Source organism: Coffea arabica, chromosome 2c, assembly GCF_036785885.1.
Source record: "Coffea arabica cultivar ET-39 chromosome 2c, Coffea Arabica ET-39 HiFi, whole genome shotgun sequence".
Classification (NCBI taxonomy): Eukaryota; Viridiplantae; Streptophyta; class Magnoliopsida; order Gentianales; family Rubiaceae; genus Coffea; species Coffea arabica.
The window spans coordinates 67,813,957-67,886,045 of record NC_092312.1 but is presented as its reverse complement, the minus strand read 5'-3'; the positions used below and the strand labels follow the sequence as shown (position 1 = coordinate 67,886,045).

The following is a 72,089-nucleotide window of genomic DNA, read 5'->3' as shown; positions in this document are numbered from 1 at the left end:
TTGCAATTGCCACTATTGGTGGGGTATTAGCTCTCAAAGATAAGGACAGAATAAATGATTGGGAAACGATTCTTCGTAACCTTGGTGATGAACTTGATGCTAGTGGTAAACTTGATCCAATCAAAAGGATACTCCTTCTTAGTTACAATGACTTGCCCCAGAATCTCAAAAACTGTTTCTTGTATCTAAGCATTTATCCTGAAGATGCCTTAATAGGTGTGGATGATATGCTTGACAAATGGATTACACAAGGATTTGTGGAAGAGAAAGAAGGAATGTCAACTTTTGATATCGCTAATCGGGGCTTCCATGAACTTGTCAACAGAAGCTTAGTCCAAGTGCTAACAGCAAATTGTGATGGAATAAAATGTTTTCGAGTTCATGATTTTTTGCGTGACATGATTGTTTCTAAAAGCAGGGAACAGAATTTCATAACAATAGCCGTAGGAAATTACAGCGGGCAAAGCTCTAATAAAGTTCGACGGCTAGCACTATATGATTTTGATAATCCAGAACCCCAGGAGCTGACCCACTGCTTTAAGAGTCTTCGGTCTCTGGAATTCTTAAGGTACAATGGCCGTATATCAGGACCGGTGGTATCCAAGTTTTTATGTGGTGGTTCTAAGTTGATAAAGGTGTTGGATTTGTCGGAGGCACCATTGGAAGATATCCCAAAGGAAGTTTTCAAATTATTCCTTCTTAAATGTCTCTGTCTTCGAAGAACAAAAGTTCGGATCGTCCCCAAATCTATTGGGAAGCTTCAGAATCTTGAAATTTTAGATCTATTTTACACTAATGTAACAAAGATCCCAGTGGAAATTCTGAAGCTGAGGAAACTTCATGTCCTTTATGTAGGTCGAATAGAAATATCTGCAGAATATCACGGTCTACGTGGCTTTAAATCCCCAGATAAAATTGGAAAGCTTCTTTCCCTGGAGAATTTGCAGGCTATAGAGGCAGATAATGAGAAAATTTTGAGAGAAATAGGGAAGCTAACGAAATTGAGATCGTTAAGCATTACAAAGCTAAGAAGAGAAGATGGCAAGGAGCTCCTTTGCACTCTGGAGAAGCTCACCAATCTTAAAACATTGGTTGTCCAGTCAATTGAAGATGATATGACCCTTGATCTACGGCATCCCATTTCTCCGACGCCTCGACTTCTCGAAATTCTTTCGTTGCAGGGGCACATAGGGAATATACTACAATGGGTATTATCTCTCCAAAGCTTAACCAATTTAGTTTTGGACAACAGCGGATTAAGGGAGGATGATGGAACAAAAGGGATAGGATCCCTTCAAGATTTACCCAATCTGCTAGAACTTACCCTCCAACATGCTTATGAAGGTGAGATGCTACTTTTTAGGGCAGGAGGGTTTCGAAAGCTCGAGAAATTGTCCATTACAAGTTTAGAAAGGTTGAAATGGCTGAAGGTGGAAAATGACACCCTGCCTAGTCTCCAAAGGCTAAGCATGACAGACTGTAAACTACTAGAGGAGTTGCCTTTGAGCGCTGAAAACTTGAGGAAGCTGGAATCCCTTTTTTTGGTGGATATGTCTGATGGATTGGTAGAGAAAGTGATGAATTTGGCTGAACAAAGCGAGCTGCATCAAGCTCTAAAGAACATCCCTATAGTTCGCATATCTCGCCTTAAATGTATGGAAAATAGCAGAGTGCGAACCTTTGTCCCATAGGCCATAGTTCCCTCATATTGACTGCTGCCTGATGGCTTACTCCTCGCTTCTTTGTTTAATTGTTGTAATCTTTGTGCCTTCTTATTGTTTTTTGGTGGATTCAATCAGCATGTGTCGAGGTTGAACTTGTATATTGGTTGAGACTGTTACGGTTTAATGGCAAAGGGGGCAGTTACAGTTAGTATTACATACAATTGGTGCGATTGTTGTATTTCATGATTTAGTGTAAACTCATATAACTTTTTGTTGTATGTTATGAAATACAATAAAATTATATAAATGTACACAAAATTATTAAAAAAAATAAAACTATCGTATCAACTGCACCTCTTGCTAACCGTACTCGTCCCAAACCCTGGTTTAACAAAGTAATATGACATATAGAGCAATGTCCATACAATACAAAAGCCATGGATTTTGGTACGTACCTTCATGTAGAAATATGTTGCAGTGGTTCTATTTTGGAGCTGTGCAACCTTTGTTTAATTTTTCTTTTTCAAAGAAATCTACCGTGAATTCATACCTTTTTTTGTTTTTTGCTTAATATAACATACTAAGACTTGATTGTTCTGGACTCTGCCATAATTTTCTATCCAAGCCTACAAGCTTAATTAATAATCCTAGCAAGACAGAAACCTTTTTCTTTTTCTTTTTTTTTGGCTGGATTTTTCTCCTTGAGGGCCTTCCCCATGTCTCTCACAAGTCGACTCCAGATCTATTAGGGAACGAGATTCCTATATATCGTTTTCAGGAAAGCAAATGAAAGACAAATGACTGACTAAAATTAAAACTAATAAAATGTTTTTTTTTTTTTACTTTTTTAAGTGTTTTTAAAAAAAAATAATACTACTATCCTACGTTCTTTTCTTTTAGTTTTTAAATAATAATTATTTTTATTTTGAAAATCTAAAATAATAAGTAATTAAAACTAATGTCCTTTCTTTTTAATAGTATTCTTTAATAAGATCTTATTAAAAACTCTAAGTTATATTCTTTTCATATTTATCATGATAATTCTCACATAAAATAATACTATAATTTAAAGGGCAAATTACACTTTACCCCCTGTGATTTAATATTTTTGTACATAACCCCCTATGATTTTAAAAACTATACATAATCCCCTCATAGTTTGAATTAAAGTATCAAAGTGACGGAATTTGCAATCTGTGACAGAGTCACCTAAAATATCAAAAATACCCTTATGTAAATTGAAAATTATTTATTAACCACATGGGGGGTTATGTGTATATTTTGAAAATCATAAGGGGGTTATATGGTAAAATATTAAATCATAAGGAGGTTATATGGTAAAACATAAAAATATACGGGGTTAGTATGTCAGGTATATTATGTTTATATATTTTAGTCACTTTATCCATTTTAATTTTTAAACAAGGATAATTTCGATATTTTCATAGGTTCTGTTATGAATGATCATTTCCGTTACTTTAACACTTTAATCCAAACCATAAGAAGATTATGTATAACTTTTGAAATCATAGAGGGGTTATATATACAAAAAAATACTAAACCATAGGGGGGTAAAGTGTAATTTGCCCTAATTTAAAATCCTTTTAATAAACAAAAATCAGTCCCTACATTTGCTATGTATACATTTTCAATCAAGTTATCGTGTATACATAACGCGGTTCTCCACATTCAACATTCTGTTGATTTTTCGGGTTACCTCCAACAAACTTACCAATAAAATCAGGATAACACTTTTTTTTTCGAAAACGACAACTGTTGTATAATCTAATCTATCATACACTTAAGGGAATGACAGACCTAAGGAGGCTCAAAAATAAATCCGGAGGGAACTGAACCACCACTGGATCAGACGGGTGTACTACATACCCACCTAAATTTTTTGAAAGCCAAGTCACTTTAAATGTGACATTTGGTGGGAGGCAAAATTTGAACCCTTTAAAACTGGATGGTGGCCACCAGTTAATAAAATCAGGGATAACAAGGCCATCACAAAACCTCCCGAGGGATATTTGAAGAAAGATTCTCCGTACGGTGGAAAGTTGGCCAGGAAACATGTACTTGTGTTGATGTAGTTGTTATTTCCAGGATCAATGAGTGAATCACCTAAGACGAAGAGGGCAGCAATGGTTTTTCGATGATGGTCAACATGATGGAAACAATACGATGGGATTGTTAGACCTGCAAAGGACAACTAATACTACAATTAAGCAGAGTTGGATACACGAATTAGCCAGGTTAAAGCTTAATTCTATATTCTTTCGTCATCTTTATGGTACAGTGCCTGGATTTTTTCTTTTTCTAAGTACAAGTTGGATTGAAGTTTTATGTTGGTTTTATATGAGGATTATTTTCTTCGGATAAATTACTAATAATCCCCATGTGGTTTCATCTATTACCACATAATCCCTCTTACATTTCAAAATATTCATTTCACCCCCTATGATTTAATGTAAACTAGAAATTTAACGAAAAATATTCTATGGACCGTCATTAATTGAAATACTAGTGGTGCCCTTATTTACATGGTAAATCGAGCGATGATTTATCTGCCTTATATAAAGCCATAGGGGGATTACACGGATAAATATAAAAATTACAGGTGGTAAAATGGATATTTATGTAAACCATAAAGAAGTTAAGTGAATATTATGATTTCATAATACGCACTTTTAAAGCACAGGTGGCTTAATCACCATAAATAATTATGCATTCCGTCCATTTTTCACATTATATAAAACTACAGGGGGTTGTATAGTTATTTTGAAATCTTAGGGGGTCATCTGACATTATGTAAAACTTTAGGGGGTTATATGTAATTTATTCTTTACTGATACAAAGAATAAATTTCATCGAATAAATTTACACTAATGAAAGAAAATGCATCAAATCAAATATGACACAGATACATACACATTTGAAAATCAAAAGATACACAGGCATTACAATAGTGCTAAGAAGTTTAAGCCAAGATTTTTGTAATGTGTTCCAGTTTTCTTGTTCGCTTGTTTACTAAGAAAGTATCAATTCAAGCAAAGTAGCAAATGTATCTAAATATTGAATTAGTCTGCTACTTGTAGAAGAAGATTGAGGTTCAAATCTGGCGTCAATTTTAGCGTCAATTTTCAAACTCAATGCCGGTCCCTCTACTTGAAAACAACAGTCAATAAGCTATATATTAGGTCATCTTCTCTATTTTGCCACGGAAAATGATTTCCATTGGTGTTAAAATGTCTCCTTTGAACAAAAGTGAAGCTAATGGACAATATGGAGCTACTACTATGTATGGGGAATTGGATATGGAAACAAAAATGGTTCTGGACATCGCATCAGTAGCATTTGGTTTCATCAAAGCAAATAAAGGGCTATTGCACTTTTTTGTCATGCTTGTTTTCGGATATTTGGACCATGGATCATATTAAAGATTTTTTTAGAAAAGTATGATAGTTAGCATGACCCGGAAGCGTGGTCAGCAAATCAATAGAGAGAATTGATGTTCCCTTTTTCTTTTCTATGTGGAAAAGAAGCCTAACATTAGATGTCAGTTTCATTATTCAAAGGAATAGTGTATATTTCCACAGGTAGAATTGATCGTGGACAAAGACTTGGCATGAAAAAACAAAACGGTCAATGTTGTGTGGCATTTGGCTTCCATAGGTAGCATGACCCGCCTTTCGAATTCCAGGGCTCTTGTCACTATTATTAACAGAAATTTTTTGACCGAACTGCAGAGAAATGTTAAGTTATGAAAGAAAAGAAAAGAAGAAAAAGGAATGGAAGAGAATTTGATGTTGTTTGAAAGTTTTAGAAGGAAGTACAATGATTTTGGATATATATATATATATATATATATATCAATAAAATTTTATTCAATAGTTTTGTGAGAATAAAGCGGACAAATTGGAAAAGTTTTGCAAACTTCCCTCAGTTGTCCTTTGCTTTCCGCCCGTTTTCGGTAGGAAAAATTTTACAAGGTAGCAGCACTTGGAATTCTTCAAAATCCGTTTGTTTCTTTCTTTTTCGGTTTCACTTGAGAGTCCCAAACATAAAAGAGCACAACTTTCTCTTCGTTTCTGCTGAAACCTCAACTCCCAAACGCACCATCCATATCTTGAGTAGATCAGGTTACAATGAAATCTGAAAAAGTGATTTGAGATTATGAGGCCAAGTGATATTGGAGGGTCCAGCCCACATGAGCTCCGCCAATTGCTGGTTGGCCGCTTGAGTTGGATGATTGGAGTCAAAGAAGAAATAATCTTGTGGATTGTCACATAGCTCGTATTCTTTGAATCCTCCCCTGCCTCCGCAGCTGCGATCTCCGCGAAAAGGACCACTGCCGCAGCATGCACTCTTAACTTCTTTGAAACCTTTTTATTCAATTAAAACAAAGTGCAAAAATGGAAACTCGTTATTGTTAGTTAGTCCACCATGCAATGCTGGTTTGCTAGAAAAGTTTAGCACTGCTATGGTTAGCGGATTCGAGATTTCTAGGATTGTCAATTTTAACTGCACCCTATATAGTATATGTACCAGCACAATAGATGCAGACATTATCACAATAAGTTTAAGCACTTAGACCTTATTTGATAATTCAATTCAACACTTAAATTTAATGGATTCAGATCTTAATATGTTCAGACCGTTTGATAACCAAAAATTAAACAAATGAATTAATTAAGTGGTACTGAATTTCCTAAACAAAACTTACTCCTAAAATTAAGTGATGAGCTATTCATTTATCGTTAAATGTGATATGCACTCAAATGTATTAATTTAATACTTAACAATTCAATAATTTAATGGATTCAAATTTCACTTTTCAGATTTCAGATTTTAAATTTCAGTTTTCAGATTTCAGTTTTATCAAACCCACCCTTAAACAATAACATGCAAGATATATAATTACTCGGATAATTGCAAGATTACTCAATTAGGACGTATGTAATTTTTATAGTTGGAGTACTAATACTAACAAGAAATAAAGTGGATTGCATGTACCGTATTTTGATGGATTGTCGAACATTTCAACAGCAGCGGTGAAGATGTCAAAATATGAATATCTAAACCCTTTGAGCTGCTTCTGCAGGTGCTCGAGTTTTTTGGAAAGTAAGACATTGTGTAACTTGGCCAAAGCTGTCAACTGTCCATTGCACTCTCCAGTCCCTCCGGCAGCCAAATCGGCAGCTCTAAAGAGTGGCAAACATCCTATAGGTGGCATATTTACAACTCCAAATTTTCTCCCACCTTTCTTGTATATTTCCTGTTATGCATGCTAATAATCACTTCGCCTTGCTCTACAATGGCTAACTTACTGTCGTCTAGTAGTAAAAATTAAAATTTTACCTCGAGAGCAGCTGTAATGTTGCCAACCACCGTTGCTACATAATCCTTTCGTCTGTCGCTCGAGTAATCATTAGCCCCTATGCTAAACAAGTATACAGAATTGGACACGATTCGTTCTGCTCCTCTTTTACCTAGATTCGACCTCAACTGTTTTTCAGCCTGGTTAAAATACCATAACTGCTTTTTAAGGTCGATAACCTGAGAAATGACTTCAGATCAATAACCTACATATATTGGAAAATGGCAATATTATATCATTGGTGTTAATTACTCTTAGTGACAATTCATAAATGAATTACATACCAATCCGGAAAAGGGTTCAACTAGAGCACCAGCGCCACCAGATGCAAAATTTGCGCCATAAGCCAACTGATACCGGTAACCAATTTGGAGATAAGGTGGAATGAAAGGAAGCTTTGCGTATTCAGCTGCAAATTGTCGTTACAGCAAAGTAAGCCTGTTATTCATGTATAATTAAGTGCTTATTTGTTGAATTTTAGGCTAGCTCCTATATACTTACCAATAAAATCAGGAATAACACGGCCATCGCAAAATCTCCCTGACGGATATTTGAAGAAAGATACTCCATATGGCGGAAAGTTGGCCTGGGCATCTCTACTTGTGTTGATGTAGTTGTTATTTCCAGGATCAATGAGTGAATCACCGAAGACGAAGAGGCCAGCAATGGTTTTGGGATATTGGTCATCATGTTGGAAACAATCTGATGGAATTGTTAGGCTTGCAAGGACAACTAATACTACAATTAAGCAGAGTTGGACACACGACTTAGCCAGGTTTAGCCCAATTCTATATTCCTTGGCCATCTTCATTATAGACTGCCTTTTTTTATTTTTTACTATTCTGGTTCAAGTTCGATCGAAGTTTCATAGGAGGATTGGTTTAGTAACTACACAATAGTGACAATACACATGCATTGTTACAGTGCTAAGAAGTTTCGGCCGATATTTTTAAAAAAAAAAAAAAAAAAAAAAAGGTCCATTTTTCTTGATGTTTACTAGTAAACGATCTAAATATTGAATTAGTGTGCCGGTGGAAGAGGAAATTGAGGTTCAAATTTGGCGTCAGTGTTCAAACTCTGAATATTAGGTTGTCTTGTCTTTTAGTCATCCTTGGAAAATGATACAAATTGATGTTAAAGTGTCTCCTTTGAATAAAACTGAAGCGTGCTAATGGTCAATAATTCAGGGGCAAATTATATTTTATCCTCCTATGGTTTAGTATTTTTGTACATAACATCCAATAGCTTCAAAAGCTATATATAACTCCCTTATAGTTTAGATTAAAGTGTCAAAGCGACAAAAATGATCATTCGTAACGAAACCTTTAAAAATATCAAAATTACCCTTTTTTAAAAATTAAAATGGCTAAAGTAACCAAAATATATAAACATAATATACATGATGTACTAACCCTGTATGGTTTAATGCTTTACCATATAACTCTCTTATGGTTTCAAGATATACACATAACCCCTTGTGGTTAATAAATAATTTTTAACTTTATGTAGGGGCATTTTTGACATTTTAAGTGACTCCGCTATAGATTGCAAATTCTGTTATTTTGATACTTTAATCCAAATTATGAGGAAGTTATGTACAATTTTTAAAACTATAGAGGAGTTATGTACAAATATACTAAACCATCAGGGGTAAAATGTAATTTGCCCATAATTCAACATAGAGCTACGTTTGCCTTTCTTTTATCCATATGGAAACGAAACACAATATACTATTTGGTCTTTCAAGAGAAACGAAAGAAAAAACTACCATTAGATTGTAACTTGTAAGTGATAGAATTTCAGGTGTTTCTACTTTCTATCAAATAAATGAATCCATAAGTACTCCAAGGCCAGAGTATAAGGAGAATCGACAATGTATTGGCACTTAGTTATGGAAAGGAAAATGCTTTTGGACATGGTATCAGTACCATTTGGTATCATTTATGTTTTAAGTAGGCCACAAACAGGGTGTAATCAATGAAAATCTATCAATTAATGACTCAGACAAGCAATTTTTCGTTGCATGATAGACATAATCCTCAAATTTAGAGGGAAATAACAATTTAATGATTAAAGTTGAGATTTCAAGCTTTAAAAATTATGGATTTAGATCTTCCTTTCTCCTAAATCATATCCTTCCCCTTCTAAAATTTTTTTTTTAAAAAAAAAAATTTAGAGAGAATTGACGCTCCTTTTCGTTTTCTATATAGAAAAAAAGAAGCAAACGTTAGAAGTCAGTTTCATTATTCAAAGGGGCAGAGTACATTACAGTAGGTAGAATTGATCATTGACAAAGACTTTGATTAAAAAAACAAAAAACAAAAAAACAAAGCGGTCAACATTATCAGAAAAAGAAAACAAAGCGGTCAATGCAGTGTCGCATTTGACTTCTTGCTGAGCCAAGGACAGTGAAACTTCCGCCTTTGGAATATTCCAGGGCTCTTGTCACCATAATTAACGGAAAATAAAATTTTTGACGGAGATAGCATTTACAAATGGGAAAATTACAGGTAACTCCCATGTGATTTTATATGACTACCTAAAGGTTTTAAAATGGTTATAAAACACCTTTAGTTTTATGTAAAGGGAATAATGGACGGAATATACAATTGGCAATTATATGAGGTACACTTCAAAATTGCATGTGATGAAATCATAATATCTACTTAACTTTTGGATGATTTTCATAAATATCTACTCTACTCTTATGTGATTTTTGTTTTTATCTATGTAACCTCCTTGCGATTTTATATAAGGTGATTAAGTCGTCGTTTGATTTAGTATTCAAATAAGGGCACTGTTGGTATTACAAATAACAACATTGCATAGGCTATTTTCCTTCAAATTTTCACTTTATATGAAATCATACGGGATAAAGTGGATATTTTGAAACGTTATGAGAAGTCTTTGGCAATAGATGAAACTATAGGAGTTATTTGTAATTTACCCTTTACAAATCTGGTGATGAGCTGACGACGGGCTTAAATTTGGATGGATAGCGAATCAAATTTTATCAATAGCCCAATTCCGCTTTGAAGCAAAGGTTTTTTTTTTTTTTTTTTCTAGGAATGTTTCATAAATTCCCTTCCTTTTGTATCCCTTCCAAATTTCAATAAAAAAAAGTTCAATTTAAATTTAAGTAAAAAAATCTTTTTGGCAGGTGTCGAGCCTGTGCAATAATAAATACCTACTCGAGAAAAATGAATTTTCTGTGTATAGTAGTGAGTAGGGTCGAATCCACAGGGACTGGAAAAAAATTCGATTCTTTTCAAGTTCGGGACACGGGGGATTTTTATCAGATAAAACTAAAAATAAATAATTAAATAATTTAACTAAAAATAATTAAACAATTTAACCAAAGATAAATAATTAATTAATACAATTGTAAATAGCAATTAAATAAATAATAAATTCTAGCCAAGGATACAACTACGCAGACACAGTCCATTCATCCGATCATTGATGCAAAGAAGGTTCACTTAATTTAATTAATAGGCTAGTTATAGTCGCCGATAAACTCTAACGACCAGCTTTTCCTTAATTTATTTATAACCAAGGTACGACCGTTGATTACCTCTAACTAGGAAATACTCCTAGGTACGACCGTAGGAATTAATTTCCTAATTGCATTAAAAACTAGAAAAGCCTAACCCAAATTAATAACACGCTACGAGGGTTATTTAAATCAGATTGCATGTTCTCCTAGTATGTGAAAATACTAGTTGCCACTAATATTAACCAACTAAACAATTACGGATTTAATTGATTAATTTGACAAGAGATTAAAAAGTCAAATTGCACATCGGGCCCTTGATATCCAATTAACAAAATAATCCCATGGAAATTAAAATAGAAAACATGCAAATATTAATAAATTAAGGAACACGTAAAATTAATTAGATCTCACAGATATTTGGGACTGCGTCGTCGCGTTGATCCTTGACTAGATGAGAAAATTAGCCACGCCTCATGAGAAAATCTTCGCACAATTCAATTGAATTTGAAGCCATAAATAACTCTTGCTAGTAACTGAAAATGAAAATCTGATTCTCCGTAATCTAATGCAATAAAACTAGTTTCATGGAAGAAACTAGTTGAATGAAAGAAACCGAAGAAACATAAAACAAACTTCTGGAGAAAACTTCACACCCAAAATCCAACAAACCAATCAACTACCTATTCTACCTACGGAGCTTCTTGGAGAGAAAACTAAAACTTGTCTAATGTCTTCTGCCGCCCTCTCATTCTCCTCTGCACTAGTTTTATATGAGAACTAGTTACGTAGGAAGCAAATAGAAAAGCTACTTTCATCATCAAAGTCAAAGCTCAATCATCAAAGCCAACACCTTGACTCATGAGTATATCTCCCACAATAAGAACAAACTTTCTACGTGGTCCCCGCTTTGATTTCTTATTGCTAGTGGATTTCATCATATCAATTCAATTCTTCATCAGCAGTTCCGTTGGTTTGCACAATTTGGGCTGATGGTGGAAAGCTTTTAGAAGCTTTCACGTGTGGAGAAATCTTCTCAAGAAGGTCCCCTTTTAGCACTTTTCTGCTCAACTTTCTGAAATTATATCCAAATACCAAATATAAATATATATTGACAATTAAAACAATATTTGGCAAGGATAAAGAGGAAAATTAATGATAAAATTACTAACAATTAATACCCTATCAATTCCCCCCACACTTAAATCATGCTTGTCCTCAAGTATGGGAACACTAAACTCAACAATGGCTAACTCTCATTTCATTTACTGCCAAGCTACGCTTATCCCAAAATCAAGTTTTAGTGGCTAAGTGTCAAAACATATTTCTCCCGGTTAGCTCTTGAAATCATAGACTCGTCCAATTCATGGCTAACTCGTCTAAGAAATTAAAATATTAAACTAGCAAAAGTTAGCAATTAGGTCAACTGAAAATCAAAATCTCAACATTGAAAAACAAGGATCGGCAGGCCAACATGATCATAAGCTTACACATTATTTTCTTCTCTTTTTTTTTTTTTTTTTTTTTGAATGCCCAATCCCAAGCTATTCAAGTCTTTTGACGTGAACTCTGACATTTTTAGATGAAAGAGCCCAGTTACTCAACTTTTCACAGTTTCAGGACTAACTACTCATAGATATCGCCACTTTTTGACGCGAAAGTCGACACTTGTGGTGAAGACTCCCGGTTACTAGGTGACGGCACTAGCGGAGTAGAGTCATTTATTAATCACAATTAAAGTACCAGAAAACCAAATAATTAAAGATCATGGCCCACGTCATCTCCTAATATGGAGAACTAAGATCAACAATTGCCCAATCCACACAACAATTGCTAGTAAAATATTTATATTGCCTAAACAAGTTAACCACAATTTGCACCAAGTCATTAAACTCATGATATTCACCAAGATAACATGCGTTTACTTGCCATCTAAACAAAATTCATAGGATAAATCACAACCAGCAATAAACGAATGAATTGCCATATTTATTCATCAAAACACTAGTAAGAAAGGCAGTAAATTAAAGAAACACCAATCAAAACTAAACCCAAATCCCCCCCACACTTAAATCACACATTGCCCTCAATGTGATAATGAAACAGTAAAAATAAGAAGAAGGACAACGAAACTCCCCTGAAGCTGGTGCCAGCTATTAGCACCTGTAGTTGGAGGAGGCGGAGCGGAGGTCAAAGGGTCGGTATCGTGGTTTCACCATTCTTTCCAAATTGTACTAAATAAATAAAAATCAAGCAAAGTAAAAAGAAACAAGCAAAGTAACATAGAAGTACCCAACTAAGGAGGAATAGAAATGTCAGGTAGTCCAAACACGCAAAACTTTCAGAAATGTACTGTAATAAAGATAATAAAAACATGCTGCAATAATAAAATAAGAAAATAAAAAAAAATAATAAAAAGAGATTGAGGCAGGCGCGTGCATACGAAGCCAGTGGTGCGATGAAGGTGGTGGCTGTGAGAGAGAAGAGTTTGCGGCAGCTGGATCTGGTGGTGCTCAGCGACTGCGGGTGGTGGGCGACGGGTTGGGGTAGCGCGCGCGAGGGAGCGGCGGGCTCCAGGTGGCGCGCGAGAGGGAGCGGTGGGCTCCAGGTGGCGCGCGAGGAGGGGAGGAGACCTGGGGCGGCGGCGGCTCTGGGTGAAGGAACCAGAGAAAAGGGGAAAGCAGGGAAAGAAGAAAGAAAGAAAGAAAGAAGAAAGAAAAAGAAAAGAAGAAAAAGAAGGATTTGTTTTTTTTTTTTTTATTTTTTATTTTTTATTTTTTATTATTATTATTATTTTTTATTTTTTTTTTTTTTTTTTTTTTTTTTTAGGTCGTCAAACACCGCGTGGGCATGCCAAGATTATAAAACATCCACTGACCTCAGGAGACACCAACGCCGCGTGGGCACGCCAAGATTATAAAACATCCACTGACCTCAGGAGACACCAACGCCGCGTGGGCACGCCAAGATCTCACTTCCTGATTTCAGTAAAGGAAATATGAGTACTGATACTACCCAACGAGTAAATGACCCAATGCAAAAGAACCAACTAGAAAGAACAAAACAATTAGAAATAACAAAACTAATATTTGGGTTGCCTCCCAAACTAGCGCCTTTCTTTAATGTCTTTGGCTAGACGGAGTCCAGAATTTGCTTAAACTAAGCAAATCGGGTCTTCCAGTTGCATCATCTCCACCCGTTCAATTGGAAATCCTTCATAATACGGCTTGAGACGGTGACCATTCACCACAAATTTCTTCTCCGTTTTCAAACTTTGGATCTCTACTGCACCATAATGAAAGACATTAGTTACAACAAAGGGACCAATCCAACGAGAACGTAGCTTACCTGGAAATAACTTCAATTTGGAGTGGTATAGTAAAACTTTTTGCCCGCAGACGAATGTCTTCCTAGAGATCTGTTGGTCATGAAAGATCCGATTCTTCTCTTTATAGATCACTGCATTCTCGTATGCTTCATTTCGGATTTCTTCCAACTCTTGTAATTGCAACTTCCTTTGAATTCCGCCTTCCTCGATATCCATATTGCATTGCTTGACCGCCCAAAACGCTCTATGCTCAAACTCTACCGGGAGATGACATGGTTTTCCAAATACCAATCGGTAAGGGGACATGCCAATAGGTGTCTTGTATGCCGTCCTATATGCCCATAGTGCATCCTCTAGTCTCACACTCCAATCCTTCCTATCGGGTCGGACCATCTTTTCTAGAATTGATTTGATCTCTCGGTTCGATGCTTCCGCCTGACCATTTGTCTGAGGATGGTAGGATGTAGAGACTTTGTGCAAGACACCATATCTCCTAAAAATTGCAGCGATCGTTTTGTTGCAGAAATGAGTACCCCGATCACTTACAATTGCTCGCGGCATCCCAAAGCGAACAAAAATATTAGACTTAACGAATTCTGCAACCACTTTGGAATCATTAGTGCGGGTGGCCTTTGCTTCTACCCACTTCGAAACATAATCTACAGCAAGCAATATATACAAAAAACCAAAGGACGAAGGAAAAGGACCCATAAAATCAATGCCCCAAACGTCAAAAATTTCAACAAAAATCATTGGGGTTTGAGTCATTTGATCCCTACGAGAGATATTACCCACTCTTTGACACTTATCACATGACTTACAAAATGAGTAGGCATCTTTGAATAGAGTTGGCCAATAGAATCCACTCTCTAGCACCTTACGAGCCGTTCTCTTCGGTCCAAAGTGACCTCCACATGCAAAAGAGTGACAATATGCTAGAATAGATTGAAATTCAACTTCACTTACACATCTACGGATGATTTGATCGGCACCCCGCTTCCAGAGGTAAGGATCATCCCAAATGTAGAACTTTGCATCGCTCCTCAACTTGTCTCTCTTTGCCTTAGGCCATCCTGTAGGAAATTTGTCAGTGACTAGAAAATTAACAATATCTGCATACCAAGGCAAGGATGAATTAATAGAAAATAAATGCTCCTCGGGAAATGCTTCTCTCAATGGGAGGTCCTCTTCGACGACTTGTACTCGACTCAAGTGATCTGCTACCAGGTTCTCTGCCCCTTTCTTATCTCGGATCTCCAGGTTGAACTCTTGTAACAACAATATCCACCGTATCAATCGCGGTTTTGCCTCTTTCTTGGTCAATAAATACCGTAAAGCTGCATGATCTGAAAAAATAATAACTTTAGCACCAAGTAAATAAGACCGAAATTTCTCTAAGGCAAAAACAACTGCTAAAAGCTCCTTTTCGGTGGTTGAATAGTTCAATTGAGCTCCGTTCAAGGCTCGAGATGCGTAGTAGATAGCATGAGCTGCCTTTTCTACTTTTTGACCCAACACCGCACCCACTGCATAGTCGCTGGCGTCACACATGATTTCGAATGGGAGGTTCCAGTCAGGGGGTTGGATAATAGGTGAGGTGGTCAATAACTCCTTTAACTTATTGAATGCCCCCTTACATGTTTCATCGAATTCGAAGGATACATCTTTTTGCAAAAGTTGGAACAAAGGTGCTCCAATTTTCGAGAAGTCCTTGATGAACCTTCTATAGAAACCTGCGTGACCCAAGAAGGAACGAACTTCCCGCACAGTCGCGGGGTAAGGTAAAGTAGATATAACATCTATTTTTGCCTTATCAACCTCAATACCTGTAGATGATACAACATGACCCAAAACTATCCCGTGTTCAACCATAAAATGACATTTTTCCCAATTAAGCACGAGATTAGTTTCTATACACCTTACTAAGATCAATTTCAGGTTATCTAGACAGTTTTCAAAACTTTCACCATATACACTGAAATCGTCCATGAAAACCTCAATAATCTTCTCAACATATTCTGAAAAGATACTTACCATGCATCTTTGGAAGGTAGCAGGTGCATTGCACAATCCAAATGGCATCCTTCGGTATGCAAATGTTCCAAATGGGCAGGTGAAAGTAGTCTTTTCTTGGTCCTCGGGTGCGATGGCAATTTGAAAATAACCTGAAAATCCATCCAAGAAACAATAGTAAGCTCGACATGCTAATCGCTCCACCATTTGGTCAATGAAAGGGAGAGGGAAATGGTCCTTTTTCGTGACGGCATTTAGCTTTCGGTAATCGATACACTGTCGCCATCCGGTGGGCTTTCGAATTGGTACGAGCTCACCCTCTTGGTTTGATTCCACTGTCACCCCTGCCTTCTTCGGGACCACCTGTACTGGACTTACCCACGGGCTATCTGATATTGCAAATATAATTCCAACATCCAGCAGTTTTAAAATCTCTTTCTTTACGACCTCCATCATGAGAGGATTTAATCTCCGTTGAGCTTGCCGTACGGGTTTAGCATTCTCCTCGAGTCGAATTCGGTGCATACACACCGCGGGACTAATTCCCTTGATGTCGGCGATGGTCCATCCTATCGCCTGCTTATGTTCCCTAAGAACTCGAAGTAGTTTCTCTTCTTGAACCTTTGATAAACCCGCGGAGATGATCACTGGAAGTGTCTCCCCTTCACCCAAGTATGCATATTTCAGGTGTTTCGGCAGCGGTTTCAGTTCCAAGACAGGTGCCTGCACCACAGATGGAAGTAACCTTTTGTGAGGTTCAGTTATAAAAATGGGTGCGAGGTCATACCTTGTCTTCGTGGTTGGTAACGTTTGCAACGATCCAATCACGCATTTAAGCTCTTCACTCAACTCTACTCCAGAGGTGGTTTCGGACTCGAAGTGCCTGGTCAGAACGACCTCTAGCTCATCCCTGCCTTCAATTTCAAAAACCTCCTGTATAGCAGGGTCAATAACATTTACCGAGAAAACAGAGCCAACATTTGAATCGGATGGATATTTCATGGTCTCAAAGATGTTAAAGTGGACAATCTCACCATCAAATTCCATAGACAAAGTACCCTTATTAACATCAATTTTGGTTCGGGCTGTGCTCAAAAAGGGTCTACCTAACAACAAAGGTGACAGATCACGGGAGTGTTCATCCTCCATATCGAGCACATAAAAATCAGCTGGAAAAACCAATTCATTAATTTTTACCAAAACATCTTCAATCAACCCGTCAGGGTATGCATTGGTCCTGTCAGCTAGTTGGATTATTATTCCAGTTTCTTTCAAAGGGCCTAAGTTCAAAGAAGCATAAATAGATTTCGGCATGACATTAATCGATGCTCCTAGATCTAACATGGCCTTTCCAATCAAAGTATTACCTATCCTACAAGGAATAGTAAACATACCTGGATCTCCGCATTTTGGTGGAAGTTTCCTTTGTAGAATTGCCGAAACATTCTCTCCAACTATAACTCGTTCATCCCCTTTCAACTGCTTGCGATTGGCACACAGGTCCCTCAAAAATTTTGCGTACCTGGGTACTTGTTTAATCGCATCCAGTAGGGGTATGTTGATCTCCACCTTGCGAAAGATCTCCAGGACCTCTTTTTCCTTGTCTTGCTTCTTTGGTTTCTCTAACCTGCTAGGAAAGGGAGGTGGATTAGTTTTAGTTGTAGGAATTGGGTTCGAGGGTACCTTTGCATTTTTGTTGTCTGTGCCCTCCTCTTCCAATTCTTTTTCAATCCGTTCCTCGTCCTTGTCTTTAGGAATCACCGGTTCGGGTCCTTGAACTTCCTTGCCACTCCTTAAGGTCATTGCACTTACATTCTTTGGATTTGCCTCAGGTTGAGATGGCAATTTTCCTTGAACTTGGGACTCCAAACGGTTGATTGTTATAGCCATTTGATTCATTTGATTTTGCAATGATTGCACCTGTCCCAGTTGATTTCTCATGCTTTGCAGGTCTGAATCCGTCTTTTGTTGATTGGCAAGTAATTGCTTCATCATTTCTTCCATGGACGGACTTGAGTTTGAAGGGGGTGGTGGTGGTGGTGGGCGAGGATGATACTGCTGTTGGTGTCCTTGCTGTCTATTTGGCACAAAGTTAGACTGCCTATTTCCTCCATAGCTAAGGTTGGGGTGATCCCTCCAACCAGGATTGTAGGTGTTTGAGTATGGATCATATGGCTTTCTTGGCGCGGGCGCGTGGTCAGCCATGTTCACCTGTTCTGCAGTTTCTTCTTGAACCAGTGGACACATTTCCGTAGGATGACTCACGGCAGTGCACACCCCACACACTTTGGCTTGTGAAGCATTCCCCACAGCTAATTGTCTTACAAAAGATGTTAATTCGGAGATCTGCTGTTGGATAGAGGACGTTTCCACCTCATTCACCCTGCGCGTCGGGATGTCCTCTCTTGAACCAAACTGTTGTGAGTTCTCAGCCATCCCTTCAATCAACTCCCATGCTCCTCGAGGGGTTTTGTTCACCAACGCCCCTCCACTTGCAGCATCGATTATGCTTCTGTCCCTGAAAAGTAATCCCTCGTAGAAATATTGGATGAGCAGTTGCTCACTTATCTGATGTTGAGGGCATTTGGTGCACAGTTTCTTAAACCTCTCCCAGTACTCATAGAGTGACTCGCCTGGGTGTTGTTTGATGCCACATATCTCTTTCCTTAGACTCGCAGCTCGAGACGCCGGAAAGTACTTGTCCAGAAATTTTTTCTTTAATTGATCCCACGTGGTGATACTACCAGGTGGTAGGTAGTAGAGCCAGTCTTTTGCGGAGTCCTTCAAAGAGAAGGGGAAAGGCCTCATCTTTATTTGCTCTTCTGTAATTCCCGGAGGCTTCATACTGTTGCAAACGACGTCGAACTCTTGCAAGTGCTTGTAGGGCTCCTCACCTGGTAGACCATGAAAAGATGGCAAGAGATGAATTAGACCAGATTTTAGTTCAAAGGGAGTGTCATCATTTAAATTTGGAAAAGTAATGCACAAGGGCTGCTGATTTAAATCAGGAGCAGCCAACTCCCTTAATGTTCGTGCATTTGCCATAGTGACTTCCTCTTGGTCTGAATCACTCGAATTGTCACCAGACAAATTTGTCGGCTCAACCTCTAGATCAAGTCCCTGAGGTGCAATACCGTATTGCTCTTCTCTGAGTCGCCTGGTTTCTTTCCTCGTTCTACGCGCGGTCTTCTCTACTTCAGGGTCGAAAACTAATTCGCCTGTACGAGAAGAGCGAGGCATAAACTAGAAAAAAAATACCAGAAAATTAGAACAAAAATGAACTTAAAAAGAAACAAATAATTAACGCCAGTCCCCGGCAGCGGCGCCAAAAATTGGAAGGTGTCGAGCCTGTGCAATAATAAATACCTACTCGAGAAAAATGAATTTTCTGTGTATAGTAGTGAGTAGGGTCGAATCCACAGGGATTGGAAAAAAATTCGATTCTTTTCAAGTTCGGGACACGGGGGATTTTTATCAGATAAAACTAAAAATAAATAATTAAATAATTTAACTAAAAATAATTAAACAATTTAACCAAAGATAAATAATTAATTAATACAATTGTAAATAGCAATTAAATAAATAATAAATTCTAGCCAAGGATACAACTACGCAGACACAGTCCATTCATCCGATCATTGATGCAAAGAAGGTTCACTTAATTTAATTAATAGGCTAGTTATAGTCGCCGATAAGCTCTAACGACCAGCTTTTCCTTAATTTATTTATAACCAAGGTACGACCGTTGATTACCTCTAACTAGGAAATACTCCTAGGTACGACCGTAGGAATTAATTTCCTAATTGCATTAAAAACTAGAAAAGCCTAACCCAAATTAATAACACGCTACGAGGGTTATTTAAATCAGATTGCATGTTCTCCTAGTATGTGAAAATACTAGTTGCCACTAATATTAACCAACTAAACAATTACGGATTTAATTGATTAATTTGACAAGAGATTAAAAAGTCAAATTGCACATCGGGCCCTTGATATCCAATTAACAAAATAATCCCATGGAAATTAAAATAGAAAACATGCAAATATTAATAAATTAAGGAACACGTAAAATTAATTAGATCTCACAGATATTTGGGACTGCGTCGTCGCGTTGATCCTTGACTAGATGAGAAAATTAGCCACGCCTCATGAGAAAATCTTCGCACAATTCAATTGAATTTGAAGCCATAAATAACTCTTGCTAGTAACTGAAAATGAAAATCTGATTCTCCGTAATCTAATGCAATAAAACTAGTTTCATGGAAGAAACTAGTTGAATGAAAGAAACCGAAGAAACATAAAACAAACTTCTGGAGAAAACTTCACACCCAAAATCCAACAAACCAATCAACTACCTATTCTACCTACGGAGCTTCTTGGAGAGAAAACTAAAACTTGTCTAATGTCTTCTGCCGCCCTCTCATTCTCCTCTGCACTAGTTTTATATGAGAACTAGTTACGTAGGAAGCAAATAGAAAAGCTACTTTCATTATCAAAGTCAAAGCTCAATCATCAAAGCCAACACCTTGACTCATGAGTATATCTCCCACAACAAGAACAAACTTTCTACGTGGTCCCCGCTTTGATTTCTTATTGCTAGTGGATTTCATCATATCAATTCAATTCTTCATCAGCAGTTCCGTTGGTTTGCACAATTTGGGCTGATGGTGGAAAGCTTTTAGAAGCTTTCACGTGTGGAGAAATCTTCTCAAGAAAGTCCCCTTTTAGCACTTTTCTGCTCAACTTTCTGAAATTATATCCAAATACCAAATATAAATATATATTGACAATTAAAACAATATTTGGCAAGGATAAAGAGGAAAATTAATGATAAAATTACTAACAATTAATACCCTATCACTTTTATTTATGCCTTCAACATCTTTCCTTTGTCAATTTTTTTTTCTCGTTTATTTTGTTCATTTCACATAATTAGCCTCTTTCATTCTTAAAGACATTAATTATATTGCTCCCAATCCACTATTGTAGGTTGATGTTTTATACCTCTATTACTTTGTTTTGGTCATTGTTATTTTCTCTTAACTTCTTTCTCATGATACATTGGCCCTCAATTGATCTAACTTTCAATGATTGCCCCCTCACTTTTTTGTTTGAGGGAGTGCAATATAATGTTTTTGTAGTTTGAGTTTGAGGAGTGCAAACAACAAACTCATAATTGGTTTAAAACAAGACTAAAATTATTTATGGGTACCAAAGAAGTTTTCCAAACTTTGAGGGGAAATTTGCCCACCTCATGGATACATAGCTGATAGCTTCGCCCCTGGACTCTCATAGTAGCAATTAATGGGCCGTGATAATGTATACACTATCAGTGCACGTAAGATTTACTTAATTTAAAATACATCAAAATTCATCTGTCACAGCAGTGTCCTTGCTAGTCACAAGCAAAGCCTAACTCATCATTTTTCAAGCAAAGTTTTCTGTCTGTTACCTATTTAGAGCATAAAAGGCAAAGTTGATTCCTGGATAGATGAACATATGTGATTGTAATTAGCTAAGCCCAAATCAGAGTAGTTTCAACACCAAGTGTATTGAGTTCGAAAAATGTGCCACCAGCTTGTTAACTAAAGTATCATATTGGCAAACTTAGGCATTTGAAGAATGATAACCTATTAGGACAATTGAAAAAAAAAAAAAAAAACCTGGACTGTTGTTTTACTTTCTATCTTTTTAAACAGCAGACATTGAAAAAAAAAGCAAAAAAAAAAAAAAAATCACTTTACATGACCTTTGTCAAGGACATGACACCCCTTTTATGAGAAAACATAACATCACTGTCCATCATACTAAAACCTTTCATAACTAAGATGATTGCTATCCGATGGATAACCGTCTGGGCCAATAGGGATACAAAACATGAGCTAGCACAATCTGGAACTTCTCAGCTTCGGATAAAATCTCTTCACCTGCAGCGAGGCACTTTAACGATTACGATGGCAAAGATCAAAACTGGCTGAGAAATGCCCAGTAGGTAATCCAACCTGCAGCCTACTTGATCCAAAGAACAGATATCAGCCATTAGTCTGGATCACTTGTTATATCTTAAAGCAAAATGCTCCAATTCATGTGAACAAAACAAACAGCTATATTTCACGCAGAAATTTCAAGAGCTTTAAAAGGCGGGAAATGTTGAAAGCTTTACAAGGAAATAAAGGACAGGTCAACTTAACAGCAATAAAGGATTGGTTTTAAATGCATGCCATACGACAGAAGCTCTGAGTTCTGCTAAAAGATTAAGCGGAAAGCATTAATTAGCCAAGATCACCCAATAATCAACAGTAATTGGTCTCAAAGGAAATAACCGAAATTGTAAATGGAAAATGTCAGAAAAACACAGCGAAACTCCTATACCTGATTGTTGCAAACCTCAACAAAGATCTGCTGGAAGGTCTTTAGGATCAAGTTCAAAAGATTCCTCTGGCACACCTAGTCTCTGACTGCTGGTCATCTTACAAGATGGCACTTTGTGGGAGAACCTGAAGAGCTCTTTGTCCTCTATCAAGAATGAATCTTTCTCACTCTGGCTTCTTCTCTGAAATAAACTAACAAACCCTTCCAATTTGTCCGAGTAAGCAACTCTAATGCCCTTAGATTTTCTGCCAAGAACCTCAACTATTTGATACTTGCATTGTCTGCGTTTTTCAGGGCTCGAAGACCACCTGACAATATCCCAGTCCTTATAAAGGGCCCAAATTTCTCCTATACTGGGATGTATCAAGTAAGAACTACGCTTAACTTTGCACCATACTTGATCAGAAAGCCTATCAAGAGACAATGACAAAGTCTGTTCTTTCCCACCTTGAAACACCCCACAACCAACAGGTAACCTGGCATCTATCCACTCCTTCCAACCCTGATGACAAACAGGTAAGTTTGCATGCATAAACTCCTTCCAACCCTTCTTCCAAGCTCGATAATTTGGAAGAGGCTGAAGCCATACTACGCGCAACTTTGCAAGACCAGAGTCTCTGGATTCAAATACATCTACAACCAGGAAATATGATCTTGGTAAGTCATCTATTTCCCCATAAGTAGCCATGTTTGTCCAGCCGCCAATCTTTTTAGTTTGTCCTCATCATTGAAATCATTGATCAACCATTTTGAGTAGTCAATGGGATTGGAATTTGAAGTATAGTTTGGACCTGGACACACAATTTGTTCAACATTAGTATAAGGCCACTTAATCGCTCCTAGTCCTGGCAAAATCTGGTTGTCTTCCTCACCAGCAAACTCTGAAGGGCCTGATTCTGAATCGGACTCCTTATGATCACTTGTTGCATCTACAACTGACTCATGATGATCATCGCATCTTGAATCAGCTAAACCTGACTGTTTTATATCTTTTGCCGCAATTTGTTCAACTTCATTGTCATCTGTGCTGTTGAAGCTCCCTCCAAAATCAACATGAGGACGACATCTCTTGGAATTCTTGCAGCTTCCATTCTTGTCTGTACCTTCCCTTTTCCTGCTTCTGTGGTCCAGTTGTTCTTCCTCTGATGGATCTGGATTTGTTAAATCACATTGCTTACTGCCTTGCTCTATCGACTTTTGAACAGAGTCAAGCTCTCTGTCTTCCAGATCAGGTTCGTTTATCAAACTCAAAATCTGTTCTCTGGCTTCTAGTTCTCTCTTTAGCTGAAAGTTCCTCCTCCTTTAGGACCAAAATCTTTTCCCTGGCTACAAGTTCATTCTCTTTAGCAACAAGCACCTCTTTCTTCAAGCCCAAGACCTTTTCCTTGATTTTTATTCCCTCTTTCTCGTGATGAATCCCATTTTCTGTCCTCTCGACCAGGTTTTCAATCAACTCCAGCTCTTTCATATCATCATCTAATCTCCTTTCTTCAAACTGGATTTCCTCAAAACATTCATCAACCAATTTTTTAATGGTCTGAAATTGTTCCACCTCCAGTTCCACTTTTTTAAAAAGCCCTTCTATCAACAGCTCTTTCTCATTCAATTTCTCCAGCCTAATATTTACATTCTCTTGAATCAACCCCAGTTTCTCCCTTCTAATTTCCAATTCTTTAAGCCCTTTATTCAGCAAGAAATGAGACGTTTTCTCCTTCTGTTGCATAGATTCTCGAATCAAACTGAGCTTTTCCGAACTTTTCCTCACTGATTCTTGGACTACTTGCAGTTTCTTCTCTTTAGCCTCCAACCCTTTCAAGGATTGCGGCAAATATCTTCGAACCAAGTCCAATTTTTCCTCCACCATTTCAGCTGTATTCTTGGAATAATTCATATCAGCTAAATTTAGTTGTTCTTGCAACTTCACCAATAGAACTAGTAGTCCAATTCAAGTTTGAGCTGAAATTTGTCGCAAAATGACATTGACAAGCATCCGCTGACAGGAATCCGGGAATACCAGGACTCTCTAGAGTGTAGGCTGTGGCTTGTGGCGGAAAAGGACCTCAAATAATTAGGCGCTTAAAACGGTTGAACTTCTTTTTAGAAAACAAATGCGGCTCTGATTGACTGAGTGCCACATTTTCCCACATGAGGCTGTGGCCTTGATGATTATTAGTAGTAATAGTAGTAGCTTGCGAAATTACATGGGGGAAACTTTTTATCTGTACATTAGAACTTTAGAAACTTCCCGAGATTTTCAGTTAATTAGTGCTTCTGGAATTTTAGAAATATCACTTACTTACCATGGCATGTCAATCATATGGCACCACTAATCACCCTTGCAACACATGAATTGATAAAATTATCGTCGCTACGTTAACAATTCTTTAGACCAAAAAAAAAAAAAAGATATGGGAGAGAAAAATGGAAATTATTAAAATAAAATGGTTTTGTTTAACAAATTTTTTTACACATAAACCATCCCAATTATTTAATGCTCCTATAACAATCGTGTATTAAATTATCCTTGCTATTTTAATACTTATTCACACAAATAAAATCTGGAAGGAAAAAATTACAAGTCGATAAAAACAATGGCTATTAGTCTTCCTATGCCAATTTTTTGTGAATCTCTTACTAATCTAAAATTTATTTAGACAAAAAAAAAAAGAGAAATTGCCAAAATTCATTAAAAAAAAAAAAAAAAGGGCTGTGGTAACAACTATTTTTACACCTAAACATCTCTCTCCCTTACGTTTAATTCTTCTCTACCAACCTTATATCAAATTATCTTTGTTATTCTAACAATTATTGATGTGGAACGAGTTTCTAAAGCTTATTGGACTTAGTTGGATCGCGTAAAGGAGGCCTGAAGGAAGAAATTCACATTCGCTTGCTGGCACAAAGGAACCAACCCTGGATCCCTAACCGCCTAGATCGACGGCACAGGCGGGCCAAGTTTCTACCTTGGAATCTTGGATCCAGTTTAGGATCCAGCTCTCTTGAGCAAGGGATCCCGGGCTGAATCACGATGTTGAAAAAATGTCTTTAGATCCGCCCAAACGGATCCGGTGCCGGATCCATGACGTGGAATTACATGACTTCAGTTTTATTTAGTGTTTGTACGGAAAAATTTCCCCTTTTTTAACAAACAAGCCTCGTAGCCTATAAATAGGCAAAACCTAAGTCATTTTTCATTATTTACTACTCAACTTTTGTCAGGTAATATTGGTTATTGCAATTGCTTGAGAGATTTTTCTCTCATTTGCCTAAAATCAATAGGTTTTTTTGTATAGTGTATGATTTGCAAAAATTTATTTGCTTACATTATGAAAATATTTTTCAACCATCCTTTTATCTTATATACACCACATTAAAAAAGTGATATAATATTTTTTTTCAAAAAATTATCCTAAATAATCTCCTATCAAAATACATTACTAGTAATAGTTATAAAAAAAAATTTCAAAATACATTACTAGTAATATTTATAAGACAAATGCCTGTTGTGAGTTTGTTTGGATAGGAGATTATTTGAAATAGCACTTTTTATGATGTGATATATGTGAAATAAAAAGGTGGTTGGAAATTATGTGTATGATGTAAGCAAAACAAAATCTAATTTTTTTTTAAAAAAATTCTTGATATCCAAACACAATGATTTTGTCAAAACCTGTTCATGTAACTTTTCCACCTAGATTACGCTTCGACATCAATTATTTAGGCAAAAGAACAAAAAAAATGGTAGAGAAAAAACCAAAATCCATAAACAATGGATTTCCTAATTATATTTTTCACTTAAGCACTCTTTCTCTTGCTTTCTGTGATTTTATGCCAACTTATATCAATTTATCCCTACTATTCTAGCAATTAATTGTGCAAAAAAATTTGGAAAAGAAGAAAATAAAAATCGATAAGGAATGGCTATTATAATAATTATTCTTTTTACTTAAACAACCTTCTCCCCACTTTTTGTCATCCTATGTCAACTTTATATCAAATTATCCTCGTCATTCTAATAATTATTTTTGTGATAAGATTTGAAGATAATAAATCAAAATTCATAAAAAATTAGTTATACTAACAAGTTTTTCTGCATTCAAACATCTATCTCCTCCACTTTCTTAGTCTTCCTATACCAAAATTATATAAAATTTCCTTCATTATTCTAACAATTATGTAGGTATAACTAATCTAAAAAACAAAAATAGAAAATAAAATACTATTCTAACAATTATTGTTGCAATTAAACCCAAAAATCCAACATAAAATAACACCAAGTAGTAGAGTTGAAAGAAAAAGAGATCTCTTTCCTTAAATGATTATTTGAAGAATATTTTAATGATATTAAGGTGATATTGTTACAAAAGATATGGTATAAGGGGGTTCAGTGATTATTTTTGAATCTTTAGAGATGTTAAGTGATATTAGCAAGAATCTCAAGGGATGTTTATGAAATTATTCCTAAAATTTCAGTCAAAACCTTGTTGGAGGTATATAAGAAACCTCCTTTGAGGTTTCTCATAATTGAACTAGCCTCTCTTGAGGTTTTAAAAATTCCCAAAACCTCCCCTGAAACAAGTTAGTTTGTAACAAGACAAGCCCAATTCGCAAAAACAAACAATAACAAATTGGATTCAGGAGAGAGAAGACAATATGATTTAAGAATTGTTCCTCATATGTTACATTAGCTAATTAATCTAGTATACAAGCATAAATTATTTTTTAGTAAAAGTAAAAAATTAGGAGGTGTAAGTACAAATGTTGACAAATGCAAAGCATCAATTTCACACTTCTACAACTACTTGTAACAGCTCTTTGTAAGAGTTACTTTCGGGACTGCTTATATAACAACAGCAACAAACAACTGGAGAGTAAATTTCAAAGAGTTTAGATTCAAGAATTAGGGTGCAATCCCTAAAAATATTGTAAGAAAACTAGTTTCAACCACGAATTGAAATAACAAAATATGATCTATTCAAGCCTCAGAAAAGGCTAAGGCTTGAACAAGTATTGCATTTTTGTAGCTCTAAATTGTGATTATTTAGAAATTGATGCCTTTTCTCATGATAAATTAGAAATTATTTTAGTTTTAAATTGTGATTATTTTATTTATTTTGTTAATTACTGATTTAATTGATTAAATCCACTTAATTGCCGAATATCTTATAGCCTGTAAGACTACTACAATCATTTCATTAGCCCTGGGATAAGCATTGGAACCCAATGTAATGACGAGGGAGGTCTCTAAAATTTGCCAAATATATTTTAGGCTGTAAGGCCACCATAGTCATTTCACTGGGTTTGATATAAGTATTGGGACCCAATTTTATGGCAAGGGAGGTCTCTAAAACTTTTAAAATCTTGAGGGACGTTAGTGCAACTGTGAGAAGGTTTTTAAACTTATCCCGTTGTGCGTTGAGCCCTTTAATGGGGGGTTCCTTGCACTAAAACTCTGAGTGCAAACAATGCACGCTTCAAACCACTAAGCATAGTACATTGTGAATTTGTGATAGTTAAAATTTGTGGACTATTTTACCCTTCCCTCATTATTCAATACCTTCCCTTATTTATAGTAAAGTGGCATTTATTAAGTGCCACTTTATTTTTTTTATTTTTATTTAGATTTTAAGCTTCTTTGTCATCAAATTCTTTTCCTTCATTTATATACTATAAATCTTTCCATTTTTTATTTTTCTTTAATTAGATGTTGACTTTCTCTCTCATCAAGTTTTTTTTTCATTTCTTTATGGCTATTGTTGTTTTTATCTTAGAGATTTTTATTCACATTTCAACATTTTCTCTCGTCAAATTTATATCCTCGCCATTATAATGTGAGTGGTTTTATTTTATTAATATTTAATTTTTCACTTATCAAGAATTTTCCTGCTTTTATATACTATAAGCTTTCTCGTTTCCCTTGATTTTTTTTAGATATCATGTGTTTCTCTCATTTTTCTTGAGTTATGTGTTTTTCTTATATATTGACAATGATTTTTTTTCTTATCATCTTTTGATATTTAGTTTGCTCAAATCAAATAGTGCATTGGTGTCAGAATTTCAATTGAAGGGATATTTAATCTTTTACTACTATTTTGTAGAACAGAGAATTTTTCACGCAAAGTTAGAAGGGTAAAATGCCTATTATTTGCATCTAGGGAGGGGCAAAGTGCAAGTATCCCCAACGTTCAGTGGGGAATTTGTAATTTACCTATTAGATTTATCCCATGCTTATTCTTCACACAATAAAAAATGTCCCCAGTTGCTACTTAAAGAGAGATTTTGAGAAGAATGAAACTGCAATGTACTTTTTTTGCAGCTTCCACCACTTTGATGATAATGTGAATCCTCGATCCTTTAATTAGTTAACTAATTGAAGCCGGATTGAAAGCTTTTGAAGAGAGATCTTGAGGTACTTAATGGAGTTTTGTGAATAGTAGCTTGGTTATATTCTCAATTTTAGCTAAAAATAGGAGATCCTTTTTTACTACCAAAATGGCATTCCTTAATGGTGATTTAAATGAACAAGTATAAATGAAACAGCTCGATATTTGTATGGATTGAAACAATCACCTAATAAGTGACACTCAAAGTTTGATCAAGTTATATTTGTCAGTGGATTTAAAGTTAATGAATCAGATAAATGCATTTATAGGAAGTATAATGAAAGAGAATGTGTTATTGTATGTTTATAGTATGTTGACCTTTGGTTGTCTTGGCCATTATTTTTTCTTTAATATTTTTTTTGTGGTTTTACCAATAATTATTAATAATGCTATTAATTTTACTTTTGTTTGCACTGCAGTGAATTTCATTATTTATGACTTCCGCTTTAGCACTACTATCTCAACTCTCTAAGGAATTGGTCTCTCACATCATTTTCTTAGAGAAGAGGAATTTGAATGAGAAATTTTCAAAGTTTCTTTCTTTCAAATGCAGAGTACATATGGTATTTATAAGTAAAAGGAAAAATTAATTCCAAAGCATCCCAAATTTAATTGCCTTGCAAGTTTGAAATCCATGTTTTATGAACCAAAAATAATTTTGAATGCATGAAATCTAAAATTTACATGTTAGATTAGTGTGTTTGGATGGGAGATTGTTTGGGATAGATTTTTCAAAAAATACTGTAGTACTTTTTTTATGTGATGTATGTAAGATAAAAAAATAATTAGAAAATTCAAACAGTGATTGAAAATTGTGTTTATAATGTAATCAAATAAATTTTTACAAATAATAAACTATCCAAAACAGCTCCAATTAAGCTACAAGCATGCGGGTTGTAGTGCTTTTTGTTTTTGTTAAACTTGATACAGGTGGATTGACTTCTCTTGGGTTTTGAAAATTATTTTCTGCAGTATTTGTTTTTGTTTTAAGTTTATGTAACTTTCTTTATTTTTCCCATAAAATAAAACAAGAAAAAAACTTTCTTTATTTTCACATAAATTATCTCTGTAATTTCACGGTAAAAAGAATGGCTTGAAATAAAATCAATCCATAGTTAATTATGTATCTTTCTTAAGGTAGTTTTTTATTTAAAAAAAAAAAAAAAACACATTAAAGCATATGCCAGTACTTAGTACAAGCCCTTTTATCTTTTTCTTTCCTCTTTCAATTAGTCCTTGGAGAGGACCATAATATGGAACAAGATTGTGAAATATATCTTGTATTGTTTGCTTTTGTATAGTATTTTATTTTTTAACGAAATGTAGTATTTTTATCCTCATGATATATATTTTTCATTAATAATATGAGTTAAAAATACCACAAGAACTAAAAATATATCATTGTCCGGATAGTCCCAAGAAATTCCCCTCTTTCAATACTATAATTTCAAAAATGGTGATAGACAGACCGACCACAAGGACAACCAAATAATTATAACATTTGACTCTGCGATCCTTACATTATCCTCCCTCCCAACCCCCCCCCCCCCCCCCCCCAAAAAAAAAAAAAAGGTAGAGTAACTATCTTTATTGTAGTAACATTTATGATAAACGGTGAAATTTTCAGCTGGAAATCAGAAATTGATAATAATGGAAGGTGGAATCTCAAAACATTCATCATCCAGCACTAAAACAAAATAAATTTACAAAGGTTTGTTCTGGTTGCAAAAATTGCTGTGTTTACCCCAATTATTCAAGAACATTACATCTGATTATGCTTTATGCGTCATAAAACGGCAGTTAGATTGAAGGGCTTTCAAAACCTTCAAGTGCTGCAAATTATGTCTTCAATCTGAATCAATAATCCTTTTCAACTTTCAATGCATTTCTCCATTGTATTCATCAGAAAACAGAGCAAAACAGAGTATTAATGAACATCATCTTGATCATCATCATATTGTTTAAAGAAAATGATCAGCTCTCAATCTAGTAAGCAAACGATCAAACAGACTAAAAGTTTCAGCTATGAATGAAATGAATGAATGAATGTCTCATCATCTACTCCTGAACTCAAGAAAATCAAAGTCTAGAACTCATACAGAGTTTCAATCTGGCAACAAGAAAATGATCCACTGGGAAATAACAGAACCACCTAAGTATTATCGAGTCATTATGGCCTAATTGAACTGCTCAGTCAATGGAATGCGCGATGTTATAGCAATATTAGAAGCATCAAACTGGCTAATTCTAGAAATCATTTATCATCATCAATGGAAATTACGCGACCTCATGCTGCGCTCAAATTTTTGCAGATTAACGGGCTTCTGGAAAAAGGGATGCTCCAGAATCTGCTTCGCTGTAGTCAGCTTTTGTTCTTCGAGGCACATCAACACCACTTCCAAGAAATCCCTTGAGAATTCTCTCTCATCAGCATTATTGTTCAATTTGTTCTTATTCTTGAGAAAGAACTTCATAGCATTCTTGAATTTTCGTGCCAGCGCTGCCATAGCTTTCTTCTTCTGCTGCTGACCTTCCTGTTGCTTTATTAATTTTTTCTCAGGGCTCTCAACAGAACTAATGTTCAGCAGCTTCTCCAGTGCAGGCAATTTGATCGTTGAGTTCTTGAGTTCTTCATCAGCAATTTCCAGTTTTTCCTTCCCTTTCGCCTTGGCTTTTTCTTTTAATTCTTGATCATCAGAAACTTCCAATTTTTCCTTCCCTTTCTGCTTGGCCTTTTCTTTCATTTCCTGATCATCAGCAAGTTCCACTTTTTCCTTTCCTTTCTGCATGGCCTTTTCTTTCATTTCCTGATCATCAGCAAATTCCAATTTTTCCTTTTCTTTCTGCATGGCCTTTTCTTTCATTTCCTGATCATCAAGAATCACCAACTTTCCCTCTCCTTTCTGCATTGCCTTCTCTTTCACTTCCTGATCGTCATCAATTACCAATTTTTCCTTCCCTTTATTCTCGGCCTTCTCTTCTCCTTGCTCATCAGGATAGCCCAATTTCAGCTTCAGAATCCTGATCATACTGTTGGCCAAAGAAACCAAATCCGCATTCCCAGTGCAATTTCTCGGTAAAGAACCAAAGCCCATCTCCAAAGCAGTAATCCCCAAACCCCGTATCCCGTCATTGGGATATCTACCTTCTCCCCATGCAGGTCCAGGATCCACAAAGTGCTTCACTGGATCAAAAGCAAGCTTCATGGTGCTGAGAACTTTCTTAGTATCTACACAGATGTTACTGGAATTAACGGCATTATGACCAATAAACAAGGAAACATGGAGATAAGCGAGACCAGCCAGAATGTCTCGCATAATGATGGCTATGAAATCTTCAGGCATCCCATTTGGGAATGCTGTATGGATTATGTGTCTCAGAGATTGCTCTTCAGGAATGCCTACAGTGGTAGGAAGGATGTATGGGCTTTCCTTCTCTGACGGGGGATCACTTGAAGTTGCCATTTTCCTTGAGCTCCTGATCAATGTTCTTGTTGCTTTTCTTTTCTTTCTTGGTGTTTCTTGGCTTGATTCGTTTCACTTTCTTGATAGAAAATTTTGAAGAAGAAACTAAACGATCGGAAATGGTTACTGCGAATTGAAAAACTGAGGTGGGAGGGAAAGAAGTGGGACTTGAGGGTCGAATGTATATAGAGAGTGTATTGGGAGATTGGTTTGCGCTCTTGAAAACCGTTAAGACGGTTACAGGATAGCCCAATAAGAACAAACAACAAAGATACATAAAATACAAAATTATTATTATTATTATTATTCCTTTGTGGCCCAATGATGAATGATGGCAGCCTCCAAATAGTGGGAATTGGAATACTGGATGGGTTTTGAATGGTGCGAAGAATTTTTGTGGTAATTAATACTGATGGAAATATTATGTAAGTTTTAATTTTGTTTTAATAAAAATCTAACAATGAAAAGAATTGAGTTTTGGGCTCGGAAGAGGGATTTCACAATTTTGGATGGGTTTGGACTTATTATCGATTGGTCCCCAAGATTTGGCAGTTTTACCATCAACCTTCTGGACCAGGCAAACGTTTAACAAACAACCCCCTAGACAAAGCAAATGTCTGGCTTCCGTTACGGAATGCGTGAAATTAACTCAAATCCTTCCACGCAATCTAATTTCCCCAAATTCACGCAGATTTGCATATGTTATTTATCTTGGCTCTTTTTATTTGTTCTTGTAGTTGATTTTAATTGTTGTTAGGTCAAGGAGGGTATTGGTAATTTTTCCAAACTTCGGGGCTTAGTTGGTAGTTTCTCTAAACTTTAAGGGAGGTAGATGTAATTTGACTAATCCTCTATGAAGCCTTCAATGTATTGTGTACTATTAAAATGTATAAGGGTCAATAATGCTAATAATGGTGTGTTAATTAATTGAGGGGGTGAAAAATATGTAAGCAATCGTGGTTTTTAAACTTTTCTAAAATTCAATTTGATTCTTGATGTTTAAAAAACTTTGATTTATCTTCAAATTTTGCAATTTGATTTTAAATTAGTACTCTCACTAAATTCAAGCAAGTTAATAAGTTAAATCATTCAAACCACATGGAATCAAAAAAAAAAATTTATCATTACTTAATTAAAACTAAAAACAAATTGTCAAATTTGAGGATTGAATTAAAATTTTTTTCATATTAAATGCCAAATCAAATTCGGGACCAAGTTGACAAAATAATTGATATCATTTATTTGTGAAACAATTATTCAATGGTGGGTAAAAATCAATCATTGGCACGCCTTGAAATTTAGAAAAATATTACTTTCATCCCTTCAAATTTAATTGAATAGCACAAAGACCCCCTTTCATCAGACTTTCTATTAAAAATTCATAAATAAGCATGTCAATTGTTTATTTTCAATACTGTTGATTTTAAATCAACAATATTGCACATATAAGTTAAACAAAAAGCAAGGTACTTGGCATTGGCTGATCTGATGAAGATGACCTTTTTTTTTTTTTGCAGGCCGATGAGGACTTGACAATTAGCAAATCGATTTAGGTTTGTTACTAGTTATAGAATTAGGCTTACCATTAACTGACTTTCTTTAAAAGTTGCCAAAGAAATTACATATGAGAGTAGAGGCCCAAGGAAAGTACTTGCAAACAGAGTTGTTAATCGAGCCGAGTCGAGCCGAGTATTTGGCTGCCGAGCTCGACTCGAGTTTAATTCGAACCGAGCTCGACTCGAGCTCGTTAGGAAAACGAGCTTTAAAATGTGTTCGAACTCGACTCGTTAAATGTACATGTGGCTCGAGTTCGAGCTCGAGCTCGACTCGTTTATCACAAACGAGTCGAGCTTCACGAGTTCGAGCTCGAGCTCGTGCAAATTAACCTTAATAAAAACCTATAATTTTTAAATTTTATAATTTTGATTTCTAAAATGACAAATATGCCCTTCATTAACGAGCTCTAACGAGCTACTCGAGTATCAAACGAGCCGAGCTTACTCGGCTCGTTAACTAAACGAGCATGTTTCGAGCTCGAGCTCGACTCGTTAACCAAAATTAACGAGTCGAGTTCGAGCCTTAACGAGCCGAGTTTTAACGAGCTTTCGAGCTACTCGATTAACTTAACAGCTCTACTTGCAAATCCATATTAGAGAAAGCACAAAGGAGCCTTACACTTGATGTGGATAGTCCTAGCAATCTAGATGCAACAAGGGCTCAACCTTTTGAATTCAATCTAACTCTATCAAGCTTCATCGTGAACATGAATAGGGAGGAAAGAAATCCAAATTGTATAAATAAATGCATAATAAATGGCATGAATAGGAAAATTTCTGAGTCTAATTTCATGGGGATTGATCATGAAGATAAAAAAGATGTCAAACTTAGGGAGATTTGATAAAACTGAAGTTTGAAATCTGAAATCCATTAAATTAGTAAAATGTTAAATAATAAATTTGATACGTTTGAGTGTATATCACATTAAATAATAAGTGAATAGCTTATTACTTATTTTTCGGAGCAATTTTTGCTTAGAAAATTCAGTGCTCCATAATGAATTCAGATGTTCTAATTTTGATTATCAAACGCGTGTGAATATGTTAAGACCTGAACCTATTAAATTTAAATGCTGAATTAAATTATCAAACAGGGTCTTAGTCGAAAAGGAGTTTCTATAAAATTTGATTTAAATAGTAGAAGAAACTATGACTTTATTGGCATTAATTGAACTGTTTTCCAGCCAAATACCTTACAATTTCATTCATATACCCTGCAATATAGTTGGAATTTGTTTACATGTTGATTTTAATAGAGAATTCAATATAGCTCAATGATTGAAGAAATTTTGCCCTTTTTCTGAGTTATGTCTATCTATATTCATTTACTTTGGTCCCAATTATTTTCGAAGCTATTCAATTTGTGTTTAACAAAAGAATTTATTTTTTGATTATATTTTTCATGGAACTTGGAATTGAATATCAAGTAGTGGATAAAAATCAATTCAAACACATCGATTTAAAGATATTTGTATTGCCAGGAAAAACCACATTTGTATTTGTTTCAAATATAAAAAAATTAAAATCTCTTTTAACATTCAACTTCTCATTAATAACATCAATTGAGAAAAAATGGTAAATATAGATTCGAAATTGATATTTTTTTAATATAATTTTTTGTTTACCAAATACTTTTTAGACGGTCCTAATATTACGCAGTTTCACGCCTTGGAAATTGGTAGAAGAAGGCGTAATTTCAGTAGTTCATTGGGACAACGCCTTTAAACGTCACATCTCAAAATAGTTGAACTCGAGCCATTTATATAACGATGTGAAATATTTTCCTAAAAGTTAAGTGTTCTAATAATATCAATTTTTTGTGCGCCATTTTGACATATATTCCCCAATATCAAGTATTATTTCTTTTAGAAAATCATAATATTATACCTTCATGGAGGCCAGAAAGTTTACTCCAGAAAAAGATGAATTGATGAGCAAGAATAGGGAAAAGCAGAGTGATCCACCTCCCTTACAGAATGGGCTAAAGAGTTTCAAAGTCAAAAGGTACTTGGATTGTGTATCAGATTGAATTGAATTACTGACCAAATGCTGATGAAGATTTGGTAGGACGGCAGCCTCTGAATGTTATTTGGAGCCTAAATTTGCTAACTATAGTTTCTCTGACAGGGATCTAATAACATGGGAAAGCTTGAAATTCAATTCTGTAACGAAGGTGTTATGCAGGCCCCAAAATGGAGCATCTTGCATGAAAATCATCAGATGGAACTAATCAGAAATTGATAATGTTGGAAGGTAGAAATCATAAACATTCATCATCCATTATTAAATCAGATCATTTGCAGAGGATTGTTTTGGTTACAGAATTGGCCTTGAGTATTCCAATTATTCATGAACATTACATTGAATTATGCTTTATGCATCATGTAAGAGAAATAATGGAACTTAGAACATGTATCATTAAAAAACTTGCATGGCGATTTCAAATCCTTCAGATGCCACAAGTAAATGTGTATACTCTGAAACTGTCTTTTTAAACTAACTTCAGAAAACAGAGTGAACGAATTGTTCAGCTTCAATCAAGCATGCATACAAACGATCAGGCTGAAAAGTTTCAACTATGAATGAATGTCTTACAAAAGAAATTATGTCAACAACTCCTGCAAAGTTTCAATTTCCCAACAGGAAATTGATGGAATTAGACATAGCAGTGCCATCTAAGTATCATCCAAATCTTTACAGTCTAATTGTACTGCTCAGTCAGGGGGATGGATGATGTATGAACAACATGAAAAAATCAATCTGGGTAATTCAAGAAAACACTATCATCAAAGGATGATCCGGAATTTTTGACCTTAGCCTTCAGGTTTCACCTCTTATGCTGAGTTCAAATCTTGCCCTATCACTAGGCTGCCGTCGCCGTAAAAAGGGATGCGCCAGAATCAGAAGTGCTGGAGTAGGGGTTTTTTTATCGAGCAACTCCATCACAACTTGCAAGAAATCCCCTGAGAATTCTCTCCCAATCTCATCATCATTCTTCCTGAAGATGTCCGCAACTTTCTTGTATGCATTCTTGAGAAATGCCAGAGGATTCATCTTCCCCCGGTCTTTCTTTTCCTTTAGTAACTTTTTCACCAGGCTCTCAACATAAGCATCATCCAGCAGCTTCTCCAGCTCAGGCAATTTGATCATCAATTTCTCATTTTCCTTTTCATCATCAGCATCATCATCATTTTCCAATTTCAGACTCAGGATTCTAAACAGATTGTTGGCCATAGAAACCAATTGCTCTCTTCCAGTGCAGTTTCTTGGTAAAGAACCATAAGCCAACTCCAGGGCTATAATCCCCAGACCCCATATTCCGTCAGTCTCCGACCTGCCTAATTCCCATGGATTTCCAGGCTGCACTAAGGGCCTCGTTTCTACATAAGCTAGTCCAATGGCAATGGCTTTTTGGTCAGTAGAAACATAGATATCCCTGGCATTGGTGTTTTCATAACCATATCGCAAGCTAACATGCAGATGATAGAGACCCTTCAGGATATCTCGCAGAATGATGGCGATGAAATCTTCAGCCATGCCATTGACGAATCTTGTGCGAATTATGTGTCTCAGCGATTCCTCTTCAGGGATGTCATTCAAACAGCGACGGATGTTAGGGAGCGGGCCTTGAGGAGATAGTTCTTGAATTTCTGACGACATTTTCTTTGAGCTTCTGTTCGATTTCTCACTCTTTTGTTCTTCCTTTCCTTCTTGAAATTTCTGCACTTGATTCTTTTCACTTTCTTGATAGAAAAACTCCGAAGAAGAAGAAGAAGAAGAAGGAGAAACTGCAGTGAAGTCTGAGGGAGGGAAGAAACGGATTTGATTTGTGTGGAATATATAGAGAGAGAATCAGAAGGCGGTTTGTGTTTCTTGAAACCGTTAAAAACGGTTGAGGGGTTAAAGCGGCCAAAAAGAATTGAGAGACTGAAATAGAACAAGTTACAAATCATGGCAGCTTCCAATTAGTCTGAATTGGACCGGGTTTTGATTTGAGGACCACAAAAGGAATTTTTTTGGTACTAATGAAAGAATTATTATTATGTTGGTTTGATTAAAAAAAATCAAATAAAAAAGTTCCCTTTAACCCAAACCAAAATAAAAAAAAGGAAAGAAAAATTGATTTTAAAAAATACATTTGAAAAAGAGTGATTTGGCAATCAAAAGAATTGTGTTACATTGATAGGAAGAGGGAAACTCACTATTTCAACCAATTCAATTGACATAATCTTTAACTGTTACTAGCTGACTTACCAACGACGTCGTCTCATTTTAAATCCTTTCTTGCAGCTGGACTATTCTCTTGGTTGTTATTGTTGTTTAAGTTTAGTGGAGCTCTTATTCTGCTGACACCTTTCTAAATCTAAGAAGGAAAAATCTTAACAGTTAGTTTTTATAATTGTATCTATTATGGGCACTTGTTAAGATATATTTTTGGTATCATGTTTTTGAAAATGTAAAATTAATTAGATAAAGTAAATAAATACAAGAGAGGGTAGGTAAAATTAAATAAGAAAAGTATATAAATGTATATAAATATGTGTGTATATATATTTATATGTATATATATGTAGATGATAAGTTAGGTAAATTTTAAATGTATTAATAAGTGCCCATTGAGTACCTATTAGAAAAACCTTTATAATTTAGTGTGATTTCTTATTGGTAAATTAGGGAAGGCATAGTGATCTCGCTTTTTTAAAACATTTAATTTTGAAATTTTTTTACACAAAAAATTTGATAATTTACGTCCACATTCTCTTAGATTTGTCTTAAATATTAATGGAGCCTATGATTTGTAGAAACTATTGTTACCCCATTAACCGGACCAATTTAGAACATTGACACATTTTTTTTCCCAATAACATTTGCACCCTTGTCATTAGCCAATTAATGTTGACAGTTGACGTTTAATTATATCCGGTTTAGCTTTTATTGAACCCCAAATTATCTGATCAACTCGAACATCAAACTATATTTACCTCCTTAAGGTTTGCTTTAATTTTTGAATAAAAGTTAAATTTAAAAAAATGCAACCACACTCTACCCTTTCCTTTTTTCTTCTTGTTTTGTCTTGAGACAAAAAATTAAATTACAATTATCCACAATCAACGCCGAAGATCATTCTAATAACTCTTCACAATATTAAACAATTTAAAAAATTTTATCCAAATGCATCTAGAGCTTAGGTTTTACAATCTTTTCTTTTCCTTTGTTTTTCTACCATTTTCCTATCCTTAAAAATTTTTTTAAAAAAAAACATTTTCAAAACACCCAATAACCCAAGACAGAGGAGCATTTAAAAAAATATATTTGGGATTTAGCCAAAAATTGATAAGATTGGAAGTGGATTGAAATGAAATGAATGTGGTGCAACAGCCTTGCTTCACAAATAGATTTACCACTTTATCGGCAGCTATGGTGGTGGTTCATATGTGGTTGTGGCGTTGGATCTAGTAGTTTTTTAAACATAAGAAAAGTACCCCGTTTAGGCATATTTTTTCGATGATATCTAATTATCTATTAAGATCCAAGAAAGAATTTAAAAAATTCAAAATTTTTTATTTCAATTAATTACAAATTTAAATAATTAAGAAAGAGATTATTTAAAAGAGACGATACAATCATTGGAGTTTAACAATAAGTAAATCTATTACTTTCCAATTTTATATTTTCACTAAACGAGCCCAAGAGTTTGTGTGAATGGTCAACAATGGAGATAAGAAGTTCACCAAGGGATTTGGTTTCTCTCCAGTGAATTATCTCTCCATTTTTTACAACGCATATCTGGATATATAATATCTATTTTCATTTATTAACAAGGATTCGAATTAGACAAATTTAAAGTGATCTTATACTTTTCTAGTAAATGAAGACACATGTAATCCATATAGATGGGGGGAGGGTTGGGTTGGGTGGTACGGGGAGAGGGAATGTAAGTGAGAAGTCTCGGTTTCGAGTCCTCCTACTTACACTTAAAAAAAAAAAAATGTAATCCATATAGATGTGTATGGTGGGAAATGGAAAGAGAATTCATTGAAAATGAGCCAAATCCGTCCACGAAACACGAGTTCAACTTTAATTCCCTAATTGGAGTAAAAGATTAAAACAAAATACCGTTAATGGTGCTTGATCTCCTCCTTAATTTGGAGTAAATTTGTTTAGATATGTCAATTAGTCAATATAAGGTAAAGGATTCCAACTCTAAATATTCAAAAATATATTACTCTCCGTTCTCCGTTTCAGAAAAAGTGCATACTTTCAATAAGATTCTTGTCCTAAAACATTGTCCATTTTCGAAAACTTTTTTTTTTTCCAAAAGCAAGAGTCCACTTTTTAATGAAATTCCTATAGTATTATTACTAATAATGTTTATGTATGGTCCACAATTAAAAAAGTAAAGATAAGAATGGAAGATGCAATACTTTGATGGTGCATTAAATGTAGTGTACATTATAATTAGGGAAAATCATTCAAAAGTTTCTCATATTTTGTAAAATGACTTTTTTAATTCCTCATTTTTAAAAGTGTAATTTTATGTCCCTTACAAATTCACAGTAGCCAAACTTGGTCCCTACCTAGATTTTTGACTAGTTTTTTGTCGGAATCCACCACGTGCCTTGCACGTGATCATTTTTAAGGGTAAAATTATCAAATCAAATTTTACATAATTTGATTCATAGTCCCTCACATCTCACAAAATGAATTTTTTCGTCCTTCACATTTCACAAAATAAATATTTTCATCCTTCACATTTTTCAAAACTAATTTTTTTATCCCTTATTAACCATGTGTGCAAATAAATTTTTTTTAAAATTCATGTATATATCTATTTGATTTTACTTGAGCATTACGAATAGCATGTAATATATCTCTATTTGATTTCGCAATCAATCAAATAGAGATATATTACAGCTATTCGCACTGGTTAGGTGAAATCAAATAGATATATCCATTGGTTTAAAAAAATTGTTAGTTTTTTTTTATTTATATTCATTTTCTTTTACTCAAAAATTGAAAATAAAGAAGACAGTTAATCCTAAATATTATCGAATGTTTATATCGAATTAAATTTGGACAGAAAAAATAAACAAAGGAAAAATATGACAAAAAGAAGTAAGTGATTGGTATTTTCAAATTTTAAAACAATCACAAGACTGCAATTGCGGTTTTAAAAGTAGCCAGTAGAAACTTCAAATTTAAACTGCAATTTGTTAGCATGACTATAGAATTCGAGTTAGGACACATTAATTAGATAGGCTTATTATACAATTCAATAAATAAATTATTACCAAAAGAGAAAAGTCACAAATGTTGAATAGATTCACATGGTGAAATCATATAAATATATACATGGGTTTAAAACAAAATTGTTAGTTTTAAACCCCTGTATGTATCTACTGAATAGCATGTGTACAATTACAATTAACCTGTTTAGGTGAAATCAAATAGAAATATATTACATGCTATTCGTACTATTCAGATGAAATCAAATAGATATATGCATGGGTATAAAGAAAAAAAAAACTATTTATACACATGATCAATGAGGTATGAAAAAAATCCATTTTGAAAAATATAAGGGATGAAAAAAATTCATTTTGTGAAATATAAGGGACTATGAATTGGATTTTGTAAAATTTGATTTAGTAATTTTGCTCTTAAAAAATGATCACGTGAAAGGCACATGGTAGATTTTGGCCAAAATTAATCAGAAACCTAGGTAGGGACCAAATTTGATTAATATGAATTTGTAAGTGACTTAAAATTTCACTTTTAAAAGTGAGGGACGAAAAAAGTCATTTTATAAAATGCAAGGGACGTTTTGAACGATTTTCCCTTATAATTACAAAAAAAAAAAGGTTAAACCCATGGAAGTGAACTTTTTCTTTGAGACGAATTTATTTTGGGGATAATCCTCGATTTTAATTTTCATGTTTTTGCTATTGATTATTGTGGGTCGAATTCCACGATAATGTTAAATATGAACCCCAATCTAGTGCAGGGGAGAATTCTAAGATGCTCTCCTTGATCATTGGACCAAAGTCCAATGCTTCCTTATTTATTCAAGGGTAAAGTACATAAAACTTCCCTGTGGTTAAGGAAATTGACACGAAACCTCCTCATTATTTAGAAACTCCCACTTAACTCCCTTGTGCTTTGGACTTATTTGGATTTTACCTGCCAACCGGCTGGGGAGCCAGTAATAATATGAAATACCAAAAATACCCTCATATATAATATGTGAAAAGTTACAGATGCAATAGTCGATAGCATTCTCTGGGCACATAGGATCAAACGTAAAGCAGCGCTCTCTTGGCAGAGTTTTAGGCGGCAAGAGACTTTAGGGCTTGTTGGAGCTTCTGAGCATAACAAATCGAAGCCGAAGATGGATCAAGGTAGCTTGCCTGCCATGCCGATAGGCGAAGGGACGAAGGAGGGAACGTGCAAAGTGGATCGTGCACCTGTCGTGTGACCCGTTGGTCCTAAGCAATGTCTTGCGCAAAGCGACCCACCTAGAAACAGCTCTCCTTTATGTTAGGGGGGCACTCAAATGGAACTTCGATCGGATGCGGGTATCAAATCCCGCCGCTGAGATGTCCAGCGGATTCCTGGGCCTTGACGAATGGCCGGCCACCTTTTACGTTAGAAGAGCAAAAGGCCCAGGGCATAGCAGGATGAACCAATGTGAATGAGTGTAAGCTTCGTTGCCCGAACACGATTGGTGCTGACCACACTAGGTGCTACCGTGGTAGCAAGAGAGGCCAGGCGGTGACAATTGAGAGGTTGTCACTGAGCATTCCTAGTCACACGGGAAGAGAGGTCAAATGGCAAGGCAAGGCCATACGCCCGGTTGGCTCCTCACAGAGTATAGCTCACATCCAAACATCTGATTGGGGAACGGGGCAACGCCCATGAAGCTCCGGCGGAAAGGGAAGGCCTGCCAGGCCGTATGCCCATGGGTGTAGGATTCTTCGAAAAAGCGCGGGCTGACTCGGAGACCTGGGACCATTGACTTCGGCCGTTCACTCTCTCTTTTCTTCAGTTTTCCCAAGAAAGAAAAGAAAGGAAAAAAAAGAGAGAGAGAGATGCAAAGAGAGAATGGCCTGAACAAGCATATTATTATGAAAAGGTAATGATCAAATATATTTACGGCCCAAACCCATTATAATGCCATATACCTGGAGGGTTCTGGGTTCTTGAGCTTCTCTGATGGCCTGAGCAAGAGCTTCACCGCTTCGATTTCTGAAGCAAGCAGCAGAAGAACAATTCCTAAAAAGCTGAAAACCATGATCAGATATATCATAATCAAGCCCCAATGTTGAAGCCACGTCAATAAATCTGCAAATACGCCCTCAAATTATCCACAACCACTGAAGGCCCAGAAGAATTCGACCGCCAAAATTTTGGGAGTTTGACATTTTTGGGTTCTTCCTTGAAATGATAGCTGATTTAGCCCCTCCAAAGCTTTTCTTGATCCATCCAAAGTTGCGCTGAGCTCTTTACGTTTTTGGGTCTTCGTTTTTCATCTCTCTGTCGAAATTTTTCATTTGCAGATCTACAACTATGGTGGGTGCAAGCTTGGAAGAGACATGGAGGACAAAATTGGAATGAAATGAGTTTCTGCTAGACACAAGTTACCATTAAGTCGCGTAAATATCACTCGCTAGCTCCCCAGCCGGTTAGCAAGTAAAATCCAAACAAGTCCAAAGCACAGGGGGGTTAAGTGGGAGTTTCTAAAAAATGAGGAGGTTTCGTGTCAATTTCCTTAACCACAGGGGGGTTTTATGTACTTTACCCTTTATTCAAACCATTTATACACTATTTCATCACCACCAGTTCTCTTAAGTTCTATCATCTCCTTCCAAAATTTTTAGCCAGCTTCCTCCTATAAAAAAATCTAGGGAAATTTCTTATTAGGGCAATGGAGCGTTTTATACATTAATAAAGAGGGTGCAATTTTCATGTATTTTTTTTTTTATGAACAGCAGAGGATAATTTACTAGAAAAGCAACAAATTAATAATTCACTTGAATAGAGATCATTAACCTTTATTAAATCTATTAGCAACTGTTGTTAAAGCTAAGCGATTCTTGTCAATAAAAATGATGTTAGATTAATTTTTATTGCTCGTTGCTCAATGGGGGGGTATTTCCTAAAAATTCTACAAGAACATGTAACGTTGAACATCATGACTCTAATTTTCATAAACATTCAAAATCTTGGTAGCAAAGATAGGTGGCATCCTTGGGGAAAAAGGGCCTTCTGGTTTTCTTCTGCCATGACCTGCTAGCCAAGAATTGGTAGCTCTAATACCAAATTTGTTCTGAAGCAAAGGAGTGGTCCAATTTCAGAGACAGAATTCAGAAAAAGTTTAAGACAGAATTTGCCCCTAAAAGTGTACATCCCATAGCTACCCACTGCTTCCATTGTGTCCATAAATTGTTCTATGAACACAAATAGCTTCAAGTGGTAGAGTCTGAATCAAGGATATGACAAGAAACTGTAGTACTTGTGTATTCTTTAAACTGTAATTGCATCAATTGTCTCCAAAGGCGCTTTGTGCAAGCAAACTTCAGCACCAACAGATTGTACCAATGTAAATGTTTCATTGGAAATATTCAACAATGTAGAAAGGTATAAACTATAAAGTTAACAGATACGGATATAAAAACAATTAGCACAATTCGCCAGTGGATAGATACACCAAGAATTGAGCATCACGTTTTACCCTCTTAGCACTGGAACTCTAGCAACCAAGGTTTCTTCCAACTCTAAGCCATGCAATATCAAAACAACTACGCCTGCACCATCAACATCCAAGGTTAGTCAATCAAATGGCATTGCTGATGATGCATTTCCAATTAGAACGACAAAACCACAGTAAATCAAGCTTTATTGCTGTACTTGAGTTAAACAGCATCTGAAAATCAATGACAAAGGGCTTGGTTTCTTGACCTAAGAACGAGGTTGATTGCTCATTGTACCTGCACCCTTTCCTCCAACAACAACCTCCCACCCCAATTCACAATTGGGAGTGGCACTGCAGGAAAATGGGCCTCTGAAGAACATTTATTTTTATTCCACCAACTACTCAAGCGTCTAGAAATGCTAACTAACACTATTTGCAAGAACAAAAGCTACAAATTTTCCATCAATGTCTGGCCTTGTATAAAACAACAGTTCAATACATTGCGCAGACAATTCAGCAAGCACTAAGATTCCAAATTATTAGTTTAGATGCATCCAAATTCATCTTTTACAGCTGTGTCAAAAAGTTTTCTACTGTTTCATTCCAGCATAAAATGATTAGGTGGATTGACAGGATGCATAGCACAGCACAGTTATTTCCACACCAGAGTGGTTTCGGCACCGTAACGAAGATTGAGTTAGACAACTATGCTACCAGCTTGTGATGCATAATATCTCTGCAACTCAGGTACTTGAAGAACAAAATCCTATAGCAAAAACATAAGAAACCTAGATTTGTCTCATATTTTCACTGCCAGTGGCGGAACCACCTTAGTGTGAGGGTGGGCAATTCCCTAAAAGTTAGTTCTGACATTTACAATTTTCAAAACTTTTCAACTTATCTCACATTTGCAACCCCTAATTTTGTAGTAAAAGTTTCCTTTTACTCTCACATTGCCTCCCTAAAAAAATAAAAACTTTTGCCACTATACTATTTGAAAGTGAAAAAATACCACTTAAACAGACAAGGATCCGCAAGAAGTTTTATATAACTATATGGTACATTTTTTTTTCTTTTTGTAAACCAATAATTAAAACTTAAATGATGTGTTATTGACCCAAATGATTATTGCCCTAACTAAATATTGGTTCCTGGCTCCGTCACTGTACACAGCAGAGATTAAAAAAAGACCTTTTGCAAAAAATATTTGTCTAATAGACATACTTAACCATTAAACTTGAGTGGGGAAACATCTAGGAGAATTAACATCATTCTTCATCCGAGTTAATAATTTAAGATACTCGTGAATATATCATCAAATTGAAACCTGAAACCTTATGTTATGGTCCAACCAAAAACAACCTCATCTAGCACAATCATTTCCTTAATTCGTAAAATATCTTTTTACCAACAACAGAAGTTAAATTGCTAAAATCAAAATTGGCTGAGAAAATTTACTAGTAGACAACTTTAACCTGCAGACTATGGGATCAGAACCATAAAAGCAGAGACTAGCTTGTATCACAAGAATCATAAGACAAAAGGGATAATTCATATGAACAAAACAAGCGAAAGGAACTGAATCTCTAAACCATTACAAAACTGAAATATGCTGAAAGTCAATTATTGAAAATTAAACCGCCTTAACCATTTGCCAGGAAATGGAAAAAAGTTAACAGAATACTGTTACTTAGCGTGACCTTTGCCATGGCACATGGTTGTTTCATTTGAACTCATTTCATTTTGCAAGGATGCGAAAGACCATGGACGTTCAGGCAGTCTTCATGTCATGCTATTCAGGCAAGAATATACGGGCAAAGACTTGCCAATAGAGACAACTACTTCACTAAAGTCAACAGCTAAACAAGTCCAAGCACCATAAGCACTGATACACTTTCGATTAGTTTCTAGATTCAATTAAGCCTACAATTTGACGTCTACCTTGCAGCTGAACAAATTACATTGCTTAAATACCCAAAGCAATTTATCCACACATGCTTATTTACTAATATCCAATCTAAATTCTTTTCATTTGTTTTTGACAGTATAACATAACAAAAGAAACTCTTAAAAACTGCATCATGTCAATGAACTTAATACTTGTGACGTACACAATTACCATGTTATAGATGATGGCATTCATTATAGTGCAGAGATCAGCTGAAAATAACAAAAGTTGTAGCCTACAATATCTTTTCAGGTATACAAACACTCTAAGCAGGCTTCCTAAAGGTATGTTTTTTATGAGGAGTGCCCAACATGTCAACAAACTTATAAATTAATCAAGTAGGTCAAAAAGAACAAGCGGAGAGCAAGCATACACAATTTGCACCTATTTACGTGGATGTAATCACCCTTGTGGAGGTAGGACGGGTTAGGAATGGGGACCTTCAGGTTCTAGCTTGGAGACTTTTCTTTACACAAAACAAAGTCCATTAAAGCATTCTATCAAGTATTTATTCCAGTTACAAAGGTTAAGAACAAGTCAGATTTGGTCTAACTTCGCCTTAAAACCAGCTGAATATCAAAAGGGCAGAGTTATTTAAATTTTACCAATTGTGAGAAAGTTAAGTTGACACTACCTAGCTCGAATTTTGCACCTAGCTACTAAACAATCTACAAGAGAGTTTTGGCAACTCAGTTATTCTCAAACCTTAGAAGGAAAAGGAACAGAAAAAGACAAGAACAGCACTGGATGCAGAAGCAGAGATAATGGACAAAATATCCTAGGTGAAAGAGGGGTGAACTTTCGCACAACAGCAATTGGTCCATTCTGGCCAGAGATGAAACGAAAATATCTCATGTTTGCTGAAATAGAGTCATACAAGCCACTATCAGATACAGCACCAGAAGGGACCTCAGGCACATAGTTTGCATAATAAAAAATGAAAAAAAAAGGAAAAGAAGGAAAAGGAGAAAATTGTGAAAAGATACAAAGGGTCAACAAAACTTAAAAGAGAAAAAAATTAAACAATGCCTGCAATGCAAACGAGACTTTATGCATTATACAGTTAAACAGCAAATAACTTAAAAATCCACAAAGAAATTGGAAAGTGCTGGATGACAAAATTAGATAATCTTCAGCAAGCATTTGGACAGAACAAGGACATCATAAACTGGCAGAGAGGTAACAGCATAAACTAGTAGATTGAGGTAAAGATGTCAGAGGAAATTCTTGTTTTCATGTTATAATTTTAAGAACTAAACCAAATGATGATGGATTAGATATCACAAGAATCAATATGACTTTAGGCCTTCTCTCAGCACAGTGGAAAGTCTATGGTAATAAAGACCCAGAATGCTGTCACTTTGCAAGATCTTCTCTCAGTTACCACATCACTTGGGGCTGGGAGATACTCCTGTTTACCTAAACCAAATACTATGATGCAATCCATAAAATGTTGAAGAAAGAAGAAGACTAAGAAAATTCCTGAACTTTTTTTTGGATACCCTTAAGAAGCGTGTTATAATAGTTTGATTGGCATCCTTTAACTCTTAGGCCACACTCCAAATACATTCACTAACTGTATCTTTAATCTTACTTATCATGCTGAATAGTATGTTTTCCTCTAAAATAACACGTTGTGTTGGCCAGTTTTTTTAGTGTTTAGCTGCAAGGCATACGAAAAAAATCTTTGTGCTAAAAGGTTAAGTAATAAGTTTACTAACTAACCTGTATTAGCCATAATCAAGACCTTTCAACAATGTAGTTTGAAAGGATTAACTGAAAATTGCTGAGGAGAAATATTAGACAAATACAATGAAACTGAATTTTTTTTAACTTTTATACCTGAATGTTATCAACCTCAACAAAATCTGCAGGAAGATCTTTAGGATCAAGCTCAAAAGATCCTTTTGGCACACCTTGTCTCTCAGTGCCGGTCATCCTAAAAGAGGGCACTTTGTGCGAGAACCTAAAGAGCTCCTGGTCCTCTATCAGAAATGAACTTTGGCTACTTCTCTGAAATAAACTCACAAATCCTCCCACTTTATCCAATTTAGCAACTCTAAAGCCATTAGGATTTCTGCCAAGAATCTCAACTATATCAAACTTGCAGTGTTTATGATTTTCGGGATTAGAAGTCCACCTAACAATATCCCAATTGTTGTAAATTGCCCAAGTCTCTCCTTTACCGGGATGTACCAAGTAAGGACTGTTTTTGTTTTTGCAGCACAATCGACCAGATAGACTGTCAAGAGATAATGACAAAGTCTGTTCTTTCCCACATTTATAGACGCCAGACCCAACAGGTAAGCCTGTGTCTATCCACTCATTCCAATGTATAGGTAAATTAACGTATTTCAATTCCTTCCATACCTTTTTCCAAGCTATGTAATTTGGAAGAGGCTGGAGCCATACAATGCGCAGCCTCACAAGCCCAGAGCGCCTAGGCTTGTGAAGCACCTTTAGGACCCTGAAGTATGATCTTGGAAAGTCATCTTCAGAATAAGAAGCCCATGTTTGACCAGCAGACAAACTTTTTAATTTGTCCTTATCAAAATCAGTTATCAACAAATTAGAGTAAACAGTTGGACGTGAATCTGAAATATCTGTTGAATGTGTGTATGCTTTACCAACATCATGACCATGAATCTGTTCAGCATCATTTCCCAATTCACTAATTTCTTCTAACTTAACCTGATTCTCATATGCATATAAACTAGAAGTGTCTCCAGCAGCTGAATCAGACCCCAAACCCAAACTTAAAGCAGTAGAGTTTGAATCGAACTCCTTATGATCAGGTATCAATTCTGAATAAACCAAAGCAGAACCGAACCCTGGATTGGCAGAACCTGGACTATTACGATCACATCTTGAATCAGAATTCCCTGAATGAGCAGAGCCTAACTCATTAAGATCATATGCTATAGTTTCTTCAACTAGATTGTCTTCCCTACAGCAGAAGATTTCCTCAACAAGACGACGTCCTTTTAAACTCCCGCAGTTTCCATTCATCTCCATACATTCCCTTTTCCTGCTTTTCTGTCCCATTTCTTTGCCTGATGGAATTGTATTTGTTGAATTAGGCTCATTAGAACATTGTTCTTTAGATCTCGGAACAGACTCAACCTCTGCACGTTTTAAATCAAGTTCCTTCCACAACTTCAAAATCTTTTCTCTGGCTTCAAGCTCATTGCCTTTAGCTACATTCTCCTCCAGCCTTAATTCCAAAATCTTTTCTCTCGTTTCAAGCACATTATCTTCATATTCAATCTGCTCCTGGTTTAAACCCAAACTCTTATCTTTCATCTCAATCTCATTGCGATTAAACGTGATCCCTTCCTTTCTTGAACCCAAAATCTTTTCTCTGACTTCGATAATTTTCTGTTTAGCTACAATCCCCTTCAGCCTTAAACTAAAAATCTTCTCTCTCTGATCAAGTTGCTTCTCTATAGCAACAAGCTCCGCTCTCTTTAGATCCAGAACTCTACCCCTCATCTCAATTTCCTTCACAATTCTCTTCAAATTTTCCCCTTTCTCATCATCAAGCAGCTGTTTACTACTCTGAACCTCCTGACCCTCAATCAATTTGAGCTTTCTCACACAATCCTCAGCTTGGCTTTCTTGCAAGCACAATGCCCTAAAGCCATGATAACCCAATTTTTTAATGGCCTCAAGTTGTCTCCCCATACATTCCACTTTTCCTAAAAGCACTTTCATCAACTTCTCCTCCTCATTCAATTTTTCTAGCCTAATCATCACATCCATTTGAATCAAGTCCAGTTTCGTCCCTTTCATTTCCAACTCTTCACACCCCTTTTCCACCATTAGAAAATGAGACAAATTTTCCTCCTCCGCGGCTTTTTCTAGCAGCTCCTGCGTATATTCTTGGAAAAGATTGAGTTTTTCTGAACTTCTTACCACTGATTCTTGAGCTTCTTGTAGTTTCTTCTCTTTTGCCACCAAGGCATTTAACGTCTGCTGCAAATATCTTCGGACTAAGTCCAATTTTTCTTCCACAAATTCAAATGTGTTCTCTGAATCAGCCATTACTTTGTAGTAGTATCTTTTAGGTTTGTAGGAGCAAAGCCAGAACCATCAGGACGAGCAAAAGGTTTTTTTTCATGTGTTTTTTTTTCAGTTCTTTTCTACTGTCTTCTTTCACTGGGGAAACGGGATCGACTGATTATTAACAAACAATCTTTGCGTTTCTGCTACCCTTTTTTTTTTTTTTCCGGAGAATTTAAGGTTAATTACAATTCACGACTAGTAATTGTCGCGTTGTCAAAACCTGTGCAGAAGTAATATAAAAATATGCATTTTAAAAACTGAATATGGTAGTTAATGCTGCTGAAAATTTATTATTAATAATAATCATGTATTCTTTTTCAAATAATAATTGTCATTAGTTGCTCTGTATAATTTGGCCCTGACACACGAGGTACTGATTGTTTTTAAATGAATATTTTTCATCCTGCAATGCGGATGCTGCATGGTACTAGGGACGCCTGCATGTATTTAACTATTATCACTGATAATCGTCTAGAAAATATAATATCTTTTAAATATGTTATAACTGTTTATAATTCTTAATTATTTATACACATTTATAATAAGAGTGTGATATTTTGTTATTGTGACTGTTTATGTGAATTTCAGGTGTAATAATTATGTGTTTATTATAAAATATTTTATTTTTTACGAGTAATTCACGTAAAATTATAAAATATTTAAAATACGTTACGACCGATAAAGCTCGATACATTGGGTGGTGTATTCAATTTCAAGGTATGATTATATTATTTTTTTGTTGCTAGTTCCTAGCTATTATTTAATACTTTCCAAAGCAATTCTTCTCTTAATACATTCGCACGGATAGGTAACAAATTCACGCAAAAAGCCTCGAAGAACTTTTTGTCAGTTGGGGTATGGATCTCTTGCAAGGACCTCAGGACAAGTCAGTGGCTGGGCTAAAATTTTTTGTCAGTGGGCTTACAGATTGGTAATAACAAAACATTCATTTGATACATCTAAATAACACAATTAATCCTATTAAATTCACTCATGAACTTTTTTTTTTTTAAAAAAAATTGCTTACTACAGATGTTTCATAGCCTACATTTACTTTTAAAATATTTTGTTCTCAACACGAGATAAGTTGTCTATAGGCACTACAACCTTTTAGATGCGACAGTGTAATTGTGTGCCAAATGAAAATTTGTCTGCATTTAGGAATATGATACCTTTGTTTGGTTATTTTATTATTTAGTTATTCCAAGGTATAATAAATAGACATAACTTATGATTAGACATGAACACGACACAAAAATAGAATAAATTGTAATAGGTCAATTCGTGAGTTGATACGATTAAATTGTTATTGACACGTTCTTTTTTTTTTTTTTTTTAAATACTACTAGATTCTCTCCTAAAATTTCAAAGATAGTTTCCTTTCTAAATTTGATATTTAAGAACTACTAAAATAATATAATTAACCTCCTAGAGGTTTATATGCATATTACATATTGAAATCCAGACTTCATAAATCTACATATATAACTTTTGTGATTTTAATTTTTTGATTCACGCCTTAAATTTTTTTTTTTTTTTACCTTCATTTAGATCAAGCTACAAAAAAAAAGAGAAACAATTACATTGAAAAGAGACTTTTTCCTTGCCAAGACAGCAATTGAGTTTCTTTTCTTTATCGAGGACCATCAAGCCTTTCTTTTACAACCTGATTATGAATCATAGTAGCAGTATACTCCCCAGAGTTATATATATATATATATATATATATATATATATATATATTGTGAATCATCTTAATCTAACTACGTATATATACATATATATATTTTGTGAATCGTCCTAATCTAACTATGAAAAGATATGGGGGACCGACGGCGACAGAACCACCACCGAATTGTAGTGCACCCGTCTGAATTTTTTGAAGAACCACAATTGTGACAAATTGGTGGGAGGCAAGGTTTCGAAGGCAACCTTGCCTCCTACCCCACCAAAGCCTTAAAGGCGTGGTGGTAGCCACCAGCCTAAGGCTAATGGTTTACTCCCCAGAGTTATATGAAGACTACAAAAAATGCAACATCAAACAGTTAGATCACAATAGGAATGTCCAGATCAGAATTTAACTAATATAATTCCTAAGATTTACGAGATGGCAAATACACAACATAATGAGAAAATAAATATTATTAAAATGAAGTTATTTAAAGCTCAAAACTTGAGATAAACAACTATATCCTCATTCTTAATTAGAAAAAGTCATAGTCTCTTATTGAAGCTTAATTAAGCTAACAAGAAAACCTGTAGTCCTCAGAACTGGTGCTAATGCTATATAATGATATAGGGCATAGAATGATCAGACCTCCAGAACTATCATCTTCACATGAAATTACCAGAGAAATAGAGGGGGAAAAAAAGAAAGAAAACAAAAGGTAGAAAATGCAGAAGTAACTTGACCTAGCCAGCTTTCATGTGGCAGTGTCTTTACAAAATACATAAACCTCTCATGATGCTGCAGACTGCAAATGATGCATGAAAAATTTTATAGCATATAATGTTCGAGCTTGGCACCTTTCTGCAATGTCACAAGTCTAAATGCACATTATACAAACATCAAAAGCTAATGTTTACAGAGATGATTCTATGACATAATTTTTTGATATGCATTCGATATGGTTCAGTCGTCCAACTTTAGCAGCAAGGGGTTGCTATCACCACTGAACACGAGTGACGTCAAGAGATTGAAAATAATGGTACTGAAAAGTAATTATTGTTAGGACTGGCCCAGGAATAAACAAGTTAAAGTTAGAACAAAATAGGCGGTATAACCGACCATATAAAAATTAGGCAGCAGACACCAGTCATATAATAATTAGACGGTAAAACCGACCATATAAAAGGGTTGTGGCAATCCAATAAAGACAAATAACAAAATAAAATAAAAGATACAGAAATTTACGTGATTCAGTCAAATTGATCTACGTCCACGGGCGAGGGAAGAGCAATATTTCTACTATGAAAAAGAAATATAAAAACTGTAGAAAAGTGGTTCCTAGGCCAAAATGGCACTTACAAAATAGTATATAAAATATTCCTAAATTCAAAATAAGAGAGTCTAAAATATTTGACTATAATGGGTTAGATGACCCAATAAGCTTATTTATAGGAAACCAAAGAAGACTTTCCTCAAGCCTTTGCCGATGTGGGTTAAAAATTGTGCCACACAAATCAACCATTGTGGGCGTTAAAAAGTCAACAAATCTTCACCTTGGCATAATTTTAATTCTACCATCGACAATAGCAAAACTGCTCCACTTCTCCACATAACCCCTAATGGGCCTAAATCACCAACCATGAATACCAACCAAATTCAAGCACTGTTTGAACTTGTAAACTGGAAGAGATTTCGTAAACATATCGGCTGGATTGTCCTTGGTATTGATTTTCTGAATAAGGACTTTTCCCTTAGCAATGATATCCCGAATGAAGTGATACTTCACATCAATGTGTTTCATTCTCTCATGATACATCTGATCTTTAGTCAAGTGTATGGCACTTTGACTATCACAGTAAATAACAGTAACACCTTGGTGTAGACTAAGTTTGGTAAATAAACTCTTCAACCACAAGGCTTCTTTAATTGCCTTGGTCACAGCCATATATTCTGCTTCTGTAGTAGACAAAGTTACGACAGGTTGTAGAGCAGCTTTCCAACTAACAGCACAACCGTCAATGCAAAATACATAGCCTGAAAGTGGTATTCTCCTGTCAAGATCCCCAGCATAGTTTGAGTCTACAAAACCAACCAAAGTGTTATTATTTCTTCTAAACTCCAAACATGCACTTGAAGTACCTCGCAAGTATCTGAGAATCCACTTCACAGCCTGCCAATGTGCTTTACCAGGGCAAGACATATATCTGCTAATAACACTGATTGCATGTGAGATATCTAAACGAATACAAACCATTGTACATAACACTGCCGACTGCACTGGAATAAGGAACCCGTGCCATATAATCTTCCTCTTCATCTGGTTGTGGTGATTGAGCAGCCGATAGCCAAAAATGGCTAGTAAAAGGAGTAGATACTGGTTTAGCATCTTTCATGCCAAAATGCTCCAAAACTTTCTCAAGGTAATTTTTTTTAGGTCAAGAATAACTTTCTTACTCCTCGATCTCGCTTGATATCCATGCCAAGAATTTTCTTAGTTGCTCCCAAATTTTTCATTTCAAATTCACTGTTTAACTACAGTTTCAAAGTGTGAATTTCTGACAAACTCTTGGCAGCAATGAGCATGTCATCAACATAAAGAAACAAATAAATGAAAGAATCATCATCTAACTTTCAGAAGTAAACACAACTATCATACATGCTCCTTGAATAACAATGACCAAACATAAAGGAATCAAATCTTTTATACCATTGTCTTGGAAACTATTTCAATCCATATAAGGATTTCTTCAATAAGCAAACATGGTCTTCCTTACCTTCAATCTCAAAACTTTCGGGTTGCTTCATAAAAATTTGTTCTTCAAGTTCGCCATGTAAGAAAACTGTCTTAACTTCGAGCTATTCTAACTCCAAATTATACATGGCAACTAAAGCAAACAAAACACGAATAGAGTTATGTTTAACAACAGGCAAAAACACATCATTAAAATCAACACTTTGTACTTGACTATAGCCCTTTGCAACCAATCGTGCTTTATACCTTGCATCTTCAACCCCTGGAATACCTTCCTTCTTCTTGAAGACCCATTTGCATTCAACAATTTTCTTATCTGAAGGCGGCTTTACAAGAACCCAAGTTTCATTCTGATGAAGAGATTCAATTTCTTCATTCATTGCAATCAACCACTTTGTAGAATCATCACAAGAAACTGCTTCTAAATAGGTGGAAAATTCACCAACTGCATCAGTTTCTTCTACAACAGACAAAGCATATGCAACTAAATTTGCATATCTTTGTGCTGGTCGAATGTCTCTCCTTGGTCTATCTCTGGCTATGGAATACTCTTATTTATCTGAACTATCTTCAACAGTAGATTTAGGTGCATCTACTGGCATTTGATGAACAGAAAATTTGGTTTGAGAAGGATCAGAATTGCTAATATCAAACTCCACATGCTTCTGTGAACTATCAGTAGTACAAGGACTAGAAGACTCCTTCTTGGAAGATAACATAGACAATTCATCAAAAGTAACATCTCTACTGATTATAAATTTTGGAGATTTGGGATCAGAACACCATAATCTGTATCATTTCACCCCAGAAGCATACCCAAGAAAATGTACTTTTTAGCCCTAGACTCCAATTTTTCATCATTCACATGCATGTATGCTGGACATCCAAAAATTTTTAAATTGGAGTAATCAGCAGGAGTACCTGATCAAACTTTCTCAAGAGTTTTGAAATCAAGAGATGTAGAAGGAGAACGGTTGACAATATAACATGTCATATTGATTGCTTCTGTCCAAAAGTCGTTTGTCAACCTTGCGTCGGAGATCATACATCTTACTCTCTCCAAAAGCGTTCTGTTCATACGTTCGATCACACCATTTTGTTGAGGCATCATTCTGACAGTGCGATGCCGAACAATTCCTTCATTTTTACAGAATTTATCAAATTCACCTTCACAAAAATCCATACCATTATCTATTCTCAACCGCTTAATATGTTTTCCTGTTTGTTTCTCAATTAAAACTTTCCATTGTTTGAAAGTTAGGAAAACATCATTTTTATGTTTAAAAAAATAGACTCAAACTTTTCTTAAATAATCATCAATGAAAGTCAACATATATTTAGCACTACCTTTAGAAGGAGTACCAGAAGGATCCCATAGATCTGAATAAATGTAACCAAGAGTACTTTTTGTCTTGTGAATTGCTGGTGAATTGAAGCTGACTCTTTTCTGCTTCCCAAAAATATAATGTTTACAGAATTCCAATGGTCCAATACTTTGTCCACAAAGAAGTCCTCTTTTGCTCAGTATGCCCAAATTTTTTTCGCTCATGTGCCCCAAACGCATATGTCATAATTTGGTGATGTCTGTATCTGACAAAGATGATGTTGAAACAGCAGCAGCACCTGTAACAGTAGATCCTTGTAAAATATATAAAATACCAGATCTGTGTACTTTTACAACAATAAGAGCACATTGAGTGATTTTGAAAACTCCACCTCCACTAGAATCCCTGCACCCAATAGACTCAAGAGTGCCCAAAGAGATGAGATTTTTCTTCAAATCTGGAATATGTCTAACATCTGTGAGTATCCTCACAATATCATCGTACATTTTAACCCGGATTATGCCTTTGCCAACAAATTTACAAACGGCGTTGTTACCCATTAAGACAACTCAACTTCTGTTGATTCATATATTGAAAATCAGTCCCTATTAGGACACATATGATATAAACAACCCGAATCTATAATCTACTCATTGTTAGACGCAAAATTATTTTTCATTGCACAGAAAATGGTTCCATCATTCTCATCAACTGCAATACTAGTCTCGGTGGTCTCACTCTTTTTCTCCTTTTGCTTTTCTTTATTTTTCAATTTAAAACAATCAGAGATAACATGACTTTTCTTTTTACATTAGTTGCACACCACATTTTTATTTCTGAATTTGGATCTACTTCTACTTTCTGTATATCTCTTTTCAGATCTACCCCTAACAAACAAGCCATCGGCTTGACTCCCACTAGTTTTTTCAATAATATCCCTATCTATCTGCTCTTTAGATTTTAATACAGATTTAATTTTCTGATACGAAATTGTTTTCTTTCCATATAGTATCACGGAAATACTTAAAGGACTGGGGAAGGGAACATAAAAGTAATAGGGTCAGATCTTCATCATCAATTTTCGAATCTATATTCTCCAAATCCATAATAATAGAATAAAATTTATCAAGATGGGAGAATATAGATGTACCTTCAAACATCCGAAACATATACAAATTCTGTTTCAAATATAGTCGATTCTCGACTGTTTTCTTCATATACAAGACTTTCAATTTATCTCACATAACCTTGGTCGAAGTTTCTGTTGCTACCTCCTGTAAAACTTCATCGGAGAGATTCAAAATTATGCTAGATCTAGCCTTCTTATCCATATCAGCGAAATCCGCTTCCTTTACATCTTCTGGCTTTTTCTCAATTTCCTGAATTGCCAAGTCAACTTCGTCTTGAATAAGAATGGTCTCCATCTTGAACTGCCACATTTCGAAGTTGACATTCCTGTCGAATTTCTCGACAACTGTCTTTGTTATCGTCATTGTTGCCACAAAATCTGTAACTTGAAGTTTGTCTCAATAAACTGGTCAAACAAATATACAAGTCTCGTGAGCGAAGCCCACAGGATGAACGGACCCCACGAGATGAGCAGGCCCCTACGGATAAACGGATCCCACGGGTGAGCGGGCTCCCGAGATGAACGGGCCCCACAGGTTGAACGGGCCCCACAAGATGAACCTATCTTACAAAATATATCAACCAACTTTGATACCAGTTTGTTAGGACTAATCCAAGAATAAACAAATTAAAATTAGAATAAAATAAGTGGTATAACCGACCATATAAAACTTAGGCGGTAGACACCAGTCATATAATAATTAGGCGGTAAAATCGACCATATACAAGGTTGTGGCAACCCAATAAAAACAAATAACAAAGCAAAATAAAAAACACAGAAATTTACGTGATTTGGTCAAATTGACCTACGTCCACGGGCGAAGGAGGAGTAATATTTCTACTATGAAGAAAAAATACAACAGCCGTAGAAAAGTGGTTCTTAGGCCAAAATGACACTTACAAAAGAGTTTACAAAATATTTCTAAACGCAAAACAAGAGAGTATAAAATATTTGACTATAAATGGGTTAGATAACCCAAGAAACTAATAGTCCATATAATGCTCTCTTGAGTGGTGCGATTGATTCCTTCAATAGGCTTCCTTATTTATAGGAAACCAAAGAAGGCTTTCCTCAAGCCTTTACCGATATGGGATAAAAATTGTGCCACACAAATTAACCATTGTGGGCGTTGAAAAGTCAACAATTATCAGTTTTGAAATGAAAACAATGAACTTAGAAAGCCATAACTGTAATTAACTATGGATTGGTTCTGGCAAAATCTGGCAATTACTAAGCAAAAGGGGGACAAAATAAGTCCTCTAGCAAAATGCACTTTACATGCAGTGAAAGGCTAATTGTCAACCCTGAAGGTTCTATATGGAGTTGTTCAAGTACATACACCAAAAATATGAAGTTAATTGACAGTTTTTTAAATCCTTTATGACAGAAAAACGACTGAATCTGCTAAAAATTTCAAGGTAGCTTCATTAACTTATAAGGCAATAATTACCACAGATGGCAAATAGTAATTTACCCTTTGTTTCATTGTCACTAGTCGTGCAATATCTATAAGGCTTTCTCACAACAGATTGTAATAGCCTCATTCTGCATCAACATATGAAAGCCAAGATAAATAGTGCAGAAAATACAAAATTTAGAAAAACATAATTTTAACAAAATTTAGCAATGTCAGCAAGCCAAGATGGAATTAAAGGAAAAACTCTGGTGGCGATATCAATTTACACTTGCTTGAAAATTTAGTGTAAGTTAAAAAAAAAAAGTTCTACAGAGGTACCACCAATATTTGGCCGTTTCAAAATTTATTTAGATGCTTTGTGAAAGGTAAATCTCAAAACGTGCTAAGTACTTTAAAAGTAACCTTATTAACCTACAGATTCCAGTAATAAGCTAAAACAAGAGCGAACTGCGTTGCGATGCCAAAATGCTTTGGCATACATACCGAAGTTCAACTTCTTGAACTTTTTCACTTCTATGCATGTTTCAAACCTCGTTAAAATCCTGGAGGTAGGCACTTAGGCCGAGTTCAAAATTACTATTAGGGGATGCTAAGCCTCTCATTTCATGTCATCTCAGCAGGAGGCACTTTGTGGGAGAACTTCAAGAAGCTATTAGGCCATAGTAGAACTGATTCATATTTGAATCTTCTTCAAAATGAACTCAAATGTCCACACTGTTTATCCAAGCAACTGCAAGCAAATCAAATACCAGAAGTTCCACCCTTATATGAAAGAATCTCCATAATTTGATACTCCCACTGTCTATGATTTTTATATGAGAGCTCCATGTAGCAATATCTCAGCTCTTAGAAATAGCCCGAGTCTTTCTTTTTCTTGGTTTTGTGAAGTTAGCCTTGGAATTCCCCTTGCATTTCTCCAGTTCATTCAACACAAGATTCTGAATATCAATGAACAATAAATGTTTCTTATCAAAGTATTTGAAACTACATTTTCCCCTGGATCTCAATCTTGAACAAATTCTGAATGATCAAAGATCAATCCAGTTTTTATCAATCTCATCAGAACCACTAGGCCTATAACTAAACTCGAAATCCAAACTTCCATTGGAATCAGAATAACCAAGATTAGCGGCCCTAACCTGTTCAGCATGTTTTTTAATCTATGCAACTTCTTTTAGAAGGATTGCTGCATTTTCATCCCACGTCCAAGACTTGAGCATGAGCATCATAATTTTGCTTGGTTCCACCACTGAATTCATAGACCATTTCCTGCATTGTGCACTCACTTCCAAAGACTAGAATGGACTCATTGAATCAGCTTCTTTGGAACTTTGTTTCTAGGATTTTTTGTATCACATAAGCTCTCTTATTGTGTTCGGTCGTATCTTGGTACTTACTGTACTAACTGTAGCTTCGTGATGTTTTATAATTTGTTTCCTTCATGAATTTAGTTGAGTTATTGAATAACTTGAAAAGACGATAGCTTTGTACTTGTAACCAAGTTCTTTTTGTAACTCAGAAACTCCGATGATGAATTAATGTGCAACAAAGTATACTTCAACAGTTCTAAAATATATTGTTAGGAATAGCTTAGCTATAAACTAAGTACATTTTGTAGGTCGGGCAAAATCCTTCATCAAGTACTGGTAGAGTTGAAAGAAGAAATACTTCATCCATTCGTCAAAAAGACCAGAAAGCATTAGTTGAAATTTTTACGGCAAAACACAGGCAAAACAAGAAGCAAACAAAGAAGAGATGACACTAGGCATCAACGTTTTCAGCGATTTTCTCTTTGATGATCTCTTCTGGATTGGCAACAGACTCATAATCTTCAGGAAGATTCTCAAGCAGGTTCTTGAAAAACCCGTGGAAACAGACTCAGCAGTTTTCAGTTTGATTCTCCACCGCATTTCTTTAGCCTCTTGGTCTGCAAGAACTGCCTCAACAACGGCATTGAAGTGTATGAGAATACAGGGATTCGTTTCTCTCATGACTTCTCCTATGTCTCCACCACTTTGAAGCTGCTCCAGGTCCTGTTTACACTAGCCTTAATTTTAGGATCATATGAGGATCATATGGGTTCTCCCTAGGGCTGAGACATGGGAATTTCTCGTCGGCACAGTCTGAGCCTTGAAAAATTACCACTTCAAAATGTGTGGTCATCAATTCATCGAGTAGTCGCTTCAAAAATTTGTCCAATTTCAAGAAGACTCAAATTCCATCTCTGAAAGCAATAGCCTTTGGTCTCAGTCATCAGGACCTTAGCTGTGCCATTGGTCTTTTTCTCAGTTTTATTTGTTTTTGTTGTGTCTTTCTTCATTTTCTCTATTTCCTCATTCTCATTGTTTCTAATTTTTGCAGGTCGACTTTGAGCTTGGAGGTCTAAGATACATCATATCATCTTCTGCTATTCTGGTTTGTTTCTTGTTCAAACTCTTGAAAGCTCTCTCAAGTCTTACTGGAATAACTTGAGACCTAGATAAGTTGGGCTGGGAAGCCATACCCTGTCTAAATTGCTCAACTTGCTGAACTGTAGCTGCAAGTGCTTGTTGCTGAGCACAATCCTGCTCATTTTGCTGCTACCTGTTTTGCTCCTGGTGGAGTCACAGTTGCTGCTGTTCTTGTTCTTCTTCTTGGCGTTGTTGTTGTTGCTGCTGCTGCTGCAGCTCAATTGCATGTTGTTGCTGACATTGAGCTGTATTTGTTGAAGCAGCTTTATTTTGAAGCAAATAAACCATTCTCCTCGCTGCAAAGAAAGTGGAAAAACTTGAAGAGTCAGATTGAGAGCACAACCACATGGGAAGACGGTCACTAACTCTGTTGGGGTTGTCCAGTAGAAGCCCTGAGGAAAAGATGTAGATTTTACAAAGAAATAGCCCTCCTTCCAGGAGCAGATGGAGGTTGGCATACAACCAAAACAGGTGCTAGATCTAGATTGAGCTGCAAAATAGCAGTAACCTTCTTCTCCAGAAAAAGCTTGGGAACTGTACAGCTTGCATTTAATAATTTGCAAAGCATTTCAACTACTATCAATATCCTAATGACAGTGCCCAAGGATTTTATTCTCGAAAAAGGTGGGAGGAACTCTAAGACTAGCTTATAATTGGCTCAGATAGATGCCAATATATCTGTCTGAAGGGGGAGGATAACAGGCTAAATCAGTTTCCTCTGTCTTGGAAGGAATAAAGTATTCCCCAGCTACATTGCTGTGAATGTTGAAGATACCCACCAATTACGGCTTTGATTAGGATGAAGATTGCAAAAGTATGACCTTGACTTTTGTGTCAACAATCATGGCTTTGATTAAGTTGAAGATTGCAAAATTATGACCTTGACTTTTGTGTCAACAATTGCGGCTCCTTACCGTGTACAATTGTATCTAGCTAGAATTGTAGCTTAGTTCATAGCTCTAGTTTAGGCAAGTTTTGCATTATAAATTCATTCTCAAGCATTGTGCAGTGACGATGGAAATCATAATACAAGCAAATTTCCTTAAGTCTGTTTGTCACTTTTACATGGTATCAGAGCAGGTCTGGTACTAACCTTTTCCAAGGTTTCCCTCATCATGTCAATAGCAAATAGTTCCAGTCAGGGAACTCTCTCGATAATGAACCTTTTTCAAGATCCAACATCACCATATTTTCTCATATCGGCTGATTACACTAATTCTTCCCTTGTGGCCGTGCCGCTTGATGGAGGTAACTATCAGAGATGGAGAAGGGCAATGTTGAACGTGCTCCGGGCTAAAAACAAGCTTGGATTCATAAATGGAGTTTTGGAGAAACCAACAGACAACCCTCAAGAAACACTCGCTTGGAGCAAGTGCGATGGTCTGGTAATTTCTTGGTTGACTAACTCCATCAATCCTATTTTATATGATTCTATTGTCTACCATGAAACTACTCTTGATCTATGGAAAGATTTAGAAGAAAGGTTTTGACATTCAAATGAACCACGCATTCATGAACTCCGGTGTGAGATTGTGACAATGACCCAAGGAGCAACCAGCGTGTCATCTTTCTTTACCCGCCTAAAAGGTACATAGGATGAACTTAATTCTCATATGACAATTCCAAAGTGTACCTGTGATGCAGCAACGGCATGGCAGGCTGAGAGAGATAAAGAAAAAGTTCACCAATCCTTATGGGTTTGAACAACAGTTTCAAAACACTTCGTTATCAAATCTTGGCTATGGAGCCTCTCCCCACCTTGAATAGAATTTATTCAATGGTTGTAACAGAGGAGAAACAGTTGAGTATCACTCAGCCCAAAGAGATGGAATCAGCTGGTGCCTTGGCTATTCAAAATCAACCCAATGTTATTGCTGGCCGTTTTCAACCCAATACTCCTGCCAACCGTAGCAAAGGAAGTCGATTGAGGTCCCGATGTGATCATTGTCATAAAAATGGACACACAATAGATCGTTGTTGGAAGCTGATTGGGTATCCAACCAATTGGCAGTCGAAAGGGAAGACTAAAACTAATCTCACTACTGCCAATCTTTGCCGAGAGGAAACTTCCTCTGACTATAAGTAGCAAGGACTCAATAGATGATAGGGTATCATTTGTTAGTAATTCTATTATTAATTTTTCCTTTTATCCCTGTCAAATATTGTGTTAATTGTTGATATCTACTTATATTTGGTATCTGAAATTAATTTCAGGGAATGAAGCAGAAATCTACCAAAAAGGAGGGATTTTCTGGAGAAAATGAAGACTTCTAAGAGCTCTAATCCTTGGGCCCTTGGATCGACGGGGACCACAAAACTAGTGAAAGACATTGAGTCACTTGGGCTACTAAAAGAAAGAAACGTATAGAGACTTGAAACAAGAGGCAATTCGGCAGGCTTTTCTTTTGGGGATAGCTTTGACTATCAATTGAGTGGGGACCACAGACTAGATATCTTTTAGTCATCTTTCTTTTGTTTCTTTAAAGGGGGAAAACGTACAGAAGGGGGGACGGCTCTAGAGTTTTAGCTTTTAGCATAGTTTTTAGTTTCCTTCCTTCTGACTGGCTTTTAACACACGCCAGGTGTTCGACAATATTCCCCAACGGAAAAAACATCTTTTATTCCTTGCTTTCTAGTAAAGAACGCAATGTCTTTGCAATCCATTAATTTGCGTAGAGATTTATTTATGCGGCGGGGCTAAGCCTTCCATCTAGTCAAGGGTCAACTCGACGGCACAGCCCTGAAAATCTGTGAGATCTAAAATTTACACGTTGTCTGCTTGAATTTTCATGGGATTATTTTATTAATTGGATGTCAAGGGCCCGATATTCAATGTGATCTATTAATCTCGTGCCAATTTAGTCAATTAAATCCGTAATTGTTTGATTGATTAATATTAATGGCAACTGGTGTGTTTACACATTAGAAAAACGTGCAATCTAATTTAAATAACCCTCATAGTGTGTTATTGATTAGGGCTGAATTTTTCTAGTTATTAATGCAATTGGAAAATTAATTCCTACGGTCGTACCTAGGAATATTTTCTGATTAGGGGTGATCAATGGTCGTACCTTGGTCATCTATAAATTAAGAAAAAATTGGTCGTTAGAGTTCATCGACGACTATAACTAGCCTATTAATAAATTAAGTGAACCTCTCTTGCATCAATGATCGGATAAATGGACTGTGTCTGAGTAGTTGTATCCTTGGTTAGAATTTATTTATTCTTGATTTAATTCCTGCTATATTCGTACTAGTTAATTATTCATTTTCAGTTGAATTGTTTAATTGTTTTTAGTTTCATTCCGGTGAAATCCCCCATTACCAATTGGAATTTAAAAGAGACAAATATCCACAGTCCCTGAGGAGACGACTCTACTTGCCACTGTCTACTATTCAGTAATTTTTGTCAACTAATTAATTCTGGTATATCGGATTAAGCAAACTCTTCGAAAACAAGGTGAATCAAGTAACTCATTGCACACCTAGAGTCCCTGCTCCAGTACCTAGGATTAATTATTGACTGCTTTTAGTGGTATTTAGGTTTTTATTATTATTATTGTACAGGCTCGACAACCTGTCAATGAAGTACCATCACAGCCACCAGTTTTCACCCCAGAGCAGTATCAGCAGATTTTGAATCTTTTGAGTCATGAAAAGAATCCTGGTTTGGCTAATTTTGTAGGTAGTACGCACTCCTCTCTTAATTATGTTGAAACATCCTCCTGGCTTTTAGATTCAGGTGCAACTGACCATTTTTTTAATCAGAAAAGTTCCTTGCAGGATCTCCATCCAATACTCAATAAACCTATTTACCTTGCAGATGGAACAATAAGAAATATTAATGAAGAAGGAGCCTATAGTTTTTCAAATCAACTTAAGATTTCTAAAGTACTATTTGCTTCAGATTTTCAGTGTATCCTCATTTCTATTAGCAAACTAACTCGAAAACATAATTGTTCCATTTCCTTTTCCCTGATTTTTGCCTTATGCAGGACCTTTACTCGAAGAAGCTGATTGGAGCGGGTAAGCAACGAGGTGAACTGTATTATCTTCAAAAGGGTAATCATCAACATGCGACGTGTGCAGCTGCGAGTTCAATGGAATTGTGGCATCAACGTCTTGGTTATCCCTCTCAGGATCATTTCTTAAATATTCCCAATTTATCCCATTTACAATTTAAAAGTGATTGTCTTATTTGCCCCAAAGCGAAAGGCTCAAGACATCCTTTTGGTCCTAGTAATAAAAGATCTACTTTTGTTTTTGATTTGGTGCATATAGATGTTTGGGGTCCATATCACACACCATTGTCAAGTGGTGAACATTACTTTCTTACCATTGTCGATAATTTTTCTAGATCTGTGTGGACTTTTTTAATGAAACATAAAAGTAATGTTTCACAAATCTTTATGAATTTTTATAATTTTGTTTTGACCCAATTTGGTGCTAAAATAAAAGGTGTTCGAAGTGACAATGCTCATGAATTAGTTGAAAGGACTTTAAAATCCTTTTACAATGAAAAAGGAATTTTTAATCAAACTTCTTGTGCCGGTACTCCATAATAGAATGGTATTGTGGAGAGAAAACATAGAGATATTTTAAATATTGCTCGAGCACTACGCTTCCAAGCCTATCTGCCCTTAAAGTTTTGGGGAGAATGTGTTCTTACTGCGACATATCTTATTAATCGACTTCCCACTAGAGCTTTAGGTGGTAAAACCCCTCATGAGCTTTTGTTTAATAAAACACCATCCTATGATCACTTGCGTGTTTTTGGCTGCCTTTGTTTTGCCATCAATCCAATACATTCAAAGGATAAATTTCAACCTAAAACTCGTACTTGTGTGTTTGTTGGGTATCCTTCAGGACAAAAGGGGTACAAGGTTTATGACTTGGAAACTCAAAAGTTATTTGTATCCCGTGATGTGAATTTTTATGAGAATATTTTTCCTTTCCAAAAACCTTCATCTGAGTTTTTTAAGGAAAATTGTTTGCCTCAAACAACTCAATTTCCTGAGTCAGATGAGTTTTTCATGAATTACCTATTGAGTCTTTTAATTCTCCTAGTAATCCCAACGATTCTCTTGAACTGCCTAGTTCTACGCCAAGTACAGAAAATGATCAACTCCATGGAACTTTGCGGAATCGCCGTCCACCAGCCTATTTGAAGGATTATCATTACAATCTTCCTGGTGGGCCAACTCACTCCAACTCTATTTCTTCAACCAAACAATACCCTATCTCTTCATACATTACTGATCTTACCTTTTCACCACAGCATCAAACCTTTCTTGCAGCAATATTAGCCGATCAGGAACCTTTATCTTACTCAGAGGCTAAAAATAATGCAAAATGGGTATCTGCTATGAAGAAAGAATTAGTTGCTCTAGAGGCAAATCATACATAGGACCTTCAACCACTACCAGATAGGAAACGACCTATTGGATGTCGTTGGGTCTATAAGGTAAAGCATAAATTTGATGGGTCAGTAGAACGTTATAAAGCTAGGCTTGTAGCCAAGGGATACACGCAAATTGAGGGGTTAGACTACAAAGAAACTTTTTCTCCAGTAACAAAATTAATCACTATTCGATGTTTACTTGCTATTGCAGCATCTAATCAGTGGGAATTACATCAGCTGGATGTTCATAATGCCTTTTTCCATGGTGACCTCCATAAGGAAATCTATATGCTTCCACCACCCGGATACCTTCAACTAGGGGATACTCGCGTTTGTCATCTCAATAAATCTCTCTATGGGCTAAAACAAGTTTCAAGAGAATGGTTTTCTAAATTATCATCAGCCCTTAAGACCTACGGCTTTGTACAATCTTGAGCCGATTCAACCTTATTTACTTGGCAGTTTAACAATATGTTTCTTGTTGTCTTAGTATATGTTGATGACATGATTATTGCAGGGAATGACTCAGCTTAGTGTAGTCGTCTGAAACAATTTCTGGCAACCCAATTCCATCTCAAAGATCTTGGACGTCTCAAGTATTTTCTTGGTCTTGAAGTAGCTCACAGTCCAAAGGGCATTTTTCTTAGTCAACGAAAGTATGCTTTGGATATTCTTGCTGATGCAAGGTTGTTAGATGCCAAACCATGCTCAACGCCCATGCAACAGCAGCACCATTTGGGAACATCTACCAGTTCATCACTTTATGATCCTACTCCTTTTCGACATCTAATTGGTCAATTGTTATATCTGACAATCACTCGACCTGACATCACCTATACAGTTAATTTCTTGAGTCAATTTATGCAGACGCCTACTACAGAGCACCAACAAGCTGCCTTTCGAATTCTGCGATACATTAAGGGTGCCCCAGGCCAAGGGTTATTTTTTCCTCGAGAGAATAGTTTCCAGTTACGAGGGTATTGTGATGCAGATTGGAGAGCCTGCCCTATCACTCGAAGGTCAACAACAGGATATTTTATGACACTTGGTGATGCGCCTATTTCTTGCAAAACCAAGAAGCAGCCCACCGTGAGTCGATCTTCGGCAGAAGCAGAGTATAGAGCCATGGCTTCTGCTGCCAGTGAGCTTATTTGGTTACGTACTTTATTACATGACTTTACAGTTGATCACTCTCAATCGATGCAGATGTTCTGTGATAATCAAGCTGCTATGCATATTGCTTCTAATCCGGTTTATCATGAAAGAACAAAGCATATTGAAATTGATTGTCATTTTGTCCGAGAACATATTGAATCAAAGGCAATTGAGACAGCCTACATTCCTTCAGTGATTCAACCAGCAGATATCTTTACTAAAGCCTTGAGTGATGATCAATTCCATCGCTTACTATCCAAGTTGGGTGCTTCATCCTTACACACTCCACCTTGAGGGGGGCTGTTGAAGATACCCACCAATTACGGCTTTGATTAGGATGACGATTGCAAAATTATGACCTTGACTTTTGTGTCAACAATTATGGCTTTGATTAGGTTGAAGATTGCAAAATTATGACCTTGACTTTTGTGTCAACAATTACGGCTCCTTACCGTGTACAATTTTATCTAGGTAGAATTGTAGCTTAGTTCATAGCTCTAGTTTAGACAAGTTTTGCATTATAAATTCATTCTCAAGCATTGTGCAATGACGATGGAAATCATAATACAAGCAAATTTCCTTAAGTCTGTTTGTCACTTTTACAGTGAAAATCTAAAGACCTTGCAAATAAATTATTTGAATCTCCTCCTTGCCTCCTAGAATTTGGGTTATCAGAGCTTGAGGCCATGGGTCTTTCTAAGATTCTTAATCTATGGTTGCTGGGAATTATTTCCACCGTGGGAAAAGCTTGAAGTTGTAGAACTCGACATGAAAAGGAAGTGAAATGGAAACTGGAAGATGGTAAGTTGTTCTTTCAGGACTATTGCTAGTATCCTTCGTGCCCATGTCTTTTCCTACTATTCTGTCTAAGTGGGTGAATTACAGGTAGATCATCTTCATCTTCTGAAGCAAACTCGTGAAGACGGCTTCTTTTAGAACTATTGCCACGGACTTTCGTGCCCGTAACATCTCCTTTCCTACTAGTCTAAGTTGATGAATTGATAGTTCAGGATTTCTTGGAGCATTGTTCTTTCAATTTCTGAATCAAATCAAGCTCTCTCTCTTTCAAATCACGCTTCTTCCTCAAATCCAAACTCTTCACTCTGGCTTCAAGTTCATTCTCTTTAGCTACAAGCTCCTCCTTTTTCTCCCTTTCAGTTCATTCTCTTCAGCAATATGCTCCTCCTCTTTTAATCCCAAAACACTTTCCCTAACTTCAATTTCCTTCATAAGTCTCTCCAGTCTTCCCTCCCTGGTCTTGTGATCTCCTCTAAACTTTCATCAATGGATTTCCTGGCGGTCTCTAATTCTTTCCCCTTCATTTCCATCCTCTCAAAGAGCCCTTGTATTAGCTTCTCTTCCTCCTGCAATTTCTCTATTCTAACCATAGCATCCTCTTGATACAACCTTAGTTCCTTATTCTTGAGTTCCAATTTTTTAAACCAATTTTTCAGGAACAAATTAGGCTCTCTCTCCGCTTTCTCCTTCTCCTCAACTTGCTTGAGCAACTCCTCTAGCGACTCTCGGATCGAACTGAGTTTTTCTGAACTTTCTCTTATCGATTCTTGAACTGTATCCATCTTCTCATCTCTGGACCGCAACGCATTCAAAGCTTCTTGGAAACATCTTCGAATCAAGTCCAAATTTTCCTCTACCTTCTCAAATAATACTTGCGAAACACCCATGTCCGTGCTCCCCGTGCAAATCAATCACTATACTGAAAGCATGTTCCACAATAACGAGAAAGTGCAAAAACAAGACTTGGTTGAAGTCAGACCTCTTTTTTGTGGGTTTTTAGTAAGAGAGAAAACTAGCATCAAACCTTTTATGAAAACATAGGCTCTATTTGGATTGGCCTATTTTTCAAAAACTAATTTTTCAAATACAATGTTACAATAATACACAAATAAAAACAATTCAAAAAATATTTCATCCACACAATATATCAAAAATAACTCACAAATATATATAAAAAAATTTAAAAATAAATTCTACAATATTTTATGCCTGTCACCACCATTACCACTGCCCCCACCCACTACCACCACCATTCCTCCCTGCCTCCTCCCCCTCCCTCTTCCTCATCCCTCTTCTCTGGCATCCTCCTCCCCTCTTCCCCTTCCCTCTCTCCTCCCTTCCCCTTCCTTCCCACCCCCCAATCCTCCCCTCCCTTTTCCCCGCAATCTAGTCGCGACTAGATCGAGAGAGGGAAGGGAGAGTCAAGGGACGGGGTGGGAAGGGAAGGGGAGGAGGAAGAGGGAAGGGGAAAAGGGAGGAGAACGAGGTGGAAGAGTGAGGGAGAGGAGAAAAGAAGAGGGAAAAGATGGTGGCGGTGGTAGGTGTGGGTGATGGTTGTGGATGATAGTATTAATTTTTAAAAAGTATTTTAAAAATATTTTAATTTTAAGAGGTATTTCAAATTATATTCCAAAAACCCCTTCAAAAACATCACAAAAAAATCTATAGTAAAAATTTTTTATATACACTGCTATAGTAAAATATTTCAAAAGTATCTCCAAAAATAGCTAATTCAAACAGAGCACGTAGTTGTTGTAGATTACTCCTCTCCCTCTCCTATTGAGAAGATGGAAAGAAGTATTGGAATCATGGGATATCATTAATTGCATTTTTAGTTTCAGATGTATAGGAAAAGAGGAGAGTTATAATCTCTCTAGCTCCAGATTGGAATGCTAAAAAAATATTCACTGGGTAAGAGAAATTGTGAGAAATTGTTAAATGGCAGTAGCATTGTTCTGATGAACTGGCAAAGGCTTCTTTTATACCATCGAGAGTGTGACGGTCAGTTTAAGGTCTTTCTTTTTTTAAAGTGTAACGGTCTTAGTTTAAGGTCTGATTTCTGAAGATGTAGAGGTTGTGGGTTCTTAATTCCCTTTAATTCTACGCAAGGAAAAAAAAATTTAAACAAAATGGGTGGTGGGTTTTAAACAAATTTTTTTTTTAAAAAAATACTTCTTTAATATGCCATGTAAATGGTTGTGTTTAATCCAGAATTAATATCACTTTGCCCCTTGTACTAGGGGTAATCACATTTTGTCTATTTCGATCAAAACAATATATATTTTGCTCCATTAACCTAGTGGAAGTTCAGATCTTAAAGGACCAAAACAGTAACTTCAATTTTTTCCTTTCTCATTCATCACACTTTGTCCTCTAGAACTAGGGGAAAAAAAATCCAACTTTGCTCTCCTCAACAGAAAAATATATATTTTACTTTCATAATAAAATATTAGTATATAAGTTATAGGGATAATTTCCCATACCACCCCTAAGGTTTAGCTTAATTATAGATACCTTCCCTTAAGTTTAAATTATTACACTTACCTCCCCTCTCGTGACATTTTGAGTAACAATAAAACCTATTTTGATGAAGTAGGGGGAAAAATTAGTTGAATATCCTTTTCGTAGCAAAATTTAAAAACTTAAGAACAAATATTAAAATAATTTAATTAGTATTAAAATTTCAAATCCCTCTTCCTATCTTCTTTTCAAGCGTTAACCTTTCTTCTGCTAAAGTTCGACAACCACGAATTGCCACCATACTTTATCTTGACTCCATTTGGATTAATTGTTTTCTTTGGGGTTGTTTCTCAAAAAATTTACTGTAATTGTATATATGAAAAACCTTACTGTAGATGTTATTAGAAGTGTTTTTGGAGTATTTTAGGGATTTTTTTGAACGTATTTTCAGGTATCTTTAGAATTTATGAATTTTTTGGATTTTTTAACGAATTTTACACCACCCATCGCGGCCACCCTCTTCTTCCTCCTCCCTTTACTCTCTCCCTCTTTCCTTGATGCTTTATGACATAGAATAATCAGGGAATCTGCTGAAGATAATAAGGAAACTTTATTGACCATAGATGCTTTATCACTATTACTGTAATGAGACATGTCAAGGGTGAAACTATTAAACAGAACTTAAAAGCAAATTCTTTAAAATCTCTACCAACTACTGATAACTTAAAAGGAAATTAACTAGGACTGTTGCCACTAATATTGGAATTAACTATAGTATCACTTTTTCAGCACCATTATCAGGTTCGCCAAATGCTTCTGGAGTAAACTCAACGTCAATTTTCAGCAAAATCTAAATCTGATTCTGGATCTGAATCTGTGACCGAATCAGATTCATGTGCTCTTCGGGCAGAACGTGAGAGAAGACTTCCATCAGGGCCTACTGAATTTGGTTGATTTACGTTGCGTATAGAGAACTGGAATGCAAGAGGAAGATCGTCAGAATCATAATCTTCATATTTTGAAACTAACTCGTCAAGACGGCTTCTTTTAGGAATATTGCCACTGACCCTCGTGCCCGTAACATGTCTTTTCCTGCTATTCTGTCCAAGTGGGTGAATTAACTCTTTAAGACGGCTTCTTTTAGAACTATCGCCACTAACCTTCACGCCTGTAA

At 35.9% G+C, this 72,089-nt stretch overlaps 3 protein-coding genes, 1 long non-coding RNA gene and 1 other non-coding gene across 5 annotated transcripts in view; 2 read left to right on the top strand and 3 right to left on the bottom strand.

Moving 5' to 3' along the window:
- Positions 1–1,691, top strand: part of LOC113724549 (disease resistance protein RPM1-like) — a 2,826-nt gene extending 1,135 nt beyond the window's left edge. The window contains exon 2 of the mRNA XM_027247440.1: positions 1–1,691. This exon is cut by the window's left edge and continues 944 nt beyond it. Coding sequence (XP_027103241.1) covers positions 1–1,691 — 1,691 coding nt within the window.
- A 3,832-nt stretch (positions 1,692–5,523) lies between these two features.
- On the bottom strand, positions 5,524–7,945 carry LOC113723700 (GDSL lipase-like). Its single transcript, XM_027246681.2, has 5 exons — positions 7,546–7,945; positions 7,329–7,453; positions 7,026–7,223; positions 6,681–6,942; positions 5,524–6,049 (listed from the first exon to the last, which is right to left on the bottom strand). Exons 1-5 carry the CDS (start codon positions 7,853–7,855, stop codon positions 5,808–5,810), a joined length of 1,137 nt encoding a protein of 378 aa, XP_027102482.1. The 5' UTR covers positions 7,856–7,945; the 3' UTR covers positions 5,524–5,807.
- Positions 7,946–18,444: 10,499 nt separating this feature from the next.
- LOC113728291 (small nucleolar RNA R71) lies at positions 18,445–18,551 on the top strand. Its single transcript, XR_003458020.1, has one exon. It is a non-coding gene; the product is annotated as a small nucleolar RNA R71 (small nucleolar RNA).
- Positions 18,552–41,865: 23,314 nt separating this feature from the next.
- On the bottom strand, positions 41,866–43,382 carry LOC140035401 (uncharacterized). Its single transcript, XR_011839573.1, has 2 exons — positions 42,836–43,382; positions 41,866–42,760 (listed from the first exon to the last, which is right to left on the bottom strand). It is a non-coding gene; the product is annotated as an uncharacterized lncRNA (long non-coding RNA).
- Positions 43,383–44,147: 765 nt separating this feature from the next.
- On the bottom strand, positions 44,148–50,458 carry LOC113727526 (uncharacterized). Its single transcript, XM_027251750.2, has 2 exons — positions 48,137–50,458; positions 44,148–44,458 (listed from the first exon to the last, which is right to left on the bottom strand). Exons 1-2 carry the CDS (start codon positions 50,336–50,338, stop codon positions 44,453–44,455), a joined length of 2,208 nt encoding a protein of 735 aa, XP_027107551.2. The 5' UTR covers positions 50,339–50,458; the 3' UTR covers positions 44,148–44,452.
- Between the last annotated feature and the right edge of the window lie 21,631 nt (positions 50,459–72,089).

Coding starts and splice junctions, on each gene's coding strand:
- LOC113723700 (XM_027246681.2), bottom strand. CDS start 7,855: ATGAAGATGGCCAAGGAATATAGAATTGGGCTAAACCTGGCTAAGTCG. Junction 7,454..7,545: donor TGTTATTCCTGATTTTATTG/GTAAGTATATAG, acceptor GACAATTTGCAG/CTGAATACGCAAAGCTTCCT. Junction 6,943..7,025: donor ACATTACAGCTGCTCTCGAG/GTAAAATTTTAA, acceptor CATGCATAACAG/GAAATATACAAGAAAGGTGG.
- LOC113727526 (XM_027251750.2), bottom strand. CDS start 50,338: ATGGCTGATTCAGAGAACACATTTGAATTTGTGGAAGAAAAATTGGAC.